Source organism: Bos javanicus, chromosome 7, assembly GCF_032452875.1.
Source record: "Bos javanicus breed banteng chromosome 7, ARS-OSU_banteng_1.0, whole genome shotgun sequence".
In the NCBI taxonomy this organism is placed as follows: Eukaryota; Metazoa; Chordata; class Mammalia; order Artiodactyla; family Bovidae; genus Bos; species Bos javanicus.
This window is the reverse complement of record NC_083874.1, coordinates 68,289,400-68,350,347: the sequence shown is the minus strand read 5'-3', so window position 1 is coordinate 68,350,347 and position 60,948 is coordinate 68,289,400. Positions and strand designations below refer to the sequence as shown.

Here is a 60,948-nt window from a genome sequence, read left to right as displayed (position 1 = left end):
GTGTCCTAGCTTCTTTCTTAGGAAATATTTACTCCTGAGCAAGACACATTAGTGGAACAAGCTGATTAAATTTCCTCCTTGTTATACTCTTTTGATCAGATTTTTTTCTTGTTTCCTCTTTTTCTTAGGTTTCATTTCAAATTGAAGGGAGGGGATTGAGTCTGCACTGTTCTTCAAAATCTTTAACTACACTGTTAGACCCAGGTCGGCAAACTGTAGCCATAGGACCAGATCAGATTATAAAATAAGCTCACCAACAGTTTTTTTTTTTTTTTTTAATGAATAAAGGTTTATTAGAACACAGCCCCATCCATTCATGTATATACTATCTATGACTGTTTTCAGGGCTTCCCGGGTGGCATATGGCATCTGTGTTATCCAGCGTATGTTAATGATGTGGATTAATCCACATTTAGGATGCAGATATGTTGGGAGGGTGCCCTTAGAACTGACAGAAGTGAATGCTATTTATTTGGTCAATATTCTGGCTCTTTGGAACTACTATTTGGGTTCTAGTCATGTACTGCTGAGAGGACAAAGACAGCTTCAGGCTCTAGACACATTCCCCTCCTTCACGGACGCTTATGAAGATATGTAAATCTGATATGTATGACTAGTCTTTACAAACTGCTTCAACACAAATCCCATGTGTCATTTTTGAATAGCAACACCTCCCAAAATATCATCCTTTAAATGCCGCTGTTGCCTTGTTGTGACCATGTCTTCACTCCCTCCTCAGTCACAGATTCTAGTTGACCCATGACAAGAACTTGGAGTTCATGGGAGATAAGTGCCAAGTTCTGCCTGGGGACAGTCTCCGTGGTTGTGTTGGTGCACAGGCCCAGCACGAGTCTCTTGTTTCCTGCTGCTTGATGAATCCCTGCTTTCATGTTGATTTCTAGCTCCACCTACAACGACAATGACCACCACCACTGCTACTACAACAACTACCACCACTACTCCAACAACCACCACCACTACTCCAAGAACAACCCCCACTACAAGAAGGACAACTACCACCATTACTCCAAGAACAGCCACTACAAGAAAGACAACCATTACTACTACCCCAACAACGACTACCACTATTACAACAACCACCACTACTACCCCCAAAACAACACCCACCACAACTCCAACAACCACCACCACCACTACTCCAACCACAATGGTCACCACTGCTCCAACAACCACCACCACTGCTGTGCCAACAACAATCAACACCACTACTCCAACCATGACAGTCACCACTGCTCCAGTGACAGCGAGGTCCTCTACTTCTGCTCTTCCAATGCCAGCACCCACAAAGGACCTCCAGCCAGGTAAGCAAAAGTACTTCTAAGTGCAGAAGTTTTTAAAGTCAGGATATGCACCATCCAGGGCACTGTGTTAAGGCATATGGACAATCTAGGGTAGGCATTCTTAACAGGTTTCCAAACCTGGCTTCACAGAATCTGTGAACCACTTGTACCCTCTTATCTTCATCTTTTGTATCTTTAAGCATTTTCAGAGTGAGAGGAACCTATGGTTTTTATTAGATTCTCAAAGGAATCATTAATAGCAAAAAAAAAAAAAAAAAAAAAGCCAGACCACTGGTCATGGACATCTTAGAAGGATGGTGCATTTGGCCCAGTTTAACATAGAATTATGATGAAAATCTGAATAGAGATCATTTAATCCATTTTGAAGCCTAACCCAACACTTGAGGATACGATTTCGGTGAAGTTAATGCTTACTCTGTTTCCTGTGTCAGGAAACATGCTAACTGCTTTATAAGTATTACACCCCTTAATTCTTATGACAACCCCAGGAATAATGCTAAAGCTGAAGCTCCAATGCTTTGGCCACCTTATGCAAACAGCGGACTCATTGGGAAAGACCCTGCTGCTGGGAAAGATGGAAGGCAAAAGGAGAAGAGGGTGGCAGCAAATGAGATGGGTAGACAGTATTGCTGACTCAATGGACATGAGTTTGAGCAAACTCCAGGAGACAGAGAAGGACAGGGAAGCATGGCATGCTGCAGTCATGGGGTTGCAAAGAGTTGGACACGACTTAGCAGATGAACAACCAAAGAAGTATAAAAAGTGAAATAATTCTGTTGTTAGGCTCTCAGCTCATTATCTAATTCAGATTTATTCATGATAATGAAATGCCTACATAGCAGGGTAATCAGATCAGTCACTCAGTCGTGTCCGACTCTTTGTGATCCCATGAATCGCAGCACGCCAGGACTCCCTGTCCATTACCAACTCCAGGAGTTCACTCAGACTCACGTCCATGGAGTCAGTGATGCCATCCAGCCATCTCATCCTCTGTCGTCTCCTTCTCCTCTTGCCCCCAATCCCTCCCAGCATCAGAGTCTTTTCCAATGAGTCAACTCTTCGCATGAGGTGGCCAAAGTACTGGAGTTTCAGCTTTAGCATCATTCCTTCCCAAGAAATCCCAGGGCTGATCTCCTTCAGAATGGACTGGTTGGATCTCCTTGCAGTCCAAGGGACTCTCAAGAGTCTTCTCCAACACCACAGTTCAAAAGCATCAATTCCTCGGCGCTCAGCCTTCTTCACAGTCCAACTCTCACATCCATATGTCACCACAGGAAAAACCATAGCCTTGACTAGACGGACCTTTGTTGGCAAAGTAATGTCTCTGCTTTTGAATATGCTATCTAGGTTGGTCATAACTTTCCTTCCAAGGAGTAAGTGTCTTTTAATTTCATGGCTGCAGTCACCATCTGCAGTGATTTTGGAGCCCCCAAAAATAAAGTCTGACACTGTTTCCACTGTTTCCCTATCTATTTCCCATGAAGTGATGGGACCAGATGCCATGATCTTCATTTTCTGAATGTTGAGCTTTAAGCCAACTTTTTCACTCTCCACTTTCACTTTCATCAAGAGGCTTTTGAGTTCCTCTTCACTTTCTGCCATAAGGGTGGTGTCATCTGCATATCTGAGGTTATTGATATTTCTCCCGGTAAGTTTGATTCCAGCTTGTGCTTCTTCCAGCCCAGCATTTCTCATGATGTACTCTGCATATAAGTTAAATAAGCAGGGTGACAATATACAGCCTTGATGTACTCCTTTTCCTATTTGGAACCAGTCTGTTGTTCTATGTCCAGTTCTAACTGTTGCTTCCTGACCTGCATACAGGTTTCTGAAGAGGCAGGTCTGGTGGTCTGGTATTCTCATCTCTTTCAGAATTTTCCGCAGTTTATTGTGATCCACACAGTCAAAGGCTTTGGCATAGTCAATAAAGCAGAAATAGATGTTTTTTTGGAACTCTCTTGCTTTTTCCATGATCCAGCAGATGTTGGCAATTTGATCTCTGGTTCCTCTGCCTTTTCTAAAACCAGCTTGAATATCAGGAAGTTCACGGTTCACATATTGCTGAAGCCTGGCTTGGAGAATTTTGAGCATTACTTTACTAGCGTGTGAGATGAGTGCAATTGTGCGGTAGTTTGAGCATTCTTTGGCATTGCCTTTGTTTGGGATTGGAATGAAAACTGACCTTTTCCAGTCCTGTGGCCACTGCTGAATTTTCCAAATTTGCTGGCATATTGAGTGCAGCACTTTCACAGCATCATCTTTCAGGATTTGAAAGAGCTCAACTGGAATTCCATCACCTCCTCTAGCTTTGTTTGTAGGGATGCTTTCTAAGGCCCACCTGACTTCACATTCCAGGATGTCTGGCTCTAGGTCAGTGATCATACCGTCGTTATTATCTTGTTCATGAAGATCTTTTTTGTACAGTTCTTCTGTGTATTCTTGCCATCTCTTCTTTTTTTTTTCCAGCCAACATTTTATTTTATTTATTTTTTTTAAATTTTATTTTATTTTTAAACTTTACAATATTGTATTGGTTTTGCCAAATATTGAAATGAATCTGCCACAGGTATACCTGTGTTCCCCATCCTGAACCCTCCTCCCTCCTCCCTCCCCATACCATCCCTCTGGGTCGTCCCAGTGCACCAGCCCCAAGCATCCAGTATCGTGCATCGAACCTGGACTGGTGACTCGTTTCATACATGGTATTATACATGTTTCAATGCCATTCTCCCAAATCTCCCCACCCTCTCCCTCTCACACAGAGTCCATAAGACTGATCTATACATCAGTGTCTCTTTTGCTGTCCCGTACACAGGGTTATTGTTACCATCTTTCTAAATTCCATATATATGTGTTAGTATACTGTATTGGTGCTTTTCTTTCTGGCTTACCTCACTGTGTATAATAGGCTCCAGTTTCATCCACCTCATTAGAACTGATTCAAATGTATTCTTTTTAATGGCTGAGTAATACTCCATTATGTATATGTACCACAGCTTTCTTATCCATTCATCTGCTGATGGGCATCTAGGTTGCTTCCATGTCCTGGCTATTATAAACAGTGCTGCGATGAACATTGGGGTACATGTGTCTCTTTCCCTTCTGGTTTCCTCAGTGTGTATGCCCAGCAGTGGGATTGCTGGATCATAAGGCAGTTCTATTTCCAGTTTTTTAAGGAATCTCCACACTGTTCTCCATAGTGGCTGTACTAGTTTGCATTCCCACCAACAGTGTAAGAGGGATCTCTTCTTAATATCTTCTGCTTCTGTTAGGTCCATATCATTTCTGTCCTTTATTGAGCCCATCTTTGCATGAAATGTTCCTTTGGTATCTCTGATTTTCTTGAATAGATCTCTAGTCTTTCCCATTCTGTTGTTTTCCTCTATTTCTTTGCATTGATCGCTGAAGAAGGCTTTCTTATCTCTTCTTCTAGCAGGTAATACCTAGCAGGGTAATACCTTCTAGCAGGGTAATACCTCAGGACATATATTAATACATTTCTAAGATAGAGTCAAAGGGTAATTTCTGATTTAGTTTTGTTTGTTCTTTCTGCTGGGGGTGTAAATTTTCCTCCACTAATCGAACGCTATTTTTCCGTTCTTGTCATTCCTATAGCTTCTTTATCTTCTCCAACTCAGACAGCAGAAAGCCAGCCTACTACCCTGTATGAAAGAAACATAACCAGCTCACCATGGCACTCTTGTTCAACAGGTAACTTCAGTTTCTTTCCTCAACACCTGATAGCATTCAAATTTTGATAAATATTAGCACATTGTTCAGAGCACATATTCTGAAATAAGACAAGCATGACTTGAATGCCAACAATGGCTATTCCACTCAGCTATGCAACTTGAGCAAATGTCTTATTACCCTCTTTGAATCTGTTTTTATCCTTTGGAAAATGGAGGAAATTTTACTTATTCTTACAAGTGTTATATGAGATAAAGATCTGGGGACATAGCTACGAGGTAAGTGATAGAGTGGCAATAATGAATGTTACTTGGAATGTCCAGAAATATGTACATTTGAGTGACATAGGCAGCTTGTATGATTTGGGATCATCCACATACATATTCACATTTTTCTAAATAAATTGAATTAGCCTTGTCTTTAAACTTATTTCTAGGCGTACTTCCCTGGACAGAGCCTTAAAACAATTAAATCCAAACTGGTCCAGACCAAACTGGTTGCCTGTTTATGCTTCCTCTAAGCCTCAGACACGACACAGAGCCAGGAGGCTCCCCTGCTGCCTTGTCGAGCTTTCATTTCACATGGACACTTTGAGTTGGGTTGAGGACATGGACACCAGAGCCAAAGAGGCAGGTCCCACTAGGATTGTGCTATTTCACTCCCAAAGACTCCAGTTCTCCCTAGTTTGGGAAATTCCATATTCTTTTGAGATGTAAGATTAGTCTGTTTTTCCTGTAATGGAGAATGATGATACTGAATTGTCATCTTTCCTAGCTAGCTCTGATAACCATGTAGGTAAATTTGGAGAGTGCCACATGTGAACCCCTTTGTAATGCAGAACTGGCTTATTTGTCCATGCGCCTGTGAAGCATCCAAACAAGGTCAGATTTTTTAAGATTTTGTAAAACTTGTGCCTATGATTCATCATGCTCAGGAGTTGCTATAGGAGACCCCCAGGGTGGCCTACTTTGCCAATCATTCAAGGAAACTCTTAATTGAAAATGGACATGTAGCGGGACTCAGAGAGGGACCAATTTACTTGAAATTAGCTAATAGTTACATTTGGTTTTGAAATGGAATCCTTGGTGTGAAGTGTTTCTTGGCACAGAAACAAAGAGAAAGCAGATAAAAATACAGGTAAGAGCAGTTGGGGCAACTGCACTCCACACTTTTAGGCTAAGAGAAAGAACAAAGTAGAAAATGGGAAATTATTCTCTAAAATATGTCACTAAACCCTGGTCAAGTAGACTTGGCAGCATGGAACAGACATTGCAGCAGCTGTGTCCCCATGACTTCTGTGACTGCTGCCGTCTTGGCAGCATCTCTGAGGCCCTTCAGCCAAATCCTCACAGTGCCCGAGTCACACTTCAGTGGGTTAAAGCCTCACAAAGCCAAGAATGTTAGTCCAGGAGGAATTTTGGTTTTCACAGGGCCTGCACCTACCTTTTTAGATGTATGTGCCAGCAAATTGTTGTGCATTATCTCATTTAATTCTTTCAGGGCAGGTTTATTTCTTGCCATTGCCAGACTGAGGAGGACATTTAGTTCTACTTTGGACAAACAGCTTCCAATTCAACTGCCCCCCAATGGCAGTTTCAAGCTGCACGCCCATGGGCAAGTTGTTTCATTCCTCACTACATGTTTGTAAGGAATGAAGGAGAGGATATTTGGAAAATCCATTGCATGGTGTTCCTTCCCCATTGCTCCTATTGTTATATAGCAACATAATTGTGATACCTGATATTTGTTTAACATGGTGTTAAGCACCTTACATGCATCATTTAATGTGATAACTTTATGAAACGGGTGCTGTCAGCTTGTACTTCAAGGTTATCCTAGCTAGAAATATAAATACATATGTTTACATGCATATATATGTAATGTGTATGTAAAGGACATTGGTCAAGGTCACATTGGTAAGTGACATGTCAGCACTAAAGTCAAGTTTCATCTAACTCAAGTCCTTGCTATTTTTTTTTTTTTACAACATCACTCATTCTATAGCTTAAGGATTTAAGGTTATAACATAAATCATTCACAGAGACTAGACTGTAGACACTGTCTTTGTCTCTTGAAGACGTAGTGTTGGAATGTTTAAATTGTAGATACAGTAGTGTAATGTGTGAAAACTTGGGGAGAATATGGTTACTTCATTTTCACTAACATTAGAACACGATGGTTTTCTAGCTCTGTCAGTAGTACGGGAATCTCTGAGACCTGCAGTATTTTCATTGAATGGAAACATAGTGTGTGCAGTGGTTATGAGCTGAGGCTCTTGTCCTTTAGCAGAGTTGGAAACTTCAACCATTTCAGCACATCATCTATAATTTCAGATTAAGAAAATGGGTATAAGGATGTAAAGTGCTTGTGTGTAATAGATACTCAGTAAAGAGAAAATCCTGTATTTGACCTATAGTTGCTTAGAAGGGCCAACAGTATATGTTCAGTGGGACAAAAGAGATATTTCAAAACACTATTAAAATTTGGACATTGAAAACTTTAAGGCATAGTATCCTTTTATATTGGGAGTTTAGGTAGTATAAGGTATACTGGCCTTGGGAGTGTTGTAACATATTTTCTAAAGCACGTTTGGATCAGTGTCTGGGCACACTGGCATATAATGTAGGAGTTGGATGCCACCTGTTTGAGGTATCTTAGTGCATTTCACTCACATTTTGAATGTAAAACCAATGTAATGTTCATTTTGAACAGAGTGATTCTGCTCTTTGGATGTGTAATGACCTCTGAGCACTCACTGAAAGTTTCTGAGCTGCCAAGAAAATGTTGATTATTTATCCGTAAGTGGTAATTTTTAACCTAGTTCTGAGAATGGGTCACTCTGACTTGTCTAAAATTGTCAGTAAATTTTCTGTGAGCATGCATTTTTCCCCTGCATAGGGAGAAAAAAAAAAAGGGTTCATTTTCAAAGGGTCCATGACAAAATGGTTAAGAATCACAACCTTACTACTTAAATAAATAAATGTTAGTAACTTGGTATTACTCTTGGGATGCCTACAGCATTAGGCCATATGATTATTCAACTTTCCCTTCATTATCAGAAGGCAGTGTGAATATATTTGGTGCTTGCAGGAAAGTTCAATATCTTTTTATAATTCTTATTAATTTTCTTTCTTGTTGAGCAGATGGAAATGGCACTGTGACACAGTCTCCAGATCCCCACTGGCATAACAATCAAACTGTAAGAATATTCCTTCCTATTTTATTAGCCTGATTCACTTATATGTCTCTTCTGGAATCAAGTTACATTTAGAGATTATTATTGTCAAACTAATCCACAGATTGATTCTTTCTAATTTAAGAAATAAAGGAAGAAAAAATTTGACTCTTAAATAGGGATCAGATCAGATCAGATCAGTCGCTTAGTCGTTTCTGACTCTTTGCGACCCCATGAATTGTAGCACGCCAGGCCTTCTTGTCCATCACCAACTCCCGGAGTTCACTCAAACTCACATCCATCGAGTCGGTGATGTCATCCAGCCACCTCATCCTCTGTCATCCCCTTCTCCTCCTGCCCCCAATCCCTCCCAGCATCAGAGTCTTTTCCAATGAGTCAGCTCTTCGCATAAGGTGGCCAAAGTACTGGAGTTTCAGCCTTAGCGTCATTCCTTCCAAAGAACACCCAGGGCTGATCTCCTTCAGAATGGACTGGTTGGATCTCCTTGCAGTCCAAGGGACTCTCAAGAGTCTTCTCCAACACCACAGTTCAAAAGCATCAATTCTTTGCCACTCAGCTTTCTTCACAGTCCAACTCTTTCATTCATACATGACTATTGGAAAAACCATAGCCTTGACTAGACGGACCTTAGTTGGCAAAGTAATGTCTCTGTTTTTCAATATGTTATCTAGGTTGGTCATAACTTTTCTTCCAAGGAGTAAGTGTCTTTTAATTTCATGGATAGTTTAATTAATTTTAAAAGTCTATATAGATGCACTACTTTGTTAGAAATACCTGAAATGTGATATTTTTCTCTAGACACACATATACCCCCAAGACAGAATTTCTCCTGACCAGAAAATAAGAAAAAAAAAGTGAATTATTTCAGGCATAGTGACTTAACATTACATACCAAAAAAGACTTAGATCATCGTTAGAGAAATAACAATCCTTGATATGATGTAGTGGAATGGGGGCCATCCCCACCAAAAATATTATGTCAGTGAAAGTGTGGTTCCTTAAACATAGGCCCCCTAATATCCTTTTCCAATCCAATTTTCCTCCTATAGAGAAATTTTAAGGCCACACTTCTGAGTCTTTCTATATATAATCCTCCCCATATGATGACATATTAAGGTCCTAAAATCTTCAACAACTTTGTCATTCTGTAATTTGTTCTTGCACTTTCCCACAATTAGCTTGGGAAAAATCCAAGGGACTATAGTCTTATGATGTTCATCAAAGCCTCATCTTTGTGTGTAAGTTAGAAGAATTTATCAGTGAGATTTTTACTTTTGGCTCCCTTGGGTGAAACAACTTTCCATTCACTATGTGCAAATAACTCTTAGAAGCAAAAAACATGAACAGATTCAGGTATGAGAGTAATCTTGATTGCAAGTGGTGAGAAATTGCAGCATGGACATTATAAGAGAAATTCAAGTTCAAGCAAAGTGGGGTTAATGTGACGTCAAATGGCCTTATGTTGCATAACTTAGTGACAATGAGAACACTACCATGTAGGAATGATATGAAAGATTTTAATCACTCTGATGATGTGGTTACTGATTGATCTGATGGATATGAGCTGAATTTGTTGTTCTTGTTAAATAGCAGAACTGCCACCATGTAAATGTCATGTCAGTCAGACTTATGCTAGTTTTAAAAAAAGAAACAAACACCCTGAATGAGAAGATTGTTTTTGACCTCAGTTACCTGCAGGACAGGTATATTCAGTAGCAATTAATCTCTTCTATATAATGTAAGCAATACAGAAGCAAGTTCACAATAGGTGGTAGCACAATTGTGGGCTTTTTGTGTCTTGACCGTGAAGATATCAAGGTGTCTCCCAAGTATCTTAAAACCAAGCAGCATATATTTCCACCCAGTAGGTCAACTTCTTGAGCTGCATCTTAAGGAGAGAATGAACATATACATAAAGATGTATAAAACAAGATATACATTGCTGCTGTTTATAATCATGAAAATGTTATAAACAACCTAAAAGTTCAATAATGAGATTAATAACTTATCAATTAAGCATGCCCATTTATTGCCATTAAAAATGTTGTCACTTCAGTGTACTTACTGCTATGAGAAGACAGTGTCAATTGTTAAATGAGAAAACTAACTTTTCAGATAGCATTGGGACCTCCCTGACAGTCCAATGATTAAGACTTCATGCCTCCAATGAGGGAGAAGGCAATGGCACTCCACTCCAGTACTGGAAAATTTTCCAGCCTGGAAAATCCCATGGATGGAGGAGCCTGGTAGGCTGCAGTCCATGGGGTCGCTAAGAGTTGGACACGACTGAAGTGATGCAGCAGCAGCCTCCAATGAAGTAAGTAGAGGTTCGATGGCTGATTAGGGAACTAAGATCCCACATGCCATGTGGCATTGCCCAGAATGAAAAAAAAATTTTATTATATATAGATTATAGATACAAAATAAAATCATGTATATACTGTAGTATACATTGGATACGGTAACTGTGTCTGTTAAGAAAACTACTTAACAGACACTTAATTTTATCTTTAGAAAGATAAAATTCTAAAACAGTATGTAATGAAAAATGGTAATAGTAACTATTTCTGGATGTTGAAATTATGGTTGATTTTTGTTTTTCTTTTTTTATCCTGAGCTGCACACTCTAAAATGAACTTCCAGTTTTTATGTAACATAATATTTTTTAAAAAGCAAGCAAAGACTGCTTCCTATAACCCTGTGTTCCATCTAACTGCTTTCCCTCCCACAAGTAAAGTGATAACACAGCTTTTCCCTCCCAAGGCACTGACTGTTTTCCATTTAGGCAAGGACACCTCAGAGGCTGGGTCACCCTCCTCTGTATTCCTCATAGTATTTATCAGGAGGTACCTGAAGTACCTTTCCCAAGAACCCTATTTAATTTGCATTTGACAGAAAAGGAGGTTTGGAGAGGCTAAATAACTTGCTAGGGTCACAGAGCAACTAAATAAAAGTTAATCTGGGTTCTGACTCCAGGGATTAAACTCTTATGCAGGAGGAGACTTGAGACTTAATCTTTTTCTCTGATTTTCACTTCCTTTCTGTTAAAATACCTACCTGGTAGGACATCTTTAGAATTAGAATTAAGCTATGTAAAGGAGGCAAGCATGATGGCCTGGTATATTTGGGGTTTATTTTTTATATTTGGGGTTTACTTTTTCCCCAATTGCACAGCATTTTAATTGTTAAGCAGAGCCATAAATCTAAGCAGCTACTTTCATGCCCATTTATAAAGATATAGAATCTTGAATTCTACTTCAAAAAAGTGTTTTAATTAATGGCCAGTTTCAGTAACTGAACACATTCAAATAGCACCACCATGGCAACTTATATAGGAACAAAATTATTTTTGATTAGTATCATAAGAGGATTATTTATGAAAAGAGCTTATTATTTTAAAAATAGGTATAAATTATAATAATCAGGCACACTCATTTGAAGCATACAGTTTGAGTTTTAACAAATCTGTACCCTTCTCTAAATACCACCGCATGTAAGATGTAAACATTTCCACCACCCCCAAATAAATATTGAATTTTGAGTTGTCTTAGAATTTCATCATAAGGCTATAACTTTACATCATTTGGTCTTACCCCTCATGATCCAGAACTAGCCAGGGGCCAATAAACAATAATTTGGGTGTATTATTTTCTGAAATGTTTTTTGCCTATAACTCTAACAAGATTGTTTTATTTTTCTGTTTTGTGTTTGATCTGCTGATGTTTCTGTAGCCTGCGGCACTGGCACAAGAAACATGGATGAGCACCAACAAGGGAGTCTACGTTGGAATCTCGGTTACTATTTTGGCATTGTTGGTCATGTTTGTGGTTTTCTGGATTAGGAGAAGTAAGTCACCTTAGGACTGAAATATTCAGAAATATTCTTGAGCCCACAGGAGTATTCTTGAACCAAATGCATGTATCTGTACATTCCATAAGATATCAGTTTCATGTAACTTTCTTGGTTCTTACCTGGTTCTTTTTTTATTTTTTATTTATCTTAAATTTATTGTTCCATAAACATGATATTTAAATTCTCCATAGGAGAAATTAAATATGGAGAAATAAGCACTGGTTGTGTAAAGTTGAGATTTGGAAGCCAAAAGCCGTTGTAATGTACAACATTTGTTCCCTCCCATTTTGTTCTTTTCCCATTCCCTCAATAACAAATTTTTATCCCTATTGGGGGTAAAACTGTTGATGGTTATAACACCCACTTAATAGAAGAAGCACAAGAGACATTAGGATGGTACATGATTTCAGAGCTAGTAGAAGAACAAAGGGTTTCACATGACAGTCATCCAGCACCTCATAGTCTCCTTCTACCAGTTGTGTGTGTATGTGTGTGTAAAACCTGTCTTCTATGGGAGAAGTGCAATATTCAGGGTTTCTTTACAGTGAAATATAATGGCATTAAAGTAAGCTAGGGCATGTAGGTCAATACACTAAACCTATGAGTCAGAAGTTACTCTATACCAAGGGGCTTACTTGGCTCCTAGAGATTCAAGAGAAGTTACCTGGAGTTATCAGGTTAGGGTCCAGATTGATTTTTTTTTCTCCTTCTTTTTAAAAATATTCTTTCTTCTAAATTAATTTTTTTTTAGACTCTGAGAGCTGTACTGATTTTGCTCTTATTAAAGTAATAATTGTAATAATACACTGGTTTGGAAAAAAAATCTCATGAACTCTTTGGCTTGCATGTTTAATTTTCTCTTCATTTCCCCCTCAATTTAGGATATTTTTGCCTGGGGAGCAAGGTGGAGCTACTACGGTAAGTTTGAAATGGTTTGTGTTAATAATGCTTTTTGATGTTCTTAATATAGTAAACATAAGGAAAATTTCTCTGTCCCTCTCCTCTTTTCCTTCCGAGTTCTCCATTTTATACTCTGGATCCTGAAAAATCTAGTACATAGAGCACCTCCATTGCTGTTCGACCTTCCAGTGATGATTTTAGCATTTCTATGCTGCTTTTGCTGCTGCTAAGTTGCTTCAGTCGTGTCCGACTCTGTGCGACCCCATAGAAGGCAGCCCCCCAGGCTCCTCCTTCCCTGGTTTTCTCCAGGCAAGAATACTGGAGTGGGTTGCCATTTCCATCTCCAAGCACCTCCTTATTTCCCTGGCATTGTGTCATAACTGCTATAGAAACAACACCTCAAACCTTATCTCTTAGAGCAAGAGAACTAAATTGCAGATATTGTTTCAGGGATCATTTGAATGGGTTGTTTAATTTGTTATTTGATTTCATTCAGTGCTTTGTTTATTGCATGTGTATTGAATCTCTATTATATTCTGAAAAGATGAGCAGGACAGAAAACATATAAATGAATAAGCAGGGCCTTCTAGAACTTCCAGAGAAATACCATGGGGAATACTGGAACAGGGCAGTAGGCTATGTGAGTGAGCCCCAAAGAAGCAGAAGGCAGCTCTGCAAAAATCTGCAGGAATACACCTCCAGGCTGAAGACCCGCAAAGGCAGGGGATAGGGACATGCCTCCAGCTCCCCACGGTTCCGACCATCCCCTATTATTCCATACCCAGACTGCTCTGTTCATTTACATTAGTTGTCTGGCGTCACAGGCATTTCAATTTACAGTTTTTGCAAATTTACCCCTTCACCCAATAAAAAATTAAATTTTCTTTGTATGCATCCCTGCAGTCATTTTTTCAAGCATCTGTAAAGGTTGGAAACCACTACCTACTTCCAACAAAATAAACTTCATCTGGTCCAGCTTGGGTTTTAAGCAAAGTCTTTCTTTGTTCTGAATCCGTCCCTCTTTAACTGCCATCCATTATTCTTAGTTCTCTTTCATTGGATGTTTGTACCCAGTCTTTCCTACATCTGAGTTAATCACATGAGCCAGTCCACAAAATACGCCTTGAATAATCTCCAGCATATTGCAAGTGTTCCATAGATGCTGGATTTTATTATTGCAGACATGCCCTTCACAGCAATAAACCTGTGAGACAGGCAGTAGTAGTATTCTCAGTTTACTAATTAGAACACAGCTTTAGAGATGTTAAGTGACGTCCAAGGTCACATCACACAGCAGGTCTCTTGGAGTCCAAAACCAGACTTTTAGGAGTTTTTGACTGTCAGCTTCCAAGAGTGGGAAAAAAATAAGTACTCCCTACAGACAGAAAACCATGAATAACATTCTTTTAGTTCATTTTTGTTCTTTCAGTATTTACTTTTTTAAAGTTTCAGTTTTTAATCACCTAAACCGAAAAGAAAATATTTTTTGTAGAAGATGCTGTATAATATAGAAAAGCAAACAAAAGAAAAACAAAAAGGTATATTTCCTCATGATGTTATTTTTGGAGGCAGCTATATCCTGTTGACTCATTTTGAGCTACTGACACCTAACCTGTTTCCACACATGTATGACTAATCTGTTTAAAGATCAGAGCTGAGTGATGATTCCTTGAGTTTCATTTCATTTCTGGGCAAGCTTAAGTAATAAAAGTAGTACCCACAGACAACTTCTAAAAAAGCATTGATATCAAAACCCCACAAATGACCTTTCTGTACACTTGATGTGTGAGCATTCATGTTATAAAACTCATCTATCCCATGGCTTTCTAATTTTGACTGTTAAGGCAGGGTGTGATTTTTGACTCTGTGATCTAGAACACACTTAGGTGAAGCAATAGTATTTTACTACATCTGATATGCTCTGATATTTTGTATACTTATATATATTAATCTTAAATACAGGATACATACCACTAAATAACATCACTAAAGGGTCACAGTCCTCAGCTAGAAAAACACCAGCTAAACCATTTCCTGGCCATCTTTGAGACTGTGCATACTGGTTTAGTACTTCAATTTGATGAGTGGTATTTGTCTTCTTAGATTATAAATTTTTGTGTTCTATTGCACGAGTGTCTTGAAAGAGACCACTGTGAGTTTTTTGAAACCAAAAGGTGTAACTTTCTACCTCCTTATTAAAAAATAATTTCCTGTAACTTCATATTCACAATTCTGGAAGCTTCTATTCATTTCATAGGATGTTTGAATGGGGCTCAGAGAAATGCAAATACCCAGGCTTGAATGAACATAAACAAATATGCTGCTCATACTTGAGAAGTGATCTTCTTTTCTCTTACTCATGTTATTGTTTCTACAGTGTGATTCCATTGAAAGATTCTCGCATTGGAGCTTTGAAAAATGCAGCTCTGAAGCCTATTCAATCAGAAGACAATGTCTACATTATTGATGACTATCACTAAGTCCTGGATCCAGATTCTAAAGTGTTATGCCCTTGACTGTAGAAGAAAGTAACAAGATACCATGTCAGAGTCTTCTGAATCAGCTGCAGAATTTTTCAGTCAGTTTCCCATGGCATTCCTCTGAGTCAGGGACACTGGATAGAGTGATGCTAGCTCGACTGTGTAAAGTCAACCTCTGTCACAGAGTCCTAATTTTTTATACTAAATTGGCTCAAACTTTCTGATCATTGCAGTTCAGTCCAGTTCAGTTCAGTCAGTCGTGTCCGACTATTTGCAACCCCATGAATCGCAGCACGCCATGCCTCCCTGTCCATCACCAACTCCCAGAGTTCACTCAGACTCACGTCCATTGAGTCAGTGATGCCATCCAGCCATCTCATCTTCTGTCGTCCCCTTCTCCTCCTGCCCCCAATCCCTCCCAGCATCAGAGTCTTTTCCAATGAGTCAGCTCTTCGCATGAGGTGGCCAAAGTACTGGAGTTTCAGCTTTTAACATCATTCCTTCCAAAGAAATCCCAGGGCTGATCTCCTTCAGAATGGACTGGTTGGATCTCCTTGCAGTCCAAGGGACTCTCAAGAGTCTTCTCCAACACCACAGTTCAAAAGCATCAATTCTTTGGCGCTCAGCTTTCTTCACAGTCCAGCTCTCACATCCATACATGACCAGAGGAAAAACCATAGCCTTGACTAGACGGACCTTTGTTGGCAAAGTAATGTCTCTGCTTTTGAATATGCTATCTAGGTTGGTCATAACTTTCCTTCCAAGGAGTAAGCATCTTTTAATTTCATGGCTGCAGTCACCATCTGCAGTGATTTTGGAAGTCTGTCACTGTTTTCACTGTTTCCCCATCTGTCTCCCATGAAGTGATGGGACCAGATGCCATGATCTTTGTTTTCTGAATGTTGAGCTTTAAGCCAACTTTTTCACTCTCCTCTTTCACTTTTATCAAGAGGCTTTTTATTTCCGCTTCACTTTCTGCCATAAGGGTGGTGTTATCTGCATATCTGAGGTTATTGATATTTCTCCCAGCAATCTTGATTCCAGCTTGTGCTTCTTCCAGCCCAATGTTTCTCATGATGTACTCTACATATAAGTTGAATAAGCAGGGTGACAATATACAGCCTTGACATACTTAGAATTGTACATACTTCTTAGAATTGTACATTCTCTTTAGACCTCATGAATCCTCTTTTCCTTCAAGAATTCTCATTGGGAAGATAGAAAAAAACACTTCTACCTCAGTTACCAAGGCTGTCAAGAATACCTGAATACAACTTAGAATCAGGACATCTAGTCCAGGACTTAAAAGACTTAACATGCAAGTGCTTCATGATTGTCCTTTTTTTTTTTTTTTTTAAATCAACTGACTCCAAATGTGATATTGCTTAGGGTCCCCAAGGTTTCAAATTGTGTGTACAGGTTTTTATTTACCCAACAGAAAAATGGCAGTGAGTGTAATTTTGCCATTATAGACAAATTTGGTTTCTCAGGGTTCTGGAAATACAAGGCATTAAATGCTTTCTTTGGGAGGAGGATGGTATTTTAGCAGTTAGCAGAAGCAATGGTATTGAATAGACCATGAAGACACCAGGAGAAGAAAATCAATAGCCATATAATTTATGATATTTTTGCTACCTCAGTGCCACAGTTCTAGGTGCTTATGTTGACAACCGGCAGGCTCTGATTTTTAGAATGAGTCAGGGCAGAAATAAATACAAGGAAAAAAGAGAGGGAAGGAGTAGCAAAGAGGCTTTCTGTTTTAGAAAATAGAGTTTGCAAATATAATAGTATTGTTTGAGAGTGTTACTAGTTTCTACAAAACGCTAAATTGTCCTCAAACCACTTTGATTTTTAAAATTGTTTTGGAAGGATAAAAGGTCTTTTTCATATTGGATCAATACATGTGTTATATTTGTTTTTCACAACTCAATTAAATTTTGGTTTTCCCAGAAGAATTAGACAAAGGCTAAATGTAAGGATAATTTTAATCATTTAGAATCATTTCTACATGAACAGCTAAAAGACTGGAGATTAATTTCACTTTGAGTAAACCCTGAAATAACTCATGCTTGAGTAATTTGGGGGACATTCAGAGCTATTCACACCTAAGTGGTCCATGAGGGCTGGATGCTTGTTTTTTTTTTTTTTTTAATATACATTTATTTTTAATTGGAGGCTAATTACTTCACAATATTGTAGTGGTTTTGCCATACATTGACATGAATCCGTCATGGGTGTACATGTGTTCCCCATCTTGAACCCCCCTCCCACCTTCCTCCCCATCCCATCCCTCTGGGTCATCCCAGGGCACCAGCCCTGAGAACACTGTCTCATGCATTGAACCTGTACTGGTGATTCATTTCACATATGATAATATACATGGTTCAATGCCCTTCTCCCAAATCAATCCACGCTCGCCCTCTCCCACAGAGTCCAAAAGACTGTTCTATACATCTGTGTCTCTTTTGCTGTCTCGCATATAGGGTTATTGTTATCATCTTTCTAAATTCCATATATATGCATTAGTATAGATATTGGTATTTTTCTTTCTGGTTTATTTCACTCTGTTTAATAGGCTCCAGTTTCATCCAACTCATTAGAACTGATTCAAATGCATTCTTTTTAATGGCTGAGTAATACTCCATTCTTTTCCAGTTTGGATTCCTTTTATTTCTTTTTCTGTTCTGATTGCTGTGGCCGAAACTTCCAAAACTATGTTGAATAGTAATGGTGAAAGTGAGCACCCTTGTCTTGTTCCTGACTTTAGGGGAAATGCTTTTCAATTATTCACCATTGAGGATAATGTTTGCTGTGGGTTTGTCATATATACCTTTTATTATGTTGAGATATGTTCCTTCTATTCCTGCTTTCTGGAGAGTTTTTTTTTTTTTATCATAAATGGATGTTGAATTTTGTCAAAGGCTTTCTCTGCATCTATTGAGATAATCATATGGTTTTTATTTTTCAGCTTGTTAATGTGGTGTATTACATTGATTGATTTGTGGATATTGAAGAATCCTTGCATCCCTGGGATAAAGCCCACTTGGTCATGGTGTATGATCTTTTTAATGTGTTGTTGGATTCTGATTGCTAGAATTTTGTTAGGGATTTTTGCATCTATGTTCATCAGTGATATTGGCCTGTAGTTTTCTTTTTCTGTGGCATCTTTGTCAGGTTTTGGTATTAGGGTGATGGTGGCCTCATAGAATGAGTCTGGAAGTTTACCTTCCTCTGCAATTTTCTGGAAGAGTTTGAGTAGGATAGGTGTTAGCTCTTCTCTAAATTTTTGGTAGAATTCAGCTGTGAAGCCGTCTGGCCCTGGGCTTTTGTTTGCTGGAAGATTTCTGATTACAGTTTCAATTTCTGTGCTTGTGATAGGTCTGTTAAGATTTTCTATTTCTTCCTGGTTCAGTTTTGGAAAGTTGTACTTTTCTAAGAATTTGTCCGTTTCTTCCAAGCTGTCCATTTTATTGGCATATAGTTGCTGATAGTAGTCTCTTATGATCCTTTGTATTTCTGTGTTGTCTGTTGTGATCTCTCCATTTCCATTTCTAAGGTTATTGATTTGATTCTTCTACCTTTGTTTCTTGATGAGTTTGGCTAATGGTTTGTTGACTTTATTTATCCTCTTAAAGAACCAGCTTTTGGCTTTTTGATTTTTGCTATGGTCTCTTTTGTTTGTTTTTTTTTTTTTTTCATTTATTTCTGCCCTAATATTTAAGGTTTCTTTCCTTCTACTAACCCTGGGGTTCTACATTTCTTTCTTTTCTAGTTGCTTTAGGTGTAGAGTTAGGTTATTTATTTGATATCTTCTTGTTTCCTGAGGTGCGCCTGTATTGCTGTGAACCTTCCTCTTAGCACTGCTTTTACAGTGTCCCACAGGTTTTGGGTTGTCGTGTTTTCATTTTCATTAGTTTCTATGCATATTTTGATTTCTTTTTTGATTTCTTCTGTGATATGTTGGTTATTCAGCAGCGTGTTGTTCAGCCTCCATATGTTGGAATTTTTAATAGTTTTTCTCCTGTAGTTGACATCTAATCTTAGTACATTGTGGTCAGAAAAGATGCTTTAAATGGTTTAAATGTTTTTGAATTTACCAAGGCTAGACTTATGGCCCAGGATGTGATCTATCCTGGAGAAGGTTCCATGTGCACTTGAGAAAAGGGTGAAATTCATTTTTCGGGGTGAAATGTCATATAGATATCTAACTGGTCTATTGTATCATTTAAAGTTTGTGTTTCCTTGTTAATTTTCTGTTTATTTGATCTATCCATAGGTGTGAGTGGGGTATTAAAGTCTCCCTCTATTATTGTGTTACTGTTAATTTCCCTTTCATACTTGTTAGCATTTGTCTTACATAGTGTGGTGGTCCTATGTTGGGTGCATATATATTTATAATTGTTATATCTTCTTCTTGGATTGATCCTTTGATCATTATGTAGTATCCTTCTTTGTTTCCTTTCACAGCCTTTGTTTTAAAGTCTATTTTATCTGATATGAGTATTGCTATTCCTGCTTTCTTTTGGTCTCTATTTGCATGGAATATCTTTTTCCATCACTTCACTTTCAGTCTGTATGTGTCCCTTGTTTTGAGGTGGGTTTTTTGTAGACAACATATGTAGGGGTCTTGTTTTTGTATCCATTCAGCCAGTCTTTGTCTTTTGGTTGGGGCATTCAACCCATTTTCATTTAAGGTAATTATTGATAAGTATGATCCCAATGCCATTTACTTTGTTGTTTTGGGTTTGAGTTTATACACCCTTTCTGTGTTTCCTGTCTAGAGAAGATCCTTTAGCATTTGTTGGAGAGCTGGTTTGGTGGTGCTGAGTTCTCTGAGCTTTTGCTTGTCTGTAAAGCTTTTGATTTCTCCTTCATATTTGAGTGAGATCCTTGCTGGGTACAGTAATCTGGGCTGTAGGTTTTTCCTTTTTCATCACTTTAAGTATGTCCTGCCATTCCCTTCTGGCCTGAAGAGTTTCTATCGAAAGATCAGCTGTTATCCTTATGGGAATCCCCTTGTGTGTTATTTGTTGTTTTTCCCTTGCTGCTTTTAATATTTGTTCTTTGTGTTTGATCTTTGTTAATTTGATTAATATGTGTCTTGGGGTGTTTCGCTTTGGGTTTACCCTGTTTAGGACTCTCTGGGTTTCTTGGACTTGGGTGACTATTTCCTTCCCCATTTTAGGGAAGTTTTCAACTATTATCTCCTCAAGTATTTTCTCATGGTCTTTCTGTTTGTCTTCTTCTTCTGGGACTCCTATGATTCGAATGTTGGGTTGTTTAACATTGTCCCAGAGGTCTCTGAGTTTGTCCTCATTTCTTTTAATTCTTTTTTCTTTTTTCCTCTCTGTTTCATTTATTTCTAACACTCCTTCTACCTCATTTATCCTATCTTCTGCCTCCATTATTCTATTGTTTGTTCCCTCCAGAGGGTTTTGATCTCATTTATTGCATTATTCATTATATATTGTCCTTTTATTTCTTCTAGGTCCTTGTTGAACATTTGTTGCATATTCCCAATCCTTGTCTCCAGGCTACTTATCTGTGACTCCGTTTTGTTTTCAAGATTTTGGGTCATTTTCACTATCATTATTTGGAATTCTTTATCAGGTAGATTCCCTATCTCTTCCTCTTTTGTTTAGTTTGATGGGCATTTATCCTGTTCCTTTACCTGATGAGTATTTTTCTGCCATTTCATCTTGTTTATAACGCTGTGTTTGGGGTGGCCTTTCCATATTCTGGCAGTTTGTGGTTCCTTTTTATTTTGGAGGTTCCTCACTGTGGGTGGGGTTGGATGGGTGGCTTGTCAAGGTTTCCTGGTTAGGGAAGCTTGTGTCAGTGCTCTGGTGGGTGGAGCTGGGTTTCTTCTCTCTGGAGTGCAATGAAGTGTCCAGTAGTGAGTTTTGAGATGTCAGTGGGTTTGGAGAAGAGTGGGAATCAAAAGGGGAGAGAGCAAGCTAGCCAGTAATCACTTCCTATGTGTTCTCCACAGTCTGGATCCCTCAGAGATGTTCATGGAGTTACACAGAGAAGAGAAGAGGGAGGAAGGAGACAGAGGTAGTCAGAAGGATAATAGGCGGAATCAAAAGGAGAGAGACAGAGGTAGCCAGGAGGATAATAGGCGGAATCAAAAGGAGAGAGACAGATCCAGCCAGTAATCAGTTCCCTAAGTGTTCTCCACAGCCTGGAACACACAAAGAGATTCACAGAGTTGGGTAGAGAAGAGAAGGGGAAGGGAGGAGATAGAGGCGACCTGGTGGAAAAAAAGAAGAGTCAAAAGGGGGAGACAGCAATCAGGCCAGTAATCTCACTCCCAAGTAAAAATGGGTACTGAAGATTGGGTTCTTAAATGTACAAAATTGATAACAAATACCAAAAAGCAAAGATTAAAAATCTAGAGTAGAGGTTAGATTCTCAAAAATACAATATTAAAAAAACAAAACAAAGTCACAAAATTATAAAAAATATATAGATATATATAAAGTTTGCTTTAAAAATAGGGTCTATTTTTTTTTTTTTTTTGCAAGGTAATAGTAGGTTATAACGGAGAAGGCAATGGCACCCCACTCCAGTACTCTTGCCTGGAAAATCCAATGGATGGAGGAGCCTAGTAGGCTGCAGTCCATGGGGTCGCTAAGAGTCAGACACGACTGAATGACTTCCCTTTCACTTTTCAGTTTCATGCATTGGAGAAGGAAATGGCAACCCACTCCAGTGTTCTTGCCTGGAGAATCCCAGGGATGGGGGAGCCTGGTGGGCTGCCGTCTCTGGGGTCGCACAGAATCGGACATGACTGAAGCGACTGAGTAGTAGTAGAGGTAGGTTATAAAAATAAAAATTAAAGGAGTAATATAGGACTTAAAAATATAAAAAATTTTATGAAAATTTATAAAATGATAATAGTAAAAAATATATCTAGGACTTTCTCTGGAGCTGTTGCAGACAGTTTGGGGCAGTTCATTTTCAGATAGTTCCTCGCTCTGGCTTATACTTCTTCAAGATCTATAGGCCCCTTCCTATGTAGTCGGTGTTAACTACAGGGTTTTAATCTATTGCACCTCTCACTTCCAAAGCGGTTCCTTCTGTTTATTTTAGCTTCTTCTGTTTGCTGGTCTCTTCAGTGTCTAATTTCCGCCCTGACACAAGGGGCTGGTGGAGGTCACTTTTCTTAGGCTCACTTGTTCAATCGTGCTGTGGGGAGGGAGGAACACTGCAAACAAATATCACTGGCATGTGTGGGGAGTGCTCGCAGTGTCTCGGCCACACCAGGTTTGCCCCTGCTCACGGCGTGTGTGCTTTCCCAGTCTACACTGCTCAGGCTCTAGGTTGCTCTGCGGGGAACTGTCTGTGGCAGGCCCTGGGTTGCATGCACTGCCCAGGTCTAAGCCGCTCAGGTTCAGGCTCTCGGGTAGTCCACAAAGGCTCAGACTTGGTTGGGCCTGCATTTTGTGCCCTTCCCAGGTCCGAGCAGCTCAGGTGACCAGGTGTTTGGTGAGTACAGTCCCCCACCCCCTGTTGGAGGCTGCGTCTTATGGCCTCCCCGTCCGGCGCTCGGTGTTCTGGGTGTACAGCGGCCGCGCCTTCTCAGGTGATCTGTGTGTCTCTTCTGGGAGGCTGATCTCTGGTTGTGATCCTCCCAGTGGATTGACCATCCAGAATCCCAAGAAGTCTTGGTTAGCAGTGAAGCCTGCTTGCAGTTTGGTAGAGGATGCCTCTCTGGGGTCACGATTGCCCCCTTCCGGCTCTGGCTGCCCTCCCCTGCTTGTCTCCGGTGGGGGATGGGCCCGTCCACAGCTGGCTAGTTCTGCTCAGTCCTTTGTTCTGTGAGTGGTTCTGGTGATGTCTTCAGTTCAGTTCAGTTCAGTCGCTCAGTGTGTCCGACTCTTTGCGACCCCAGGAATCACAGCACGCCAGGCCTCCCTGTCCATCACCAACTCCCAGAGTTCATCCAGACTCACATCCATCGAGTCAGTGATGCCATCCAGCCATCTCATCCTCTGTCGTCTCCTTCTCCTCCTTCCCTCAATCCCTCCCAGCATCAGAGTCTTTTCCAATGAGTCAACTCTTCGCATGAGGTGGCCAAAGTACTGGAGTTTCAGCTTTAGCATCATTCCTTCCCAAGAAATCCCAGGGCTGATCTCCTTCAGAATGGACTGGTTGGATCTCCTTGCAGTCCAAGGGACTCTCAAGAGTCTTCTCCAACACCACAGTTCAAAAGCATCAATTTTTCGGCGCTCAGCCTTCTTCACAGTCCAGCTCTCACATCCATACATGACCACTGGAAAAACCATAGCCTTGACTAGATGGACCTTTGTTGGCAAAGTAATGTCTCTGCTTTTCAATATGCTATCTAGGTTGGTCAATACTTTCCTTCCAAGGAGTAAATGTCTTTTAATTTCATGGCTGCAGTCACCATCTGCAGTGATTTTGGAGCCCCAAAAAATAAAGTCTGACACTGTTTCCACTGTTTCCCATGAAGTGATGGGACCAGATGCCATGATCTTCGTTTTCTGAATGTTGAGCTTTAAGCCAACTTTTTCACTCTCCACTTTCAATTTCATCAAGAGGCTTTTGAGTTCCTCTTCACTTTCTGCCATAAGGGTGGTGTCATCTGCATATCTGAGGTTATTGATATTTCTCCCGGTAAGTTTGATTCCAGCTTGTGCTTCTTCCAGCCCAGCATTTCTCATGATGTACTCTGCATATAAGTTAAATAAACAGGGTGACAATATACAGCCTTGATGTACTCCTTTTCCTATTTGGAACCAGTCTGTTGTTCTATGTCCAGTTCTAACTGTTGCTTCCTGACCTGCATACAGGTTTCTGAAGAGGCAGGTCTGGTGGTCTGGTATTCCCATCTCTTTCAGAATTTTCCACAGTTTATTGTGATCCACACAGTCAAAGGCTTTGGCATAGTCAATAAAGCAGAAATAGATGTTTTTCTGGAACTCTCTTGCTTTTTCCATGATCCAGCGGATGTTGGCAATTTGATCTCTGGTTCCTCTGCCTTTTCTAAAACCAGCTTGAATATCAGGAAGTTCACAGTTCACATATTGCTGAAGCCTGGCTTGGAGAATTTTGAGCATTACTTTACTAGCATGTGAGATGAGTACAATTGTGCGGTAGTTAGAGCATTCTTTGGCATTGCCTTTGTTTGGGATTGGCATGAAAACTGACCTTTTCCAGTCCTGAGGCCACTGCTGAGTTTTCCAAATTTGCTGGCATATTGAGTGCAGCACTTTCACAGCATCATCTTTCAGGATTTGAAACAGCTCAACTGGAATTCCATCACCTCCACTAACTTTGTTCCTAATGATGCTTTCTATGGTCTGCTTGACTTCACATTCCAGGATGTCTGGCTCTAGGTGAGTGATCATACCGAAATGGTTATCTTGGTCGTGAAGATCTTTTTGTACAGTTCTTCTGTGTATTCTTGCCACCACTTCTTAATATCTTCTGTTTCTGTTAGGTCCATACCATTTCTGTCCTTTATGGAGCCCATCTTTGCATGAAATGTTCCCTTGGTATCTCTAATTTTCTTGAAGAGATCTCTAGTCTTTCCCATTCTGTTGTTTTCCTCTATTTCTTTGCATTGATCGCTGAAGAAGGCTTTCTTATCTCTTCTTGCTAGTCTTTGGAACTCTGAATTCAGATGTTTATATCTTTCCTTTTCTCCTTTGCTTTTCACTTCTCTTCTTTTCACAGCTATTTGTAAGGTCTCCCCAGACAGCCATTTTGCTTTTTTGCATTTCTTTTCCATGGGGATCATCTTGATCTCTGTCTCCTGTACAATGTCACGAACCTCATTCCATAGTTCATCAGGCACTCTATCTATCAGATCTAGGCTCTTAAATCTATTTCTCACTTCCACTGTATAATCATAAGGGATTTGATTTAGGTCATACCTGAATGATCTAGTGGTTTTCCCTACTTTCTTCAATTTAAGTCTGAACTGGGCAATAAGGAGTTCATGATCTGAGCCACAGTCAGCTCCTGGTCTTGTTTTTGTTGACTGTATAGAGCTTCTCCATCTTTGGCTGCAAAGAATATAATCAATCTGATTTTGGTGTTGACCACATGGTGATGTCCATGTATAGCGTCTTCTCTTGTGTTGTTGGAAGAGGATGTTTGTTATGACCAGTGCATTTTCTTGGCAAAACTCTATCAGTCTTTGCCCTGCTTCATTCCGTATTCCAAGGCCAAATTTTCCTGTTACTCCAGGTGTTTCTTGACTTCCTACTTTTGCATTCCAGTCCCCTATAATGAAAAGGACATCTTTTTTGGGTGTTAGTTCTAAAAGATCTTGTAGGTCTTCATAGAACCGTTCAACCTCAGCTTCTTCAGCATTACCGGTTGGGGCATAGACTTGGATTACTGTGATATTGAATGGTTTGCCTTGGAAACGAACAGAGATAATTCTGTTGTTTTTGAGATTGCATCCAAGTACTGCATTTCAGACTCTTTTGTTGACCATGATGGCTACTCCATTTCTTCTGAGGGATTCGTGCCCGCAGGAGTAGATATAATGGTCATCTGAGTTAAATTCACCCATTCCAGTCCATTTCAGTTCGCTGACTCCTAGAATATCGACATTCACTCTTGCCATCTCTTGTTTGACCACTTACAATTTGCCTTGACTCATGGACCTGACATTCCAGGTTCTTACGCAATATTGCTCTTTACAGCATCGGACCTTGCTTCTATCACCAGTCACATCCACAGCTGGGTATTGTTTTTGCTTTGGCTCCATCCCTTCATTCTTTCTAGAGTTATTTATCCACTGATCTCCAGTAGCATATTGGGCACCTACTGACCTGGGGAGTTCCTCTTTCAGTATCCAATCATTTTGCCTTTTCATACTGTTCATGGGTGATGTCTTAGGTTAGGGCTTTTCGTATATAGCTATCCCACAGTCTGGGAAGCTATCTCAAGTTAGTTCCCTCAGATTGCCCTTGGGGCATTCAGGCCGAGTCCTTACCCTAAGCAATGCACCTGTGCCTCCCTGTCCAGCCCCTGCTTGGTAGTGGCTGATGCGAGCATCTGGGTTGCTTCTCTGCTGGGAGTTGCCATTAGGCGTGTAATCTCCTTTTGAAGAAAATGGGATGCCTTTCTGGGTGTCTGATGTCCTCTGCCAGCATTCAGAAGTTTTGTGGAATTTGCTCAGTGTTCAAATGTTCTTTTGACGAATTTGTGGGGGAGAAAGTTGTCTCCCCATCCTATTCCTCTGCCATCTTAGGACCACCCCCCAAATGTTTTTTCCTGGCTCTGATTCTTAACTCTGGTGGTTTAATTCTCAAATGTAAGTTATTTGATGGTGCTTCTCTCTCCCTATGATAAGGAACTGTTAATATAGGAGCCAACCCCAAACTAGATATTATAATTATTAGATTATATCAATTAGAATGAATACTCTGTAGTCCTTTCAAACCACAGGATTAATAATAGCTCATTTTTATTCAATGCTTACCATGAAACAAGCATATTTTTATATTTATCATCATCACCATATTATAACATAGGTAGTACTGTTATCCTCATTTTTTACAGCAGAGGCGAGTAACACTTAGAGACGGTAAACATTCAAGGTTTTCTGAACGTTTCAGAATCAGTAAGTGGCAAAGCTGGAATTCAGATTCAGGCAAGTTGATTCTAGTACCTGTTTTCTTATTTTGTAAAGAACATAAGTCTTTTAAATTCATAAATCAACAATCACTTCCATTTATACATTTTCTATCTTATTTATTTCTTAAGTGTGGTTCTTTAAAGAGGGGTAGCAGGTTCCTTTAACACTGGGTCATGGTAAAGGTTGCAGCATTTGTTATTTTCCTCCATTGTAGTACTCATCAAATGTTTTACTTCTAAGTTACTTATGTTTATTTTTTTTAAAGTATAATTTATATGCAATAAACTGTATATTTAAAATGTGTCCAACTTAATGAATTTTTGAAGATGATTTCACTCAGGAAACCATCACCAAAATCAATGACCAAACATTTCCATCACTACTAAAGCCTCACATACTTTAATAATTGTGATATATTCTCTTCTCTTTGGGGCAGAGGTGAAGACCTTATACCTCTATTATTTTAGTAGCCTTTCGTACTCATCCATAAACATCAACTGTGTGTAGGATTGCAAACCATTCCAAAACTTCCCAGAACTGAAGGGCGGGGGGGCAGTGGTAGTCCAAATATATGGGTTTTCAGTGCTAAAACTGGGACAGTCCAGGGAAAACTGGGATGAGCTGCTCATTCTGTGTGGCTTAAGGCTTCCAAGTGCTTTATGTGCATTAAATGCTCATAATTACCCTGTAGAAAAAGGTACTATATTGTTTTCATTTACCAGTTGGAGAGCCATTGTGTTGAAAAGTAACTTTTAGTCCAACGTGACACTGTTAATTGATAGAGGACTTGAAACCAGGGCTATCCTGCTTACCTTTTTGTTATTCTGCCATTAATGGTAAATGACTTGTTCAGAGGAAGAAGCTACTCACTCCCACTTACCCAAGTTTATGGAGAGGTAGCAGTGGAGTTTGGGAACTGACCACATGAATATGGAGTCTACAGGTTGATAAGGAGCAATGATAACACCCACTTTTTGAGTTCTGCCAAGGCCTGGATATTAGGGACCGTTATGGTTTGGAAAGACGTTGATGAGGAGTGGGAGAAGTCATGTTTTGTACACACATATGATTACTGCCAAAACTCAAAACATGACTACTTAGAAGAATAGATGGGAAAGTTGTGTACAAATTGGTCTTTTCCCTAGAAGCTGCTAGAGAAAATCACACAACGATGGTAACAGGTTTTTAATCATGACATCAAAACCATAAATTGGCACTCAGAAATGTGCAGCAATCTTGTATCTTCCTAGTGCAGTATCTGAGATGAGCATCACATATTTCACTGCTTCTCAAACCTCCCTCCCTTCTCACTGCACTGATGAAGTATTAAAAGCCTGTTTCAACTACTTTGGCATAGCCATGACTTCCTGCTTCCTTTGATCACTTTCTCCAGAATCATCTCTTTCTCCATTCCTATTTATGCTTTTTTTATTAGTGTAAAAATAAGATCTAGTTCACACATTTCTCTCCAGCCACTCCCATTTCTCTCCTCTCCTTCACAGGCATATTTCAGATGAGTTATTCCTACATTTCATTCCTCTGTACTCTTCAAACACCCCCAGCCCCATTTAGCTTCTACACCTGAATTGCCATGGAAGTAGTTTTAGTTCAAGCTCAGTGATCTCCATTTTGATAAACCCAGTAGATACCTCTGTCTTCGTTGCAGTACATCCATCTTTCAGTAATATTCAACTAAGTTGACTCTCACTCATTCCAAAAAAGTCTTCCTTCTCTTGACTTCTGAAGCACCACTCTCACTTTGGCCACTCCTTTCCAGGCATTTTTATAATTCCCTCTTCTTCAGCATGATCTTTAGGTGTTGAGATTCCCCAGAGCTGGTGTTTTTCCTCTCTCCATACCCTCTGGATGATGATAACCTATATTTCCACAAACTTAAATGTCATCCTTAGTTTCTGTCTTCAGCACTCAAGGGTGTTGGTATTGACTGTCCAGCTGTTCAGGTGTTATCTCTACTTATTTGTCTCCCACCTTACCGTGTCCAAAAAGGAGCTCTAGAGTCTATATTCCACTTTTTTAAAACCCTACCCCACCTCGCTGGGTCTTCATCATAGTGTTTCCCTACCATCCAACTGGTTGCCTGAGCTAGAAGCCCTCCTTGAATTCTCTCCTTCACTCCTAACACACAATCCAGCTTCACTTCCTGCACTTTCCCCAAAACATATCTAAAATCCATTCATGATTCTGTGCCTCTCTGTCACTACCTTACTCTGAGGCAGTTCATGCCTTACCTGCTCTTTTTTTCATACCTCCTTTTAGTTCATTCTCCTCATAGCAACCAAAGTGATTTTCTTGAAACCCAGTTATATCATATGTCTGGCCTTCAGTTATTTCTTATATCTTAGGATAAAACCCAAGCTCCTGATTATGGCTTCAAGGGTCCTATAGTATCTAGCCCAGCCTCCATTTCAGACCTTATCTTGTACCACTCTTTTATTCCAGTCATGCTTTCAGTTTCAGGCACTTATCACCATCTTTACCAGGGCTTTACTCAATCCAGAATGCTCACCCTGGTTCTTCATTTGGCTGACTCATTCTCTTCTTTCAGAACTGAGTTTAAGATCATCTTAGTGGTATGTATCTGTTCATTCCATACTCCTAATTCATCTCTGCTCCCCTCTCCCCTTTGGCAACCGTAAGTTTGTTTTCTGTGTCTGTGAGTCTGTTTCTGTTTTGTAAATAAAGCTAGTTAATGTTTTTAGCTTTCACATGTAAATGATATGATGTTTGTCTTTCTCTGTCTTATTTCCCTCAGTATGCTAATCTCTAGGTTAATCCATTTTGCTGCAGTACTTTTCTTTCTGTCACATCACAGTTTGAAATTATTTTATTTTTTTCATTTACTTTTTTATTTTTTTAAGTGCCTCCCCACTGGAAGACAAGCCTAATGATGTCAGGGCTCATAATTCATTTTTGTGTCCCTGGTGCTTAGCATACTACCAGATATGTAGTAGGCACTCCCTATATTTGTTAAATATGAAAATACATCTTTACTACTTTCTACCACAGTTTATGTAATAAACCAAGACACACATCAGTGGTTTAATGTAATTCAACCTTAACCAGTAGACCAAATTTCCCTAAACAATCTTTGCCTCCTGTTAGCCTGTTTTGTTTTTTATCTCATTTATTTTATTAAAGCATTTTAAATGGACTTTTCTTTGCATTTCTACTTAGGGTATTCTAATAGAAAAGAGAAGATAAAAAATTCAATGTAAGAATCATGTGTAGGGTAGGAGAAGGTGGGAATCTTCGGTGACCCTTCAGCTGATTGAGCACCTACTCCACCCAGGTTCTAGGTGGCCATTGGTTACAGAAGTGAATGATAAGCTCAGCGTCTACTCTCAGAGCTATTCATAACTCAGCCTGGTTCTTCTGAACTCTGATTGCCTATTAGAATCACCTAGAACATTTAAACATATTTGTCTATCCCAGAGAAAATACATGAGAATCGTTGGGGATGAAGTCTCATCATAGTGAAAAAGTGGAGTTAGTTGCTCAGTTGTGTCCAACTCTTTGTGACCCCATGAACTGTAGCCCGCCAGGCTCCTCTGTCCATGGAATTCTCCAGGAAGCAATACTGGAGTGGGTGGCCATTCCCTTCTCTAGGGGATCTTCCTGACTCAGGGATCAAACTCGGGTCTCTAGCATTGCAGGCGGTTCTTCACTATCTGAGCCACCAGGGAAGCCCTTATTGTTCTAAAAACTTTCTAGGTAATTGTAATGTACAAACAGAGTTGAAAACTGCTTGTCTGTCATATTGCAGAATTAGTCTCCATTCCTAATTACACTACACTACACACACACAACGGAGAAGGCAATGGCACCCCACTCCAGTACTCTTGCCTGGGAAATCCTATGGATGGAGGAGCCTGGTGGGCTGCAGTCCATGGGGTCACTAAGAGTCGGACAACGACTGAGCGACTTCACTTTCACTTTTCACTTTCATGCATTGGAGAAGGAAATGGCAACCCACTCCAGTGTTCTTGCCTGGAGAATCCCAGGGACAGGGGAGCCTAGTGGGCTGCTGTCTATGGGGTTGCACAGAGTCGGACACGACTGAAGTAACTTAGCAACACACACACAAAGCTTATATAACTTTTACTGGGTTTCTGTGACATTTGGGACATGGGCAGAATGAAATATATTTTAAGAAAAAAATGATTCTGTCCACTGAATACTATCTGAACCACTAATAATTTTAGACTAGGTCTAGGTGGTGCTAGTGGTGAAGAACCTGCCTGCCAGTGCAGGAGACATAAGAGATGCAGGTTCACTCCGTGGGTCGGGAAGATCCCTTAGAAGAGGGCATGGCAACCCAATCTTGCCTGGAGAATCCCATGGACAGAGGAGCCTGGAAGGCTACAGTCCCTAGGATCAAAAAGAGTTGGACACGACTGAAGTGACTTAGCATTCACACACAGTAGATGGTATAGTTATGAAGACAAAATAGTCTGCAGTAAAAAAGTCAAGTAAGACCAAATAGAACAGTTAATCCTCATGGTTTTATATGATCTATAACCAGTATTTATTAGAGCTGAAACCTGAAAAGTTGTAATATCAATAGGTAATATTTACATTTACATGTACTACTAGTTCATTCTTCATGAAATTATTGGGTTAATGTTTTATCTCTACCTATAAATGTAAACTCTGTAGAAAATTAGAAACTTATCAGCACATTAACAACTGTATCCCCTAGTGCACACCTGATTCTTAGTACACACTTCATAAATATTTGAGGATTGCATGGATAAATGTTCCTTACAGCAGCCCTGTGAGAGAAGAGTACTTATTCCCATTGTATAGGTGAGGACCCTAACACCCTGAGTTTATTAATATACAGCCTCCAGGAGCTTTTTGTGTTTTGTTCACTGTTGTATCTCTTGATGCATGGGCTCAGTGTGTAACACACTAAATAGTTCTTGAATGTATAAATGGAAAAGGCAAATCCAACTTAGCCTAGATCATATGGATGGTAAGCAACAGAAGTAGAATTCAAACTCAAGTCTCACTGGATCCATAACACATTCCTTTTACTTTTCAGAATTGTTTAAACCCACATAATAATTGAAATAACAGTGCAATTTGAGCATGTTATTTGATGTTTTGTCACATTTACTTTGTTTCTCTCTGTATGTATACAATTTTGTTTTTTTCTGAACCATTTGTACAGGTGTTTCAAACGTCTTGACACTTCACATAAACACTTTAGTCTGCACTTCCTCAGAATGAGTATATTCTCTTAGATAACACAATTCCACTTTTATACCTAAGAAATTTCAGAATAATTTGAATTTGTATAGAATATTCCCCAGATTATTTCATTGCTATTTTGTTTTCCCTTCCTATTCAGGACCTGATCAAGGATTGTATACTGCCTTGGTTGCTAACTCTTCAGCAAAGCCCGTTCTCTCAATTCCATTACATATTGTCCAGAAAATGCTTAACTCAACTACAATACTTTATTTCCATAGTCTCATCACTTTGGCCAACCTTTCTCCTTCAAGGTTGGCAAATACAGAGGCAGGGGATACACCCAGAGGAAAACATCTATACCATTGAAGAAAACGTATATGAAGTGGAGGATCCATACGAGTGTTACTTCTCCATCAACAGTGGGCAGCAATCCTAACAACCTCTGGGCTGTTGTCAGCTTTAAACGCCACCAGATTCAACCACCTCATTTACGGGCTTGGTGTTGTCTTCTTTGAAGACATGAGATGGCTCAGCTGACTGATTTGAGAAATTCTGCCCTTGGCCACCGAGCAGAGGTTTTCCATATTTTAAAGATAACTAGCTCACTCGAGGATTGGGCTGGGACCTGTGTGGTAATACACAGACACTACATTGCCTCTGTGTTCCATCCACCCAACTCAGAGACTGCTAATTGGGACATTAGAGCTCCAGTGGGCTTTTATAGAGAGTAAGAATTCTTAATATGGGATCTCTGGAATTCTAGATATTCTATTACATGGTGTGTCCATGAAACTCCTGAAAATACAGGGGAAATTACCTGCTGAGATATATGTGTGTCTTTTTTAATACAGGAAGTCTAAAGCAGTCACTGATTCTCAAAGAGCTCTGTGATCCATAGAAGGGGTTAGGAAACTACTGGAGTAGGACTAGATGGTCTTGATTCACTAAAAGCCTCAAGGTTTATATTTCTTTGCATGTTGACTCTGTAACAGTAAGTGCCAATGCACAGCTCTCCTTGGCTTCAGTTAAAAAGATGGGCCAGCAAGGCCTTTGGTGTGGCAGATGCTCCTGGAGAAAAAGGAAGTACGCTCAGTGTGTGTTGACCAGTTTTGCTTGGAGGGTACTCAAAGGGGAAGATCTCTAACCGACTTGTCATTCATGGAGAGAAATGGAGCAGTGTTTTTCATAAAAGAAGAAGCAGGACTGGGACACAAATTCTGTTCCCTGGTGGAAAGTAGGTGAGGGTCTCTAGCCGTCTTTATTTGTCAGAGTCAGATCCCTTCGTGCTTCGACAATGGTCCTTAAGCTTCAGTGCCAAGATGGTGGAGAGTAGGTCCATCTTGCCTGTTTTTTCCTCCCCAGTTATGGCTCAACTCTGACACATAATAGAGATTTACTTAATATCTTTGGAGTGAAAAAATTAAATAAGCAGAAAGGCAAATTTCTGGAAAAAGTTTTCCATTGGAGAGTTCAGATAGAGTTCTGTACCTTCACTTGTTGGGGAACTCACAAATACTCTTAATCCTCTGTTTCTGGTCTTGTCCAGCTCTTAGTTTCTCAGCATCTTCTTCCAGCTCAGGCCCTGGAAGTCTATTACTCTCCTGTCTTCTTTCTCCTTTCTGCTGGATGAATCAATAGTAGAGACCTGCCTGAAAACAGCCTTCTCCAGGTGATGGCTAAAGTGCTACTATGTTGCATGCAGGAGCTGTTGGTCACCAAGGATGCAGGCTTCCTGTTTGTTACAGTGTTCAGGCTGCATCTAGACAGGACTGAGAAGCATTGGTTTTCTACTGGAGATTTGAAAGGGAGATCATTTTGCAAAGTTCAAGGCAGTGGCTTTTAAACAAGCTGAATAATTAATCTTAAGTGTTTTTAGTTTATGAAATTCTAGAGGGAAGAGATTTCAGAATACATTTAAACCAGGTCAATGATTGTCCCACAAAAGTGATTCTCATCCTAAAAAAAAAATCTTTAAACATGGATAAATATATATATATATATATATATATATATATATATATATGAACAACTCTTGCAACAGTGCTTGTGAGAGACTTTTTCCATGAATTGGGAAATAGCTGGTTATTGCGGTATTGCCAACACACTGGAACAGTTAAAACAAAAATTCGGTGGTTTCATCATTGAGTTGTTTTGCTAGTTCAACAGATACCAAGTGCTTACCTTGTGCCAGGGACGCTGGTGCTGGGATCACAGAGATGGAATAGACACATCCCTGACCCCATGGAACTTCTGACTGATCTGACAGGAAGGAGGATCTCATTCATTCATTCAGTGAACATTTTTTGGCACCTAGTTTGTGCCAGACAGTGTTTTAGTTCCTAGAAATATAGCATGAAGGAAACAGACAAAATCCCTAGTTTAACAGAGCTGTGTTACTTGTCAAAGGAGAAATCTATATTGCTAATAAAAAGAAACAGGTTCTAGAATAGTATAATTTGTCTTTTACTGTAAAATATTCCAGAAGCATATTCTAAATATGGTTATTTCACAGGGACAAATAGTCAAAAGAGTTTCACTTTTTTCCTTTTATGTGCTTCTATAACTGTTTGAATAATTTTCTCCATTGTTTTGTAATAAAGAAATTGATTTAAGTATGATCACAACGTTTTCCTGTCCACCCTCCTCCTCATAGAAAGAAATGAAGACTTTGGATAAGCTCAGGTCACAGCCAGCGGTAGTGTGTGTCATCACTCTGGACGTGTCAAGAGTGGTTCCAGCAGGGATTGGGACCCTGGTTTTCAGGGTAGGATCAACTCTGTATCAGTGATTTGTAATGAGGAAGATGGCAGAAAGATAATAAACTATCAAGGAACCCACAAAGGGTCTGGGTGATGACAAGTGGTAACTTAATTAAAAACAACATAAAAAGATTGATTGTGTGGTTTTTCTCTTAGAAGTGCCTTAGAAAATTTTCTCCTAAATCTCTGCCATAGACACCCACAGGGCCCGAAGAGGCTCCCTGATCTTTTAAGACTGAAAATTTAAGATCTTGCCATGTTTTATCTGCCTATCACTTTTAGTGTTAGAATTCCCAAGGCAGAAATTCCAAGTGGTTTGACTTGTCATTCATTTATTTGGGAACATCCCCTCATGTTTATTTCCATTTAAATTTAATTTTACTTAAGTTTGAATTTTTTTTTAACTGAATACAAATTAATTTTGTCCCCCTTTCCAGAGATAAGTAGAGATGCCCTAATATTAGTCGCTCAGTCGTGTCCGACTTTTTGTGACCCCATGGACTGTAGCCTGCCAGGCTCCTCTGTCCATGGGATTCTCTAGGCAAAAATACTGGAATGGGTCGCCATTTTCTCCTGCAGGGGACCTTCCCAACTGCACATAAAGGAGACTTAATTAATGTGCATTAAAGGATACCCCAGGTTAACCTGTTATAGAAAACTGTCTCTTGAGCCTTTAAATTCTATACCAATTCTACACCTCTGGTTGGCCGATTGCTTGTTTCTTTATTTAGGTTTTAAGGTGAATGACCTGGGGCTATTTGTTTCCATCAACCTGATTGTGAATCTAAAGGCACAATTGAAATGTCTATTTTTCATGCTATCCTCAGAAGAGATTGCTGCAGAACTATTCTATGATTCTCATTCTTTTCAGCTTATGATACATATAGCGTATTTTTTGCAACCTATGTCTTATAATAAATCAGTGCTGAAAAATTAAATAGAAGAAAGTTCAGTTGCCATATAGGTTAGATGCCCTAGATCTGTAATTTTAAAGATTTTCATCATTCTTTTCTGGAATTCAGCTGGAAATAGGGGAAAAGGAGAGAGGAAGCTGGGACACTTGGTTGGAGAGTTCTCAAGCTTAAGGGGAGCTCAGATTTTAACCAGTTTTCAATGGAAAAGCTGTGCAGTAGAAAATGCATCAGAAATGTGACTTTCAAGATTCTAGATCCTCTACATCTTTTTTTCAGTTGTATTGCCTGTAATTATAAAGGTCACTCATTTATATAGTAGCAGTTTTCTTTCATAATTCTTAGTTAAGCTCCTGCTTATTGTGTGAGTCTCATTCCAGAGAAAGTAGTGATGTTTAAAAAAATTATTTAAGCTATGCAGGTGTGGTTGTGGTGGTAGAATGTCTGTTTAAATACCCACATTAGTTTTAATATAATTGCCTACCTCTAAAAGAAAAAAATTCCTAGAATAAAACTGCCTAAGGAGGTGAAAGACCTGTATTTGGAAGACTACAGAAGATAATACAAATGGAAAGTTATACCATGTTTTTGGGTTGGAAGAATTAATATTGTTAAAATGATCATACTACTCAAGGCAATTTATAGATTCAGTACAATCCATACCAAAATACCAATGTTATCTTTCAAAGAACTAGAAACAATTTTAAAATTTATGTGGAAATACAAAAGACCCCAGAAGGCCAAAAAAAAATTCAGAAAGAGAACAGAGGTGGAGAAATCACACTCCCCAACTTCAGACTATATTAGAAAGCTATGGTAATCAAAATATTATGGTACTGGCTCAATAGACACACAGATCAATGGAAGAGGATGGAGAATTCAGAATCATATACTTTTGGTCAATTAATCAATGACAAAAGAGGCAAGAATAGACAATGGAGAAAAGACAGTCTTCAAAAAGCGGTGCTGGGAAAACTGGACAGCTACAGGTAGAAGAATGAAATTAGAACATCTTTAATATCACGTACAAAAATAAAATGGGTTAAAGACATATATAGACCAGAAACCATAGAACTCCCAGAGGAAAACATGGGCAGAGCACTCTTTGGTATAAAAAGTAGCAGTGTTCCTGGTCAAGAACCATGACCACCTGGAACAGCTCAGTGGCAACTGAGGCAGCAAGACAGTCTTCGAGATCTTCTTGATGTGGCTTCTGGCCATCAAGGGCATGCTACGGAAGTTCATGGATGCCCTCTTCCAAACCATCTTCAGCATCACTGGGGCTCAGCCCTGCTGCTAGCCATCAAGTACATGTTTGATTTCCTGGATGAGCAAGCCAATTGGACCAGATACATGATGCAGATATGCATCACACCTGGAAGAAAAACTGCCTTTTCCTATGTTCCTGCTTGAACATGATCAAGAACTGACAGGTCCTATTCAACATCTACAAGAGCAGCAGTGCTCACGCCTGCCTGTCAGTGGTGGCCTAGGCCTTCACGGACTCCTGTTCCATATCTGAGCACAAGCTGGGCAAGGACTTGCCCTCCCAGAAGCTGCTCTACACCAAGGACATCCTTAGCTAGAAGAGCTAGCTAGAGATTAACTATGCCAACATCACCAAGATGACCTGCCATCAGCTACCAGGACACAAGTGCATATTTCACGTTGGACCCAAGTCAATTCAATAGAATGAGTGTCCTGCATGAGATCTACTCTTACATCACCAAGTACAAGGGCAAGACCCCAACACAGCCCTGGAGAAGGATAAGCAGACCTGGTGGCAGCTGCTTTGGAGCAAGCTGGAGCGAGTAGTACACACCGAACCCCTGAGTAGCTGAGTCATGGGCCTATGACCTTCTGACCAATGGGATTTGAGTGAATTTGGGGCTGGCCCTTATTTAGCAGGAGAGCTGGGAGATCTGTAGAAGAGGCCTGGTCCCAACTGTGCCAGGTGCCCTGTGCTGGGGGCCATGTGTCCAGTCCTGGTCCCCTGGGCACTAACCTTCCCCTTGGAGCCTGCAAGGGTCCCAGTTCTTAATTGGTGTGGATGAGACGATGCCTGAAGCACCCTCCATGCCCACAATTGCTTGCCATGGGGTTGGGGAACCCAGGTGTGACCAGGGGCCTTCTTGGGACAATAAGGTGACTGCTAAGGCCCTGGAGGTGAGGCTTGACACTCTGGGAGTGAGAGACCAGGTTGCCAAGACCAGGACTAGGTCTGGGAGGGTTCAGCTGTGCCTGACTTGATGGGCAGAGTCTGAGGACGGGGCCTGGCTGGTGGCCCAGGTGGGGAGACTGAATGCCCAGGGCTCAGTTATGATGAGCTAAAGTCTGTCTAGGCCATCACCAGCCACCTGCTATGTTTCAGCACCCCTATGCTCACTGCTACACACCCACAACCACCATCCTCTTGATTCACCACATGCTGTCCATGGCTGAGGTTGGAGTGACATATCGACTTCACTCAGAGAGAGGCCCTGGGTCCATCCTAGGGAGGGGTTGCAGGATGGCTCCACCCAGGGCCCAAGTGACTTCCTGCTCTATCCTCAGGGCTGTGCCTCTGAGAGATATTGGGACCTGGAGCTCCTGGTCATGAGTGTAAGTTTATCTCATTTATTCCCCCTCACATTGTCCACCATCCCCCACACCCTGCCTCAGGCTGAGCTCTCAGCTATAGAGGTCCCAGGGGCAGTCATGACCACCCTCCTCCCCACTCCCTGACCCGCCACCAACCTTTCAGAGGTTTCAGTCTGGCTCCCCAACAGCATGTTGGCCCCTTGCAGCAAGGGGACATCTGGGGGCCATTGCTCATATTTTAGGGGAACAATGGACTCCTGCTGACTTTGCTCAGGCAGCTGGGAGTGTTGAGGTCTCAGATCACACCCAATGGCCTTGTTGGCAGCAGGATGCAGTGACCAGAGAGTCTGGAGGTTAGGTCTTTCCATGTTGCAGTCAGCAAGCAAGAGAATACATGTTGAATTAGAAAACCTGTACATTAAAAAAAAAAAAAAAGTAGCTATGTTTTTCTTGCATCTGCTCCTTTTAAAGCAAGAGAAATAAAAACAAAAATAAATGGGAACTAATTAAAAGCTTTTGCACAACAAAGGAAACCATCACAAAACAAAAAGGCAACATAATGAAAGGTATAAATTATTTTCAAATGATATGACTAATAAAGGGCTAATATCCAAAATATCGGAGAAGGCAATGGCACCCCACTCCAGTACTCTTTCCTGGAAAATCCCATGGACAGAAGAGCCTGGAAGGCTGCAGTCCATGGGGTTGCTGAGGGTCAGACACGACTTCACTTTCACTTTCACTTTCATGCATTGGACAAGGAAATGGCAACCCACTCCAGTGTTCTTGCCTGGAGAATCCCAGGGACAGGGAGCCTGGTGGGCTACCATCTATGGGGTCGCACAAAGTTGGACACGATTGAAGTGACTTAGCAGCAGCAGCATCCAAAATATATAAATAGTTCATACAACTCAACGTCAAAAGAACAACCATGTTACAAGATGGACAGAAGACCTGAGTAGGCATTTTTCCAAAGGAGTCATGCAGATGGCCAACAGGCACATGTTTGACATTGCTTCTCTTCAGGGAAATGCAAATCAAAACGTCAAAACCACAATAAGTCACACCTGTCAGAATGGCTTTCATAAAAAAGAACACAAAACCAAATGTTGGCAAGGATACGGGGAAAAGAGAACCCTTGTACACTGTTAGTGGAAATTTAATTTAGTGCAGCCTTAGTGGAAAACAGTATGGAGGTTCATAAGAAAACTAAAAATGAGACTATGGTATGACTCAGCAATTCCACTCCTGGTTATATATCCCCACCAAAAAAACAATAATTCAAAAAGATATATGCACCCCAATATTCATAGCAGCCTTATTTACAGTTGCCAAGATAGGAAAGCAACCTAATTGTCCATAAATATGAATGGATAGAGAAGTTATATATATATATATATATATATATATATATATATATATATATATATACATACACACACGCCAAGTGTTGCCATTTGCAACATTTGGGTGGATTTGGAGGGTCCGTCTATGGGGTCGCACAGAGTCGGACACGACTGAAATGACTTAGCAGCAGCAGCAGCAGCATGCTTAGTGAAATAAGTCAGAGAAAGACAAATACTGTATTACTGAAATCACTTATATGTGGAATCTAAAAGATAAAACAGACTAGTCAATATAATTGATGAAGAAATAGACTCACAAATATAGAGAACAAGCTAGTGATTACCAGTGGGAGAGGGAATGGGGGAAACGAAACAACAGTAGGGGGTTAAAAGGTATTAACCACTAGGTATAAAATAAGCTACAAGGATATACTGTACAACACATATTGTACAACAGCCAAACTTTATAATAGCTGTAAATGGAGCATAACCTTTAAAAATTGTGAATCACTACATTATACACCTGTAACTTATATAATATTGTACATCCACTCTACTTCAATTAAAAAAATAAAAGCAGCCTAGCAGAGAGCAAATTCTATTCCAGCTCACTAAAATCTCCAAGTAATCTATTTAGTGACTGGATCAAATCCAGCAAAAAGACTGGCAGACTAGAGAAGTTTAAAGAGATACAGATGTATAGAACAGTCTTTAGGATTCTGTGGGAGAGGAAGAGGGTGGGATGGTTTGGGAGAATGGAATTGAAACATGTATAATATCATATAAGAAATGAATTGCCAGTCCAGGTTTGATGCAGGATACAAGATGCTTGGGACTGGTGCACTGGCATGACCCAGAGGGATGGTACAGGGAGGGAGGTGGGAGAGGGGTTCAGAATGGGAAACATGTTTACACCCGTGGCAGATTCATGTTGATGTGTGGCAAAACCAATATTGTAAAGTAATTAGCCTCCAATTAAAATAAATATATTTAAATTAAGAAAAATAATAAAAATACTTCCCAACATTCTCCGGAAAGGTGTGGCAAAGAGATAAGGACTAGAATTCCATCTTTATCCATAAAGAGAAAAGAGACAGAATCAGTGACAGACCACCAGACAAGCTGGAAAACTACCTCCTAACTCACCTGTAAGTACAATCCTCTGGAAAGCACTATACTTCTCTTCAGCTCAGCAAAGGGATGTACTGACTCTAAGTCACACAGCTTTTGTTTGTTTTTTTGGTTCCCGTGCATGGCTTGTGGGATTTCCCAATCACTGATTGAATCCAAGTACATCGATGGATGTACTTACATCCACCTGTAAGTACAATCTTATCTTATGCTGAAGAGAAAACTGGAACTTTGCTGCTTGAACTTTCTCAGTAAAATATGGAATCTTAATACAATGATGAATGAACCAATAGAAATTGGGTCATTCATATAAAATGGATTTGTATCTCTTGAGAGACGAATCCTCATTTAAATAGAATCATGGACTTACACATTGGAATTGTTTAAGCTTTTCCTGGGTAACATCAGTGAGGGAAAGAGAGGGGAAAAGAAACCTGGGCAGAATTGTGTGGTACCTACTTCCCTGGTGGCTCAGACGGTAAAGTGTCTGTTTACAATGCGGGAGACCCAGGTTCGATCCCTGGGTTGGGAAGATCCCCCGGAGAAGGAAATGGCAATCCACTCCAGTACTATTGCCTGGGAAATCCCATGGACAGAGGAGCCTGATAGGCTACATTTCATGGGATTGTAAAGAGTCGGACAGGAATGAGCGACTTCACTTTCACTTTTGTAGGAAGAAATACTCATTGAGGCTCACTTGAAAGCTGTGTGGGAAATTCAGTGGTAGGACTCAGAGCTTCCACTGCAGAGGGCATGGATTCAATCTGTGATTGGGAAATGAAAATCCCACAAGGCATGCAAGGGGAACAAACAAACAAAAGCTGTGTGACTTAGAGTCAATACATTCCTTTGCAGAGTCTCTCCTTATCTGTCAGACGGGTGTTATAAAGTATCAAAGAAATGGGAATAGGAGTACGTGTATCTCTGTGAACAATTTTGTTCATCAATGTCTGTGGTTTGTAAAGTTAAAATATTTGTAAAATGTAAAGGAGGAGCCTGATATTTGCTTCTGACTTTTGCAGGTTTGATAGTATTCTTGTATGCGTTAGAAAGTTGGTCTTGCAAAGATTAGCAAGTACAAGTTTTGGCTTGGAGTTTTGTTAGGCTTGGGATAGAAGGAAGGGTGTGGCTATCTTGGGAAGTCTTTTTTGGGCAGCTTTTAGAGTTTCAACTTTGGTCTTAGGAAACACCTGAATGCTTTAAGATGGGGAAGATAATTGATGGGATTATTTAAATACTGGAGAATATTTAAAAAATAGCTATCCTCTGATGTGGGTTCTTCCTCATAGTTGGCAATTGCAGATAGCTGGAGAGCATTGACCTCCTGGGCTTTGCTTTCATGACCCCTTGGTTTCCAGAGGCACCTCAGCACTTCCAAATGGTCATGCTTGAGTCCCTCGTCCATTTGCTCTCGAAGATGTGCTATCCCAGTCATGTCTAAGTAGAATCCCCTAATTGGACAGTGAATTCTGTCCCTGTATTGCTCCATGCATTTTTTCCTTGCCCAAATCAATTCTTCCACTCAGGCATCTCCAGATCATACAAACATGCTGTTATTTTTATCATCTGTCTCTTAACCCTACTTCCAAACTCCTCCTTCCTTTTATTTTTTGTCACAAAATTCCTTGAAAGAGTTCCCTGGCCTTAATTTTTAATTCTCTTTTGATTGTCCCTTTCCTTGTAAACCCTTTTCTTGAGATGTAACATAGATGGGGAAAGTGAACAGTCATTCAACTATTCTTTACTGAAACTGTTTTATTAAGGTCATTAATGATCTCCAGGTTGCTCTGTCCTACAGGCAAATCTTATTCCTTGCCTTAGCGGCATTTGATTCATGATCATTGCCTCTTTGTTAATGCATTTGCTTCACTTGGCTGCAGTAGGATCCCATTTACTTTTTACCTTTCCTCCTGCTTCATTGGCTTGTTTCTATGTGTGTGATGTGCCTCTTCCACCTCCTACTTTTGCTCAAGGCCCCAGGGCCTAGTCTATAAACCAAGGACATCCCCTGAGCATCAACTCTGGTTCATGGCTTTAAAATCCCATTTCTATGCTGATGTCTCTGAAATAAGTATTTTCAGTCCAGATCCCCTCTCCTGAAGAGTTTTCACTTGGGTGTCTGAGAAATCTGAAACTCAACATGTCTGAAGTCCACAATATTTCCTCCCAAACTGTTACACACAGCTACCCCTGTCTCAGTTGGTGGCACCTCCAATCTTTCCAGTTGCTCAGGCCACATCGCTTGGAGTCATCTTTAGGCTGTTACTCCACACTCTGCAAGAAATCCTGCTGGTCCTGTGTTGAAACAACCAGGGCCTGAGCTGCTCTCCATCCTCTCTTCTGTTAAAGACATATAATCATACCTCTTGGTTTTATGGAAGGGTTGATTTTCAGCAAGTAGTTCAAGGCACAGCATATGTGAAGGCCCAGCAACAGGTGGGAGCTTGTGTTCAAGTAGGTCGAGGAAGCTCTTAAGACTTGGGTCTCCTCCAACCAAAGCCTTCTTCAGACTGAAGCACCCCCAGACAGAAATATTGCAGTAGCTTCCTGACAGGCCCTCACGCTTCTCACCATAGTGGCCCCTGCATTCCTTCTCAAAGGTGGGCCTGATCCTCTCATTCTCTGTGCCTGCACTGGGGCTTCATTTCCTGTGGAGTAAGCAGCTGGAAAGTCATGTTTGCTGCCTGAACTTTATCCCTCAACTGGGATGTATCTTCAAGGGGTCACAAAGTTGATTCTAGAGTAGTAAGTGTTGAATAGCTCAAATTGAAAAAATCCATTGTGCTGTTTGGGAGCCTTGAGGACATAGTGGGGGCTCCTGTGGGAGACAGCTTGTCTGAATATTCAGTCCTATGGAATTGTACATTTACTGCACATCACAGAGCCTTGGTTCTATATCCCTGACTTGGCTCTTACTCATAATTTCTCTCACTTAAAACACCCTTTGCCTATTTCCCATTCTCCAGTTGTGAAGCTCATATGTCACATTTTGAAGAGACTTCCCCCCATCCAAAATCCCAGCCGCTCAGTCAATGAACAGTCTCTCTGTGCCTTTGTGCTTTCATACTTTATTCAGTCAATACCCATCAAATCCCTAACAAGTTTTCAGGGATAGAGAATGAAAGGGGGAGGCCTACCTTGAAGGGTTTTATTTATAGTCTATGTCGAGCACCATCCAACACAGTATCCATGTTTGGCTATTTAAACTTATATATAAATCAAGTTAAATGGAAAAAATTATTAATTTTTTGATTGTAATGTCACATTACAAATGCTTGCACAATACCCATAGAGCTCCAGCATCACAGAAAGTTCTACTGGATATTACTGTACAAGAGGGAGGAGAGGTGGATTTCTCTTTCTCTCTCCCTCTCACACAAATACATCATAGGAAACAAGGTAAATAAATGCAGAGAACTGAAAAAAAGGCAGTGACTGGTTGGCTACTTTAGATAGAAGGACCAAGGGAGTGTCTGAGAAGGTGAGGTTTAAGCAGGGATCAGAATGAATAGAAGAAATTTGACTCTGTGGGAGAAGGAGAGGGTGGGGAGATTTGGGAGAATGGCATTGAAACATGTAAAATATCATGTATGAAACGAGATGCCAGTCCAGGTTCAATGCACGATACTGGATGCTTGGGGCTGGTGCACTGGGACAACCCAGAGGGATGGTATGGGGAGGGAGGAGGGAGGATAAATTTTAAAATTAAAAAATAGAAAAAATAAATAAATAAAGAAAAAATTCAAAAAAAAAAAATTTGAAAATGATGGGGTGAAAGAATAGGGATCTAGGCTGAAGCACCAGTAGGGAAAAGGTCCTAAAGTAGGGATACATTTGAAGGAACTCCATTTGTTGGAGCCCTGTGGGCAAGGAGAGAGCGGTAAAAGAAACCTGAGAGATTCGCGGGGGCTACGCTTACTCCTTGGAAGGAAAGTATTGACCAACCTAGATAGCATATTGAAAAGCAGAGACATTACTTTGTCAACAAAGTTCTCTCTAGTCAAGGCTATGGTTTTTCCAGTGGTCATGTATGGATGTGAGAGTTGGACTGTAAAGAAAGCTGAGCGCCGAAGAATTGATGCTTTTGAACTGTGGTGTTGGAGAAGACTCTTGAGAGTCCCTTGGACTGCAAGGAGATCCAACCAGTCCATTCTGAAGGAGATCAGCCCTGGGATTTCTTTGGAAGGAATGATGCTAAAGCTGAAACTCCAGTCCTTTGGCCACCTCATGCAAACAGTTAACTCATTGGAAAAGACTGATGCTGGGAGGGATTGGCGGCAGAAGAAGGGGACGACAGAGGATGAGATGGCTGGATGGCATCACTGAACCGATGGATGTAAGTCTGAGTGAACTCTGGGAGTTGGTGATGGAAAAGGAAGGCCTGGTGTGCTGCGTTCATGGGGTCGCAAATAGTCGGACATGACTGAGTGACTGAACTGAACTGAAGGCTTTGTAAATCTGTGTAAGGAGTTAGATTTTTTTTTTTCCCCTAAAAGAACCATAGAAGTGTTGTAAGTCAAGTAGTGACGTAGTCCAATTATAAGTTTATCATTTTTATCATTCTTCCCAATTTTATTAGTTGCTTACTTATCTCTGTCTCTACCTGATTGCACAATTCTGGATATTTTTCATCCTTGATGCATTGAATCGTGCCCTGTTACTGTCAATATATTATTAATAACAGTGTTAGAATTGAATTAAATTAGAACATTTTTATCACTGATATACTGGGTTTTGGCCGTGTCTCTCAAATAAATAAGGCAAGGCCTACTTTTGTATGAGGCATTTCAGATTTCCCCCCCCTAACCTTTGGTGCTGATTGAAGTGGGGTCAATAGTGTCCCCTCCAAGAGTATAGAGGCAGTGGAAAAGAGGAAAGCAGGTATCCAGAAATATGCTATTCCTTGGTAGAACACCTCTTGTTGTCTACTTAAATTCATGTGCATAGCATCATAAAGCTGTGCTGTGCTCAGTTGCTCAGTTGTGTCCAACTTTTTGCAACCCCTAGGAGGACTATTAAAGACATATAATCACCTCTTGGTTTTATGGAAGAGTTGATTTTTAGCAAGTAGTTCAGGGCACAGCATGTGTGAAGGCCCAGCAACAGGAGGGAGCTTGTGTTCAAGTAGGTCAAGGAAGCTCTAAGACTTGGGCCTCCTCAATCCAAGGCCTTCTTCAGACTGAAGCACCCCCAGACAGGGCTCCCACAGCCTTGTTTCTCATAATAAAAGTTCTTATGAACTTTTATAAAATAGAGATAGAGCAAGTATTTTCAGTGCTGTTCTCCAAATGAGGAAATCAAGTAACAGAGCTGTGATCTGAACCTGTCTAGTCCAGACTCTGCTTCCTGAAACATTCTCCTGATATCACTCAATAAGATGTGGCCTGAGACATCCTGTAGAATGAATGGGTAGGCATAATTATTTGCATTTTTGCTGAATTCTTGTGCCTTCTAAAGAATGTTGCTCCCCACTTGGCTCTACCAAGATTGAATCTGTAGCCATGGCAGTAGCTGACTTTCAACACACCCTGAAAGGAGTTCAGGGCAGAGATCAGGAATGAGGCATTCTGTGCTCTGGGAAAACTGGCAGAATAGGCCTTCAGATGATATTTTTGCGAGAAAATTTTATGAATCCAAATTTCTTTCATTTTCCCATCCTTAGAAAAGCACTAAAGTCAGTTAACTGAGATGTCTGTTCCTTGTGACTAGCAACCTTCTACTGTGTGTCCTGACTGCACAGTTTCAATATCACAGACATGCCGACATCCCCTCGCTCCACCCCACCTCTTTGGAGAAGTTCCTCAGAGTTCTCTGAGAGGCCATCTCCTTGTACTCAGTCAGTCTCCAAATAAAACAGAAACTCACAGGTACATTGTGCATTATTATTTCAGTTGACCATTTTGGGGACCATGAAGAGACACAGACCAGACTTTCCTTTGCTTGAACTTTATGAGGATCAAGAGCCCTTGGTACTTCAAAGACCAGCAGGGTCTCTTGTGTCTGTCTTCATTCTCGATGAGTCCAGATGAATTTGAGTAGACCTTTCTTGGTTCTCACGTCTCCTGATTATTGACTGATGATCCTGAGTTTTATTTGGCAGTGTATAATTGATAAGTGCTCCCCTCTCCCCCACCTCCCTGAAGTTGGAAGACACTGGGAGGTTGGTTGAAAGAGGCTGGAGAAATCTGGATTGGGTGATTAGGTGGGAAGTTGGACTTGTTCCTCCTAGGAGAAGTTGGCATTTCTCTCCTGGCGCCTTGAGATGTGAAGACTTTACCAGTGTTCTCAGGAACTAGTATCTAGACCATCTCTAGATGGTCTAGAGACTAAGAAAAAAAAGGAGAAACCTTTTTTAAATTCAAGCAAGTAAACAACTTATTCCAACTGTTATTTAAAATACTAGGGTATTGTAATACCTGATTCATGACTAAGTTTTAAACATGAATCTATGAAATCTCTGGTTGTATTTGTCTATATGTCTGTGTGAGCCTTATAGATATGATATGTCTACCTCTGGAGAACATTACCAAAATTAACTTGTAAATGAACTCTATTTACTTGACTTAAAGAAAATTAAATACTTACATAGATTCTCAAAAATATAAAAGAAATTAACCCAAATGAATTTTAGGTTCATGTGAACTAAGGAATATTCAGTATTAAATTAATATTTGAAGTAAAAGTAAAAATTTGTTGGTTTAATTAATATAGACATGTTTTTAGGGCTATCAACATTAAATGTAATACTTTTATTATACCTAGATTTACTACAATAAGATCTTCTTGTCAGCAAGAAAAATAACTTGGTATGATGACATTTTTTAATAAAATATCAAGCTGTTAAATGTAAAAGAGATAAGAGGTTTTAGGTAAACTCTTTAGATATAATCATGTTTTAGCAATGTCTACTTATAACTAGTCTCTCTGAATATTTGGTAACGTGAAACTTTAGGATTTTCTACATTAAGTTGAATGATGAAAGTTTATTAAATATCAAGTTCCCTTCCAAATAAAACAAGGTGGCTGAAACATTAATTACTGAATGTAGATATCATTTTGCAGAGAAACTAAAGATTCAGGACTATAAATAAATACATTTGGTGCCACATTGTAACATTTTCTTTAAGAAAGCACACACATTTTAGAAATTATGTTGTTTAATCACTAAGTCTAGTCCAACCCTTTGCGACCCCATGACTTCAGGACACCATGCTTCCCTGTCCTTCACTATCTCCCAGAGTTTGCTAAAATTCATGTCCATTGACTTGGTGATGCTATCTAACCATCTCATCCTTTGCTGCCTTCTTCTCCTTTTGTCTTCAATCTTACCCAGCATCAGGATCTTTCCAATGAGTTAGCTCTTTGCATCAGGTGGCCAAAGTATTGGAGATTCAGCTTCGGCATCAGTCCTTCAGTGAATATTCAGGGTCAATTTCCTTTAGGTTTGACTGGTTTGATCTTCCTGCAGTCCAGGGGCCTCTCCAGAGTCTTCTCCAGAACCACAATTTGAAAGCATCAGTTCTTCAGTGTTCAGCCTTCTTTATGGTCCAACTCTCACATGACTACTGGGAAAACCACAGCTTTGACTATATGGACCTTTGGCAGCAAAGGGATGTCTCTGCTTTTTAATACACTGTCTAGGTTGGTCATAGCTTTTCTTCCAAAGAGCAAGTGTCTTTTAGTTTCATGGCTGCAGTTAACGTCCACAATGATTTTGATACTCAAGAAAATCTACCACTGCTTCCACTTTGCCCCCTTCTATTTGCCATAAGGTGATGGGACTGGATGCCACGACCTTCGGTTCAGTCTCTCAGTTGTGTCCGACTCTTTGCAACCCCATGGACTGCGTCACACCAGGCTTCCCTGTCCATCACCAACTCTCAAGCCTTGGTCAAACGCATGTCCATTGAGTCTGTGATGCCATCCAACCATCTCATCCTCTGTTGTCCCCTTCTTCTCCAGTCCTCCATCTTTCCGTTCATCAGTCTTTTCTATTGAGTCAGTTCTTCACATCAGGTGGCCAAAGTATTGGAGCTTTAGCTTCAGCATGACTCCTTCAATTGAATATTCAGGACGGAATATTCATTCCTTTAGCATGGACTGGTTGGATCTTCATGAAGTTCAAGGGACTCTCAAGTGTCTTCTCCAACACTACAGTTCAAAAGCATCAATTCTTGGGTGCTCAACTTTCTTTATGGTCCAACTCTCACATCCATACATGACTACTGGAAAAACCATAGCTTTGACTAGATGGACCTTTGTTGGCAAAGTAATGTCTCTGTTTTTTAATATGCTGTCTAGGTGGGTTATAGCTTTTCTTCCAAGGAACAAGTGTCTTATAATTTCATGGCTGTAGTCACCATCTGCAAGTAAAAAGAAGATATAAGAAATAAAAATGTGTTTTATTAAGGAAAAGAAAATAATTTTGTTCTGATGTTGCTGCTGCTGCTAAGTTGCTTCAGTCATGTCTGACTCTGTGCGACCCCATAGACGGCAGCCCACCAGGCTCCCCTGTCCCTGGGATTCTCCAGGCAAGAGCACTGGAGTGGGTTGCCATTTCCTTCTCCAATGCATGAAAGTGAAAAGGAAAGTGAAGTCACTCAGTTGTGTCTGACTCTTAGCGACCCCATGGACTGCAGCCTACCAGGCTTCTCCGCCCATGGGATTTTCCAGGCAAGAGTACTGGAGTGTTCTGATGCTAATTATTTCTTAATAGGAAAGAAGAGACAGATTATTGTAAGTGTAGAAAACTGTAGGTTTGAGAGGAAAAAAGAAACTTTAGAAAGGATTTTATGTTTGGGCAGAACTAAGGTTAGAATTAATTCAATTGGGCAAATGAATTTCAATATTAAAGGTAAAATGGTACAAAACCTGACTTTGGTTTCTCTCTATTAAGAGGGGAGAGTTTTCTAAAGAATATTGATCTACTTTTGTAACAGATTGTTAATTTTTTTTGTATTTTAAGTAATTTTTTATAACTTTTTGTATTTGCCTTTGAAATATTTTATTGTTTCTTGGCTAAATGAATAAGTATTGTTTCACAGTGACCTGTGATGCTACCTGACCAATTGTTTTTTTAAAGCCTTTTGATATTTTTGGCAAATTTGCCAGAGATCAAATTCTACTTGAAGTTCATTTGACCTTAGCTTACTTTGAGATTTTCCAAAAGGTCCTAAAACACCTAAGGGAATTGTTTTCTCTCTTTATCAAAGATAAAAATGTTAAACTAACTAGGCTTATATCATATATTAAACTGCATGGAAAGCATTTCAAAGGGATGGTGATAAACATCCTTAGGCTATATTGTAAGGGGAAATGTTTTAGATACTCTAGAAATTATTGGAATTCCTAAGAATCTGGTATGTCATAGTAAAATGTTATCAGTCTTAATTCTGATTATTATCTTAAAATGTTCTGTCACAGCAGTAAAGAAGTTTCTTTGTCAATTGCATCAGAATTGGATCTTTAACCATGTCTTTAAAAATCTTGGTTGTTCATAGACAGTTATTGTTTGATCCTGACGCCTTTGCAAAAATGCTTCATTTTCAAGAAAATTCACAGAAAGGGTTTTTGACAAGTGCAGGCTTTTAAAAGCTTTATAAAACAGTTAAGAAAAAATCAAGAATTAGTTACGTAGGACTGAGTGAACTGATGAACATGGTTATAGATTTTATGGTTTTTCTGGTCTGAAATATTACTGCTTTTTAATCTGTTTTCCAGATATAAGGAAACCTTTCCCCTTAAACTACTTATGACTTACAGCAATTTGGTTAGTGATACCTTTGTAAGCAAAACTGAAACATATATCTTTTGTTTCTACCTGATCCCTCCAAAATTGTAAACCCTTAGGTTGCTAGCAGACTTATCAAGTAAATAAGAAAGTCCACCTGCTGACAGTTGAGGGAGTCAGAAGACACTTTGGAACACTAAGAAGAGAGAAATTAATTCACAGGTGGGATCTGATGGCATGCTCTTGGGATGACTTTTCTCACCTTGAGAAAGAAGCCTTTTAAAAATTCAATCTGAGATTCTTTATAAAGAGTTCCACCTAAACCAATTTTTAAAAGGATTGTATGTTCAGTTACACTTATATAAGTAATCAGGCCAAGTTTACTGAAAGCAGACTTATTTTTGCCAACAAATTACTCTTAATTTGATTATATTTGATAGAAGTCAGCATAATTTTAGAGAGAAAAATTACATATATGGATATTAAATTCTAGTATTGTTAATTTAGGTCTGTATTTACTGCCCAAGACTCACTTCTGAGATAGACCCCTGTTGTTAGGTTACATTATTGTAAAGTTTAAGTGAATTATTAAAAGGACACTATGTTTGTATCTGAAGCTTATTACTGTATTTCGATGCCCCATGACCTATAACCAGAAGGTTATGCATTTTGGAAAGGCATCATTTAAAGAACTGTCTCCAACCTACATCAAAGGACACTTGTCAGATAATCTTGATTGGCTCGTGCACAGAACAAACAAAAGAAATTGACTTTTGGATTTGTATTTTCCACTTAGAAAGAGTTCTTGCACTGGAGCCCTTAGACTCACCTTGAAACAAAGTTCAAACAGAGGAGAAACTACACTCCCACCAAGACAAAGAGAAGACAACATCAGAAGTGGGCAGCTATCCCTAGATTCTTGATGTGACTTGTATGATTAGTTATAGTACTTTCAGCATAATAGTTACATTAGATAATAATGTCATATTATATAATTATAATTATAGAAATATGGATATAATTATATATTATAATTATATTGATAATTTCTTGGACTTTTTCATAAATCCATGTTTTTCTATCATGCTGTAAGTCTTACACAGAGTTTAAAAATTAATCCAATTGTTAGGCATATGATCAGTTACCTACATCTAGTACTTCTGGGTTACCTTGGTGGATTTCTCCTCTCCACAGGTCTAATTGGATGACCCTTAGGAAATTTATTCCAGAAGAAAGCTATAGTTCTGTTTGAGCAACTATTGATATTATTAGTCTTGACTCCCTCACTTGGCCAATTAATGGTGCTTTCTCTGCCCATGGTTATAGTATGAATATTCTTTTAAAGTTACTCAAGCTCAATAATAACAAACAAAATTTCAGTCAGCAAATATACCTTCCTGATTATTAGGAGGGACCCTCCTTCAGTTACAGGGTGGATTTATATGACTCCCACCAGATTATTTAAATCATTTAAGTTTAAAATCTCCCTTACATTGGGAACAGTTAAATTAAGGATAATCAGCCTAATAACACTGGGGAATTAGGCTGGATGCCTTGTGAACAATACAAGTATTTCATTGCCTTTAAGATAGTGATTTGTACAGGACAGACTGAGTCAGATGAGCTGGTAATATACTGGATCACACCTAATTGAAACTCTTGGCCTAAATATTTGCTTATGACCCTATTAAGCTACTAGCTATGTTACTTGCATTTGGCCTATTTTACAAGATTGTGATTTCTTGCATTACTAAATGTGTGACTAAGCCTCTGATAAAAATGATGACTAGGCAACTTGAACATATATATTTATTTAAGAGCTATACATGTATATATTTATTTATGAACTCAAGATTGTAATAGTGTAGCTCTACATATGGGAAGAAGCAACATAGGGTATTTTACTTGGACCAAAACAGATTTGAAAGACATGTGGGCCAAAGACTTTTGGCTACTATTAGCAGTGCCTAGGACATGGAACAACAGACTGGTTCCAAATAGGAAAAGGAGTATGTCAAGGCTGTATATTGTCACCCTGCTTATTTAACTTATATGCAGAGTACATCATGAGAAACTCTGGATTGGAAGAAGCACAAGCTGGAATCAAGATTGCCGGGAGAAATTTCAATAACCTCAGATATGCAGATGACATTACCCTTATGGCAGAAAGTGAAGAGGAACTCAAAAGCCTCTTGATGAAAGTGAAAGAGGAGAGTGAAAAAGTTGGCTTAAAGCTCAACATTCAGAAAACGAAGATCATGGCATCTGGTCCCATCACTTCATGGGAAATAGATGGGGAAACAGTGGAAACAGTGTCAGGCTTTTTTTGGCTCCAAAATCACTGCAGATGGTGACTGCAGCCATGAAATTAAAAGACGCTTACTCCTTGGAAGGAAAGTTATGACCAACCTAGATAATGTATTGAAAAGCAGAGATATTACTTTGCCAACAAAAATCCATCTAGTCAAGGCTATGGTTTATCCAGTGGTCATGTATGGATGTGAAAGTTGGACTGTGAAGAAAGTTGAGCACCGAAGAATTGATGCTTTTGAACTGTGGTGTTGAAGACTCTTGAGAATCCCTTGGACTGCAAGGAGATCCAACCAGTCCATCCTAAAGGAGATCAGCCCTGGGATTTCTTTGGAAGGAATGATGCTAAAGCTGAAACTCCAGTACTTTGGCCACCTTATTCGAAGAGTTGACTCATTGGAAAAGACTCTGATGCTGGGAGGGATTGGGGGCATGAGGAGAAGGGGACAACAGAGGATGAGATGGCTGGATGGCATCACCGAGTTGATGGACGTGAGTTTGAGTGAACTTTGGGAGTTGGTGATGGACAGGGAGGCCTGGCATGCTGCAATTCATGGGGTCGCAAAGAGTCAGACACGACTGAGCAACTGAACTGAACTGAGTCCAGTAAGAGCACACTGAAGATCATCAAAATACTGGCCTGACTGAGAAAAAAGTATTCTCTGCACTATGGAATAAAGTGGCCATGAACTGCCTCCTAAATCGTGATTGAATCTGTAACCATGAGGGGGCACTGCCAGCTAAGGAGTGTCCCTTGCTATTTGTTCTGTAAGAATTAAGTCTCTAGCCACTGTAGTCACTTCTACTCAATATACCCTGAAAGGAATTCAGTGCAGTGATCCAAATGAAGTACTCTGTGCTCTTGGAAAACTTGTAAAACAAGCCTTCAGGTAGATGTTTACAGGAGAAAATTTTATGAATCCAAGTTTCATCTTCTTGTACTTAGAAAAATGCTAAAGGCATTAATTGAGCTATTTGTTTCTTGTACCTAGTGGCAACCTTCTTCTGAGATATTTGATTGTACTTCTCCAAAATCACATATAAGCTTATCTCTCCAACCCTCTTGGGTGTGGTTCATCAGAGCTATCTGAGAGGCAGTCTCCTGAGCCATAGTAAAACTCACAACTCTCAGTTCTTAGTTCAGTGGACATTTGATAATTTGACTAAGGCTGGGGACTAGCCATTGTGACCACAAAGGAAGAAGTACCCTCTTCTCACCAGAAAGCCAGGTGACTCATCTTCAAGGCTAAGGATAAGTGTACCTTTGCCATGGGAAGTCTGGCCTTTGCTCTGGCTTTCCCTGCTAAGCCTTCCTCTCATTTCCTTCGTGTTTGCTCCCTCATCTCCTCTGTCAGCACCTAGAGTTAGTTTGGACTCTAGGTGTAGGAAAGGAGCTGGGTAAGTAGGCACTGTTTCAGAGGACAGTTTTACCTGTCTGTTGGAAGGAGCAGAGCTCTCAGTTACCTGGAGCAGACAGACAGCTGAAGCATTTGCAAGTGTGCCCCTGTTTCCTGCAGGCAGGCGTATGTGATTCACCCTGTAAGGGTGAAAGGAGAAATTGCAATCTGAGAATTAAGACTTGTTCTAATACCATCTGGTTGAGGGCCACACCAAGCAGCCTGCTTTCTCTTTCCTTCAGGCCAATAGCATCATGCATCCTTGGGTAGCCATCCTGGGCCTCCTACTCCTGCCAGGTAAGTGAATAGGTGGATTGTGCTTTGGAACCCCAAGGATGTAGGGGGTGTGTGGACATGGTAGAGGGGGGCTTTGTCAAAGGTAATGGGTTCAAGATTAAATTCTAAGAATTAAAAAATCTATGGGTAGGTGAATAAGGCATGCTGCCGTACAGTACAGCTTATGCTGCCTTTTGTGTTTAAATTAAAAAAAAAAAGTAGGTATATGGATGTGTATGCATGAACTACTGAAGTGTATGTAAGAGAGTAACTGTGGACGAGGGTGGGAAGAAGCAATGGGGATGGGTGGGAAGGAGACGAGTCCTTTATTGTACCATTTTGTACTTTTTGATTTTTTTAACCATGTGTAACTGTTTCTTTTAAGAAGGAAATATTTTAACTTCCCTGGTTTTCCAGTGGTTAAATTTTGTGTTTCCAACACAGGAAGCACAAATTCTATCCCTGGTTGGGGAAATAAGATCCCACATGTGGTGCCATGTGGCCATAATTTTGTTTTTAATCAATAAACAAAAAATTTAATTTTTAATAAACAAAATTATTTAATTTATCTCATATTTTAACATTCTATGAGATAGGGGAAATTTTTAGCAATAGACATGATCCTAAATTTAAACAAAATCTCTAGAAGTAGGAATATGAGGAAAAGTACATTTTTTAAGTTATATTCTAACAAATTTCTATAATCAGCATAAATTACCTTTATAATTCAAAAATAATATTAAGCAAAATTAAATATAATCAGAATTTCGGTAATAAAAACTAGACTTATTTTATATAACAATTAATGTTATATTCCCAGAGCATTTCCCAGATTTACAGCCCAGTTCTAACTATGACTTGTTGTTGAATCTCAGATTTTTTTTTAAGGACCACTCAGACTTCATTTGGCAATACAGTTTTTTAAACCACTGCTGCAGGAGAGAGTTTTCCTGCCTGTTTGTTTTTAAGAAGTAAAGTTTAATATCTGATTGAATATTGTCCAATTTTTTGGTTTCACCTGGTCAACTGGACAGTGCTCCATTGCAGGACAGTCATCAACTCACAACAAGGGATCCCTGCTTGAATTTTTTTTAACTGATCCTCAATCCCATGATGGGCTTCCCAGGTGGCTCAGTGGTAAAGAATCCACCTACCAATGCAGGAGACATGGGTTTGATCCCAGAGTCCGGAAGATCCCCTGGAGAAGGAAATGGCAACCCACTCCAGAATTCTTGCCTGGGAAATTCCATGAACAGAGGAGTCTGGCGGGCTACAGTCCATGGGGTGGCAAAGAGTCCAACACAACTAAGCAACTAAACAAAAACAACAAAGCCCATTATAAGCCTCAGTTCCTTCTGCTGCTGCTGCTGCTGCTAAGTCACTTCAGTCGTGTCCAACTCTGTGCGACCCCATAGACAGCAGCCCACCAGGCTCCCCCATCCCTGGGATTCTCCAGGCAAGAACACTAGAGTGGGTTGCCATTTCCTTCTCCAATGCATGAAAGTGAAAAGGGAAAGTGAAGTTGCTCAGTCGTGCCCGACTCTTAGCGACCCCATGGACTGCAGCCTACCAGGCTTCTCCATGAGAGTATTATAAACCTTTTTTTCTGAAAACTGATTTGTAAAGAGTTTACTAGGCTTCTGCCTTCTAGCCAATGATGCTGAAAGTAGGATATTAGCTGTTTTTTCTTTAACTTAGAGAAGATTTGTGAGGTGAAATTTTTTGCATAGCCATTTAAAAAATTTTGATAAAATTGAAAATCAAAATTTTAAATGCAACAGTTTTAAAATCAGATTTCAACTGAGACAGTGACTGAATCTAGGGGAGAGGAAAAGCCACCTGTATGTATTAACATTTAGTAAGCAGATACCTGTCAAACACAGAATAAAATGCACACACACTGATGTACTACTGGAGTGTCGTTTGTTTCAAACCTTTTGGAGAGGAATTTGAATCATATTCACCAAAAGACTGAACATATTTCTGCCCTTTATCCTGATACTTTCTCTCATTAACCTGTCCTATTAAGAAGTAATCCTGAATACAGAAAGACATTTATCTGATGTTTCATCCTCAAATATATCTGGTTAATAATAATACTGCTAAAGAATATATTTACCAGAAAAATGCATATATTAAATTTACAAACTCAAGATATAGTTAGATAATTTCAAACAGCATAAGCTATATAAAGAACAAAATGAAAATAAAGTTAAAATTTTGAGACCTCATGCTCTGGTTTCTCTTTATTTACAGATGGTGTAACCTCTTACCATCGAGTGACTGGAGTGGCGGGTCAGAGTGTCACTCTACCCTGCTACTATAATGGAGAAGTCACAAGCATGTGTTGGGGCCGAGGGGCATGTCCTTGGTTGAATTGCGGAACTAACATCATCTGGACTGATGGATACAGAGTCACCTATCGGAGGGATGGACGTTACCAGCTAAATGGCAATATTCGTGGAAGGGATGTGTCTTTGACCATAAACAATGCTGCCGCGTCTGACAGTGGCTTGTATTGTTGCCGAATTGAGGTGAGAGGGTGGTTCAATGACATAAAAACCACCCTAGAGTTGAGGATCAATCCAGGTGAGCTTATCTTCCTACTTCTTTGATCACTTCCTGTGGGTTCCCAGAGATAAGAGTTTTCTGTTTGATATTAAATTTCTTTTCCTTTAGTAGGGAAAGAAAAGTTTCCTATGATCTTGTTTTCTAATAACTCTTCAACTGAATATCTTGTATTTGTGTAGCTGCTGCTGCTGTTCCTCTAAGTCACTTCAGTCGTGTCTGACTCTGTGTGACCCCATAGACAGCAGCCCACCAGGCTCCCCTGTCCCTGGGATTCTCCAGCAAAGAACACTGGAGTGATTGCCATTTCCTTCTCCAATGCATGAAAGTGAAAAGTGAAAGTGAAGTCACTCAGTCGTGTCTGACTCTTAGCGACCCCATACACTATAGCCCACCAGGTTCCTCTGTCCATGGGATTTTCCAGGCAAGAGTACTGGAGTGGGATGCCATTGCCTTCTCCATGTTTTTGTGTAGAGTGAAGTGCTAAGACTAACCTTGATTCAAGACCATAGGCTAGAGGATCTTCCGAGTCAGCAAACTGTCTCCTGAAGCAGTGCTTCAGGAACACTAGTTGGTTCATTAAAAAGCATTCACTGTTCCACACTGAGATACAGTGAGTATTTTTATAGAGCTGAATTTCTTCTTCTTGAAAATCTGAGCTTTTCTCTGAGGTCATTTCTTTGGAGAATTTTCAAATGTTCTTTCTTAACATTTTAAACTCATAGAGAGTTCCACACGTATAAAACAGGTAATATAAGGTCCTGTGTACTGCTGCTACTGCTAAGTCACTTCAGTCGTGTCCGACTCTGCGACCCCATGACGGCAGCCCATCAGGCCCCACCGTCCTTGGGATTCTCCAGGCAAGAACAATGGATCGGGTTGCCATTTCCTTCTCCAATGCATGAAAGTGAAAAGTGAAAGTGAAGTCGCTCAGTCGTGTCCGACCCTCAGTGACCCCATGGACTGCAGCCTACCAGGCTCCTCCATCCATGGGATTTTCCAGGAAAGAGTACTGGAGTGGGGTGCCATTGCCTTCTCCGAAGGTCCTGTCAGATAGATGTATCATTTAGTTTAGACAACTGTCAACTCAGTTTTGTAGCATATACATTGAAAGAGTCTAGATAGTTTCATCCCCTCCCTCTACCCTTGGATTTTTTGAAGCAGAATTCACACCATATCATGGCTCAGCTGGTAAAGAATCAGTCTGCAATGTGGGAGACCTGGCTTTGATGCTTGAGTTGGGAAGATCCCCTAGAGAAGGGAATGGCTACCCAGTCCAGTATTATGGCCTGGAGAATTCCATGAACTCTATAGTCCATGGAGTCACAAAGAGTTGCACACAACTGAGTGACTTTCACTTTACTCACATCATATCACTAAATTGCTGGTTTAAAAATTAAAATTGCCTTATTGCAATATGAGAACGTTTTAATCTCAGTAACTGTTCACTTTTGGCTTTTAAGAATTTTGTGAAATCCAAAATTCTGGGAAGTTTATGTTTTTCTATTTTGATGTAGACACTTTAATTTTTCTTACCATTTGGTGAAAGGAGCAGGTTCTAACAGATTTTTTGGTTTCTAATGCTTTTTCATAGTAAGTACTCTCCCACTAAAGTTTCTAATGAAAACAGAACCCCAATCAGAGCCTTTATAAGCTAGATCTCTTTTTTAGTTTAAATGAACTTGATATTTCAATTTCATAACTTTTCCTAACTCCATCAAAGATACTTAGCTTATTTGATGAAGGCAAGTAAAATCAGGTCAATTGTGATGCAGAAAATAGCTGACTCTGGGAAAACATCTAGGAGGCAATTTAAGAAAGCCAAAAGATGCTGGTGCTATACACATGTGGTAGGAGGCTGTGTGTGGATAAGAGATTATTTTTGGAGTTGTGAAATTATATGATTGGTCTGGAGGAAGAAAGAAATTAATAGGGGGCATTTATAGTGCTTATAAATTCTTTAATAGATGAATATTTGCAAAGTCACTGCTCTGTCCAGTGGGGAACGGGTTCATAACTGAGCCAAAGTGATTCTCTGCCTCCAACCCAATACTTTACTTAAGTTTTCTTGCACTTTTCAGAGAATGAGCTTACTTTCAACCTCTCTTAGGGCTCTTTCTTGGCAGCTTTTCCTAGCCTTAGTGTCCTAGCTTCTTCCTTAGGAAATATTTACTCCTGCTACTGCTAAGTCACTTCAGTCGTGTCAGACTCTGTGCGACCCCATAGACGGCAGCCCACCAGGCTCCCCCGTCCCTGGGATTCTCCAGGCAAGAACACTGGAATGGGTTGCCATTTCCTTCTCCAAATGCATGAAAGTGAAAAGGGAAAGTGAAGTCGCTCAGTCCTGTCCTACTCCTAGCGACCCCATGGACTGCAGCCTACCAGGCTCCTCAATCCATAGGATTTTCCAGGCAAGAGTACTGGAGTGGGGTGCCATTGCCTTCTCCAATTTACTCCTGAGCAAGACACATTAGTGAAATAAGCTGATTAAATTTCCTCTTTGTTATACTCCTTTGATCAGATTTTTTTCTTGCTTCCTCTTTTTCTTAGGTTTCATTTCAAACTGAAGGGAGGGGATTGAGACTGCATTGTTTTTCAAAATCTTTAACTACACTGTTAGACCCAGGTCGGCAAACTGTAGCCATAGGACCAGATCAGATTATAAAATAAGCTCACCAACAGTTTTTTTTTTTTTTTAATGAATAAATGTTTATTAGAACACAGCCCCATCCATTCATGTGTATACTATCTATGACTGTTTTCAGGGCTTCCCTGGTGGCATATGGCATCTCTGTTATCCAGCATATGTTAATGATGTGAATTAATCCGCATTTAGGATGCAGATATGTTGGGAGGGTGCCCTTAGAACTGACAGAAGCAAATGCTATTTATTTGGTCAATAGTCTGGTTCTTGGGAACTACTATTTGGGCTCTAGTCATGTACTGCTGAGAGGACAAAGACAGCTTCAGGCTCTAGACACTTTCCCCTCCCTCACAGATGCTTATGAAGATATGTAAATCTGATATGTATGACTAGTCTTTACAAACTGCTTCAACACAAATCCCATGTGTCATTTTTGAATAGCAACACCTCCCGAAATATCATCCTTTAAATGCCGATGTTGCCTTGTTGTGACCATGTCTTCACTCCCTGCTCAGTCACAGATTCTAGTTGACCATGACAAGAACTTGGAGTTTATGGGAGATAAGTGCTGAGTTCTGCCTGGGGACCGTCTGCTTGGTTGTGTTGGTGCACAGGCCCAGCACAAGTCTCTTGTTTCCTGCTGCTTGATGAATCCCTGCTTTCATGTTGATTTCTAGCTCCACCTACAACGACAACGACCACCACCACTGCTACTACAACAACAACTACCACCACTACTCCAACAACCACCACCACTACTCCAAGAACAACCACCACTACAAGAAGGACAACTACCACCACTACTCCAAGAACAAGCACTACAAGAAAGACAACTACTACCACTACTCCAAGAACCACTACCACCAACACCACCACTCCAAGAACAACCACCACTACTAGAAAGACAACAATTACTACTACTCCAAGAACCACTACCACCACCACTACTCCAAGAACAACCACCACTACGAGAAAGACAACCATTACTACTACACCAAGAACCACTACTACCACCA

At 40.0% G+C, this 60,948-nt stretch overlaps 2 protein-coding genes and 1 pseudogene across 2 annotated transcripts; all 3 read left to right on the top strand.

The window, feature by feature from the left end:
- Nucleotides 1-546: 546 nt before the first annotated feature.
- Nucleotides 547-8,918, top strand: LOC133251549 (integumentary mucin C.1-like). The gene is made up of 3 exons (XM_061424163.1): nucleotides 547-1,322; nucleotides 4,938-5,033; nucleotides 8,156-8,918. The coding sequence occupies exons 1-3, from the start codon at nucleotides 920-922 to the stop codon at nucleotides 8,242-8,244; spliced, it is 588 nt and encodes a 195-aa protein (XP_061280147.1). The 5' UTR covers nucleotides 547-919; the 3' UTR covers nucleotides 8,245-8,918.
- Nucleotides 8,919-11,450: 2,532 nt separating this feature from the next.
- Nucleotides 11,451-16,253, top strand: LOC133251550 (hepatitis A virus cellular receptor 1 homolog). The gene is made up of 3 exons (XM_061424164.1): nucleotides 11,451-12,054; nucleotides 12,942-12,978; nucleotides 15,338-16,253. The coding sequence occupies exons 1-3, from the start codon at nucleotides 11,967-11,969 to the stop codon at nucleotides 15,438-15,440; spliced, it is 228 nt and encodes a 75-aa protein (XP_061280148.1). The 5' UTR covers nucleotides 11,451-11,966; the 3' UTR covers nucleotides 15,441-16,253.
- An 18,879-nt stretch (nucleotides 16,254-35,132) lies between these two features.
- Nucleotides 35,133-37,791, top strand: LOC133251763 (plexin-A1-like; annotated as a pseudogene).
- The last annotated feature ends 23,157 nt before the right edge of the window (nucleotides 37,792-60,948 follow it).

What these genes read in the sequence shown, in the direction of transcription:
- LOC133251549 (XM_061424163.1), top strand. Translation starts at nt 920, where the DNA reads ATGACCACCACCACTGCTACTACAACAACTACCACCACTACTCCAACA. An exon ending in CACAAAGGACCTCCAGCCAG is followed by an intron (nt 1,323 to 4,937) that starts GTAAGCAAAAGT and finishes TCATTCCTATAG; the next exon opens with CTTCTTTATCTTCTCCAACT. An exon ending in ATGGCACTCTTGTTCAACAG is followed by an intron (nt 5,034 to 8,155) that starts GTAACTTCAGTT and finishes CTTGTTGAGCAG; the next exon opens with ATGGAAATGGCACTGTGACA.
- LOC133251550 (XM_061424164.1), top strand. Translation starts at nt 11,967, where the DNA reads ATGAGCACCAACAAGGGAGTCTACGTTGGAATCTCGGTTACTATTTTG. An exon ending in GGTTTTCTGGATTAGGAGAA is followed by an intron (nt 12,055 to 12,941) that starts GTAAGTCACCTT and finishes CCCTCAATTTAG; the next exon opens with GATATTTTTGCCTGGGGAGC. An exon ending in AGCAAGGTGGAGCTACTACG is followed by an intron (nt 12,979 to 15,337) that starts GTAAGTTTGAAA and finishes TTGTTTCTACAG; the next exon opens with TGTGATTCCATTGAAAGATT.